The following is a 66,924-nucleotide window of genomic DNA, read 5'->3' on the forward strand; positions in this document are numbered from 1 at the left end:
GTAAAAATCATTGCTGATTCCTATTAAGGTTAAAATAAGGAATTTTAGCTTGGATGGTTTACATAAAATTTCTTCAGTTTTAGCTTGGTCCCATGTTAAGAATTATGTAAATTCTGCCCTGTTCTGCCCTTGAAGGTTGCAGAAAGATTTCAAGCTTATTATAATCAACAGGGTTGAAGAGAGAGAAGTATTAGCTATTCTGAAAGTCAAGTAATTAGTAGCAGAGTCCATAAATTTAAAAGCAGTAAAGGGAATAAACATAAAACCATCTTTTGTGCAACAGAAAAGAAGATTAGTAACATTTTAGAATAAGGGAAAATACTTATATGTGAGCTAAAAATATAATCTTTCTGAATATTATCCTGTGTATTACAACCATTTGGGAAAGCAGAAGTGATTACCTCATGAGCAAGATGATAAAACTATCTTCATATATTAAATGTGAATACTTTTATATCCACTAATTGAAAAATTCATTCTCATTTTATGCACATTCAATAGTACTATTTAATATTTGAAGCTTTCAGAGCATTTTAGAGTCTTGATCTGATTACAAAGTGGTTGAATAGCTGCCATGTGCTGGATATAGCCCCAAACTTCTAATTAGACACTAGGTAAATGGCCCTGCCCAGTTCATTTAAATCTGGAAAAGGGGGAATAGATTAAAAATACCAGAGAAAATAAAGAAGTCGGTGCTGTGTGGGTTTCAAAGGAGATATCATTACAAAACCTAATCTTTGTTTCCAGAAGTGTCAGAAAAGGAGGTCCTAAGACTTGAACCCTGTCAGATTTTTTCCAAAAGAGGTTTGTTGAGTTTCTCCTTCTCCTTTAAGTTATTGCCTTCTTTTGATAAAATGCTAGCAAGGATTCCGTCTACTCATAAAGGCATCTGACAAACGAGATTCCTGCCGTTTTTTGAAAGAGTACAAAAAATGGTACTGCCATCCTATTTTTCGTGTGTATGGGTATGCTTCTAGTCTAGATCTGAACTGACTACCAAGAAACTCCTACTGTCTCACCACTGCCCAAATCAAACTAGACCAAGATCCAGATGCCACGTGGGCCAGGCAGGGAATGCACCTCCTGTGGAAGACAGTAGGGAATTGTGGGCCATGTAGCAAACAGGAGGGCTGTGCCCCAATCGAAAGGACAAGGACAAGCTGCTACTACTTAGTTTTAGGCACCTACAACATTGTGTGAAAATGTGGACTGCATGATGGTTAACAGGATGGTTGATAAAAAGATGGCAAAAGGTACACAAGATAGCAAAGAATATGGAAATTTACAGATCACACACATGCCTGGAGACAATATAGCAAGCTTCCCCAAAAAGTAGAGGCTTCCCAGCTCCCTGCAGGGTCGTACAGTTGCTCATTCTGCCACCTGCCAGGTGTGAGTCTGCTATTCTCTGGGAGTGAAGGGAAGTTGTGGTTAATAGACTCCTGCCTTACCTTAACCCTCCTCTCTACCTTAATGTGTTAGAGACGGTCACTGTGTGCCCGCCTACTTAACAGGTGCTAGTGCCCAGCATAAAACATAATGGGTGACATTCCTGGGTGTTTAATTCAAGACGGGGAAACAGGGGAGCTCCTTTCAGCAAGTCCAGATATTAAGCTGATAGGTGTAATTCTGCCCTAACCAGTTTGGCCTGCGGACTGAAAGGTCCCAGGTTTGATTCCAGTCAACTGCATGTACCTTGGTTGCGGGCACATCCCCAGTAGGAGGTGTGCAGGAACCAGCTAATTGATGTTTCTAACTCTATATATCTCTCTCTTCCTCTCTGTAAAAATCAATAAGATATTTTTAAAAAAACACACAGATATATTTCTGCATTTCATTCCTTGATCTAAGGTTCTATACTCACAATATCAATGCAATAAGATTATTTTCTTTGACTCTAAAACATTTTTGGGACAAAGCAAAAGAAATTGTATCCTGGTTATTGAACTACCTAGTGAGGAGACCATACTGCTTTATTTAAACAAATTAAGATACCCCATATTCTTCCACCAGTTGTTTTGTGTCTTATATAATCTTTTTAAATGTTAAGTTATATTAATTATGTGCTTTCTGTCTACCATTCATTGTGATGCATGTAAAACGAATTGTCTCAACATTCAGAATAACCATATAACTACATTATACAAATGAGGAAAATGACAGTTGCAGAAGTTAATTTGCATAAGGTCCCATAGTGAGTTAAGTAAAAACCCAGATTTGGTTGACAAAAACTTATGCCAAATTTCCTCCAAAGCTCTTAAAAGGCAAAAGAATGTTATTTTATCCCATGTATAGCATAGTGACAATTATAATGTTGGATACATAGGAACACGTTCAAGAAGTGTTGGTTTTGCCGAAACCGATTTGGCTCAGTGTATAGAGTGTTGGCCTGAGGACTGAAAGGTCCCAGGTTTGATTCTGGTCAAGGGCATGTACCTTGGTTGCGGGCACATCCCCAGTGAGGGGTGTGCAAGAGGCAGCTAATGGATGATTCTCTCTCATCTATATTTCTAACTCTCTATCCCTCTCTCTTCCTCTGTAAAAAAATCAATAAAATATTTTTTTTTTTAAAGAGTGTTTGGTTTTTTTAATGATGATTGAATGGACAAAGTTTGGCTGAGGTGCAGTTGGCTTGCTCACAAGTAGAATGACATTGGAGATGATTCTTCCTTCAATGATTAAAAGTCATTTTTTAAAAGGTGCAACAAATGTTATTCTCATCCTGTCTTGGTGTTAATAAACACCAGTATTAGTAATTACTCTTAACGTAACTTGGCTTCCTGGTGCTGGGGCGGGGGGAGCAGCCTGAAGTTCCCTAGCCTAGTACCAGGACGGGAAGCGCACCTTGAGGTCCCCCATCAAGCCTCGCTGGGTGGAGGGCGTGGCCTGAGGTCCCCTGTCAAGTGCCATTGGGGGGGTGGGGAGGTAACCTCAGGTCCCTGCTGATTGCTCCTTAAGGCTCCTTATGGGAACTTGGCCTCAGCAGAGGGTGCAGCCATCTTTGTAATGCAGTGATGGCCAATTAGCATATTCTCTCTTTAGGATTTTCAAACATAACACAAAGTTGACAGAATTTCATGGTAAATATCCAAATACCAACCTTTCACTCTTCATTGTTTTATTACATATCTATTCATGCTACTTTTATGATTCATTTCAAAATAAATTGTAGACATTGGTATACTTTTCCCTAATTATTCAACATGCATGTCATTAAATAGATTTAATATTGTTTTTAGTTTTTAAAAAAAATTTTATGTATACTTACATGCAATGAAGTACACAAATGTTAAGTATAAATTTTCTGAGTTTTTGCAAGTGCATACACCTGTGTAATCCAAACCCTTTACAAAATTCAGAACATTGCAGTCATCCCAGGAAGTTTCCTCCTGGCCCCTTCCAGTCAATCCATTCCACATCCTAGCAGGTGTAACTACTGTTCTGATTATTTTGCCTCATAGGTTAAATTTGCCTGTTCTAATATTTTACATAAATTATACCATGCAAAGCATAATGCTTCTTTCACTCAGCGTGTTTTTGAGATTAAAGTTGCATGTGTCAGTGGTTCATTCTTTTTATTGCTGAGTATTCTTTTGCATAAATATATCACCATTTGTTTTTTCCATTTTCCTGTTGATGGGCACTCAGGCTGTTTCTACTTGAAAAAACAACAATACTATGTATGTATGTGTATTTGTATGTGTGTGTGTGTGTGTGTGTGTGTGTGTGTATGTGTATATATATATATATATATATATATATATATATATATATATATATGAAAGCCTACACAACCTGCCAACTGGCCAGTAGCTATGATTTGCAATAACAACCAGGGGACAGCTGCTCAATGCAGGAGCTGCTGAGCTGCAGTGGTTCTCCGGTGACACGCCTGGAACCAGAGAGGAGGGAGCCCAATTCCAGGGTGCATCACCCAAGAACCACCCTCTCACAATCTGGGACTCCTCGGGGGATATCAGAGAGCCAGTTTTGGCCCAATCTCCACAGGCCAGGTCGAGGGACCCCACCAGTACAGGAATCCATGCACCAGGCTTCTAGTTATAAAGCTGTTGTGAATATTCTTGTACAATTGACCATCTTGGGATGGTCAATCTTTAATTTTAGATATTTCATTTAGGTTTTACATTTAGATTTATAATCAACTTTTGTTAATTTTTATGTATGGTGCAAGGCATGGATCAAAGTTTGTTTGGACTTGTTTCTGCATATGGGTACCCAACACATAGGGGAAATCTTTTAGTCTTTCGCCATTAAGTATGATAATGTACATTTGGGTTGTTTCCATTTTTTGGCTGCTAGAAAATAAAGCTCCTACAAACATTTGCAGACAAATTTAAAGCACAGTTAAATAATTACGGTTTTGTAATTGATCATAGATGCCTTCTATCAATTTGAGGAAGTTCCCTTCTAGTCCTATTAGTTTTCTAGGTTTTTATTGAATTAGATGTTGGAATTTGTCGCATTCTTTTTCTGCACCTACTGAGATGATCATGGGTTTTTTCTATTCAGACTGTTAATGTTTTAAGTTACATTGATTGGTTTTTTAGTGTTAAAACAAATCTTGAATTCTTGGGATAAACTCACCTGAGACCTCCAAATTTCCAACCATATTTAAAATCAGAAAATTTCTGCAGTTCCACTTTTCACATTGTTTGAAAAATAATTCATAACATTTATCATCATATTTGTACTCTGGTATGTATACATGAATAGTTTCAAGTTCATTACATTTAGTTGACTTCCTGCCTTTACAAATAATTTTCAGACACTTTGGGGCCTTTTGTCAGAGGTTTCATCCTCATAAACAGAATTTAGCAAGTTGGGACTTATAACATTAGAGGAACTCTGGGCATGTTGCCAGCCTCTCCCTGTCTTATCTCAGTCCACAAAGTTCATATACTAAATAAAACTATACCTGAAGTAGTATAGTATATAAGATTCATTTATGTTTTTGTAGGCATCTCCAACTTGTTCCTTTGTTGCATTTTAGTTTATTGTTATTATTCTATAATATTCAATTGTATCAAAATTGATCTGTTCTACAGTTGGTGGGTATTGTTTTCAGGTTGAAGTCAATTATTAACAACTAGAGGCCCTGTACATGAAATTTGCACACTGGGGTTGGAGGGGGGGGGGGGGTGCCTCAGCCGGGCCTAAACACACACTCGCAGTCTGAGATCCCTCTTGCAATGTGGTAGAGAGGCTCCCACCACTGCCGCTGCACTCGCCAGTCATGAGCCTTGCTTCTGGCTGAGCAGCGCTCCCCTTGTGGGAACACACTGACCACCAGGGGGCAGCTCCTGCATTGAGCCTCTGCCCCTGGTGGCCAGTGTGCATCATAGCGACCGGTCATTCCGCTGTTCAGTGGATTTGCATATTAACCTTTTATTACTTAGGATCAGTCTGTTCTAAGATTCATTGTTTATATACAAATAGAGACCATCCAAGGAAAATAACTTCATTCTTTGGAGCTGAAATTTAATAATAAAGAGGAAATTCTGGACAACTAAAATAGTCATTCGAATGCTGATGGAGAACCATCACTTAAAAAGATCCCACCCAATATTTAAGAATATCCAAATATCCTTGTCCCCAAAACTATTCCACCCTGGGGTCAATGCAAAGTGTTCTAGGTTTAATCTTGAAAAACTTTTAGGGCAGAATACATAGATATAGTCTCATTTTCAATGTCCAGGGCAAACCCGAGAGCTAAGGCTGGACTTTCAGATCATTATTCATTTCCATAAAAGACTTTATGATTTTAACCTGGGTGAGTCATGCAAATTAAAATAAAAAATAGTCATTATTTCTTACTTATCCCAAATAAAGACTGTCCCCACATAAACAGATATGGTCAAGTCCTCAGATCAGTGGTTTTTATGACTATACATAAGCAAAGAAAGCTTTGATGATATCACAGGAGGGGAGCCAGGAGGTTACTCGAGCCTCGTTTGAGCACTTTAGACTTAAGTAATCATCTTAACACACCTTATATTAACATTTATTACCTAGAGATGGAAACAAGGGCTTGGAGGAGTTAGTATGACCATTGACCATCAGTAACTAGCATAAAAGAGACCTGGAATACTACATATTGGTAGAAGGTGAAGGAAGGTGAAGTTTCCATTGATATGGTGGTATGTAGTAGTCTGCGTGTTGGGGGTTCTTGTGCAAAATGTGAGTGCTGGGAAGGAGAAGAGCCAAGGTAGGAGAGGAAGGTATAAAAAGAAGGTGAAACGGGACACTGGTAACAAACAGGATCTGTTTGGCACTCTTGCCTGGCCTGGCTGTGCTTGTAGAACAGCTCTACCAGACCATCAGAAAATGGAGATTAAGCAATCAAGAGGTAGACTTTTTATTTTCAGGACAGCTCAGCATTTAATAATAGGTCTGGGTTATGAAGATTTAAGGTTTTCCTAGGTTAGTCTTCATATCAAGTTCTTCAAGTGTTGTTTTTTACATTCCTATCATGGTAGGATGGTGACTGTACTTTGTAAAATGTGAGTTTTAGTTGACAGACTTCCCTGAGTTTCTGGGTTCAATGGTACAAAATATAGTTTTAAAGGCCTTAAAGGTCATTTAGTTAAGGGATTCCTGGCCTTCCTGTGTATTGGATCCTTTAACAGACAAATCCTCTATACTAATAAAAGGGTAATATGCTAATTAGACCTGGAGACCTTCCAAATGTCCTTCCAGACAAAGCCATGGTGGCGGGACCAACGCAGAGGCAGTTAGGGGTGATCAGGCCAAGAAGGGAGGGCAGTTGGGGGCAAGAAGGCTGGCAGGGGAGGCAGTTGGAGGTGAGCAGGCCAGCAGGTGAACAGTTAGGAGCCAGCAGTCCCAGATTGTGAGAGGTATGTCCGATCCCAGATTGGAGAGGGTGCAGGCTAGGGTGAGGGACACTCCTTCCCCCTCCTCCCCAACGTGCATGAATTTCATGCACCAGGCCACTAATCTTACCTAATGATAGAGAATGTATAAATTGACCATACCTCCACTACTCCCACAGCCAGTCAGTGAGTAGGCAAATTAAACCAACAAAGATTGTGGTTAATTTGCATACATACCTGGTCCTGGGAACCTCTTTGGCACCCAGGTTACTCCCAGCCGGCCACCAGAGGGATAAGAGGGCCCCCTTCCCAAACCCAAAGCTTCAGGCAGAGGCTTTAAGCTAGATTGGAGGTTTTAGGCTTGGGCAGGGCAGAGCCTGGGATTGGAGGGAAGGGGGAAAAAATCAATGGAAACATATCCTCAGATGAGGATAAAAAGAAAAATAAAGAAAGAATGTCATATCCTATGAAAGGCACATCTTGAAAATGCCTAAAGAAACTTGTCATTTTTTCATGGTGAAGGGACTGGAGTCCATGTTGATAAAAATACCTTGGCAGCTGCAGTGACTGGTAGTGGCTGCAGCAGCGGGGTGATGGGGCTGGCTCCTTCCCCTGATCAGCCCAGTCACCTCCCGCAAAGGGAGGCCAGGCTGCAGCTTAGGTACGCTCCCAACAGGAATCAGGCCTAAGTCATCAGTAGGACATCCCCTGAGGGACATCCCGTCACAGATGAGCAAACTGCAGCCCACTTTTTGGCCCCTATAGATTGTCTAATTACACAGCAAGCTGACAGTATGTGAGAGGGGGCAGGCTGGGCTGAGGGACCCCTCCCCAGTGCACAAAATTTGTGCACCAGCCCCTAGTATATAATAAAAGTCTAATATGCTAAGTGTCCTGCCGTCCAGTCATCTGTTCAACCAATCAAAGTGTAATATGCTAATGATATGCTAAGGCTGCTCAACTGCTTGCTATGACATGTAGTGACCACCAGGGGGCAGACACTCCAACTGGTAAATTAGCTTGCTGCTGGGGTCTGATCGATCAGGACTGAGCAATACGGGCCAGCACACCCTGGAGCCCTCCCTCAGTTCCTCCCCAGCTGGCCAACCTCCTGTATCCCTCCCTGGCCCTGATCATGAACCGGTGGGGTCCCTCGACCTGGCTGGTGCCCTCTCACACATAATCCGGGCTGAGGGACCCCCTACCCCGAGTGCACAAATTTCTTGCACTGGGCCTCTAGTATTTCAATAAAAAGGAGGAAAAAAGACTAATAAGGCCTATGGATCTCTCCTCCAAATATTGTTTTAAAACATATTAAATAAAATAAAATTAAAAAAGGACTACAAAGGAAACCAATTCCATTGAAAAGGAGTTATCAAAATTTAAGAAAACAAATTTGTGATATAATAGTATATATGCTTCATTACTGATGCCTTGAGATCTAGCTGCAGGTTTAATAACTGCTGCTCTGAAGGAGCACTGAGCATAAAAGGTAAGTTGAGATATCCACAACTCTTAATGGGAGAAGAAAATATCAGTGATTTTGTACTGATGACAAAGTCATTGCCACTGCAATACCAGTGAGGCTGGTGTTTACAGTTTAAGAAATTGCTAAATTTCAATTCTAACTTAATGAAAATAAAGGTGCAATTGTCTTCCATTTCAGGTTCTATCCACAGACACCAGGTTAATAACCCTGATCTAGCATGAAGCTATCCTGTCACAGATTAGCAAACTGCAGCCCACTTTTTGGCCCCTATAAACTGTCCGATTACACAGCAAGCTGACAGCAGCTTGAAGGCTTAGAACCATGCATTTCCTTATTTCAAACGGCTTCTTGTTGACCGGAATCCCAAAGATCTAGGTTTGGAGGCAATATATAAATAAATAAATAAATAAATAAATAAGCCAAGCTAAATTATTTTGGAACAAAAGTAAAATTTGGACTTATCCTATTTTGGTGTTCTCTTTAAAAAGAGCTTTTACCTGCTAATAGAAATGACAACTAAGGCTTCTTGAGACCCAGTGAGGTCTGTGTAAGCCTCTTGCAAATAAAATTTATTTAGATAAATATTTGACCAATTAAAAGAAATTCTCCGGTTTATTTTCAGACTTCTTTTTGGGGCATGCACGATTCCTTCCTCTATTTATATACATAAAAGCCTAAGTAACCAAACAACCGGTTGACCGATCGCTATGATGCACACTGACCACCAAGGGGCAGATGCTCAATGCAGAAGCTGCCCCCTGATGGTCAGTGCGCTCCCACAGCTGGCTGCCGCAGTCTCCAGCGAGCTGAGCAGCAGCAGTAGCAGCAGCAGCAGCAGCAGCGGGGTGGGGGTGAGCAGGAGGGGCATTGGTCTACCAGTTTCAGCCCAATCCCTGCAAGTCACGCTGAGGGACCCCACTGGTGCAGGAATCCGTATTTCAATAAAATCTTGAGGTCCATGAGCCAACATTTTGGAAATGTATTTCTGAGGCATTCTGCCTATAAATGCCCTTTAAAGATATGCATCAGTGTCCAGGAGAACTGTAATTAGCGCACTTAGTCCTGCTGTTACAAAGCCAAAGAAGCATCCAATAAAAGTTTTTCAAAGGTAAGTGATGTTTTTGACTACTCACTAATTACAGTGTAGTCCAGTTCTTCACATGCTATCGTGTTCCATCCAAACATCTCAGTGTACTTATAAAATCTGGTTTACATGGAAAAAAGCTCGGTTATGAGAAAAGTGTCCAGAGCACTCCTTCTCTGCTAATTCTTTAACTTTTTCTCGTCGGTCACAGATGTGTTACATTAAAGGCCTTGCCTATGCCAATAATAATTACTAGTACAGGCTCTTAACTATATTTTCTTTTCCCCCTCTGTATTTGGGGTCCTTTGGCTTGGGGAAACCGCTCCTTTTAGAGTTGACTAATTCCTAGCGGTAACAATCTGTCTGCCAGGGTACCTTTGATATGCAGCACAACCAAATCTGAGTCCATTCCCTCCCACACCCTGTCTTCTTCTTCTTCTTTTTTTTTTAATATTTTTTTATTTTTTTATTTTTTTGTATTGATTTCAAAAAGGAAGGGAAAAGGAGAGATAGAAACATCAAGGATGAGAGAGATCATTGATCAGCTGCCTTCTTCATGCCCCCTACTGGGGATCAAGCCTGCAACTCAGACATGTGCCCTTGACTGGAATTGAACCCAGGACCCTTCAGTCCACAGGCTGATGCTCTATCCACTGAGCCAAACCAGCTAGGGCCCTGTCTCCTTTTATGAGACCTCTACAGTCTGGGACACCATCCCCTGTCCTGCAGGGCCAGGTACCAGGCAATGTGGACCACCCCTAGAACCCGGAGCCCTCTGGAATTATTAAAATATCCAACTATAAGCTTGCTTTGATTGCTTACCTTGCATCTCTCATGCCTTCCCCAAAAAACTACAGGAAAGGCTCCTGCCGGGAGTTCCCTCACTCCTTGCCTGATCCTCTTGCTGCCGACCTTCCCCGAGTGGCAGTGTGTGGTGATCCCTGCCTCCTGTTTCTAGGGGACGTGAATACTAAAAAAATAACTTCTTCTTTCATGGCAAGCATTTTCGTGTCTGTGTGTCATCCAAACCAGCCCCAAACAAATTCCAGCACATATCACTAGTAAGAACATAGGCCTGGAAGAAGATCAGCAAATAAGACAGACCAAATTCTCACCCTGAAGGAGCTTGTATTTGAATCTAGGATGCTAACCTAAGAATAAAAAGCAGATGTGAGAGGCAACAAACGTTTATTTGAGATCACAGAATTGCCGGTCAGGGGCACAGATTCAGGCAGAAACCCAAGTTGTGTCCCAATGACAGGGTGAAGGCAAGGATGTTTTGTTTTTTAATTTGAAAAGGAGGGGAAATAATTACACAAATAGGAGAAAAGAATTTGTATTGGTGGCAAAATGAGTTCTTCTTTAGCTATGCCTAGCTGATTCCTGGCTTTAGCTTCGGAAAGAGTGTGCCAAACCGTCAGGCCTGTGGTCACAATGCCTGCTCCCCTGTTAGTTTTAAAATATATATATATATATATATATATATATATATATATATATATATATATATATATATATATATATATTATTGATTTTTTACAGAGAGGAAAGGAGAGAGATAGCTAGAAACATCGATAAGAGAGTAACATCGACCAGCTGCCTCTTGCACACCCCCTACCGGGGATGTGCCCGCAACCAAGGTACATGCCCTTGAACAGAATCGAACCCTGGACCCTTCAGTCCGCAGATAGTTTTACAGACAGCTGTTGGGAAGACAATGTTGGTGTGTCCCTGTCCAAAGGTTTATTTTGCCCAGCACAAGCATTCCAAAGGTTCAAGGAGCAAGATGTGCAAGCAGGTCTTGTATGGCTGCTCTGGCTCTTTTTATAAAAATGGCTCCACTAACGCCAACTTTTCAGAGGGGTTTATAAGTTTGCGTGGGGATAAGGACTCTAAAACAAATAGAAGCTAGATGTAACCAAACCCCATTCTTTTTTCCCCCTCACTTGGTTATTTCCTACTAAGCTATGGCGATCCATAGAGATGAGAAGTGGGGAATCATGGAACGTACTTCTTTTCTCTTTTTCCTGGATAAAAACCAGACTCTGTCTGGACTGGATTGCAGCAATTTGGCTGCAAGGGTAGGGAAGGGAGGGGATCACTGCAATTCTGTCTTACCAGAGAATCAGGAAGCTACAAGACGATTAGGAAGAGTTAGCAGTGGCTTGCCTAAGTGCGTCCTGCCTCACCAGTTATCCCCAAACCCAACTGAAACAGGATGATAATGGAAGCAATTTGAGAAAATTATGTGAGGTAGTGCCCTCGGTGGTCCCAGAGGAACAGACCCAAGGATGCCCCTGCTTCCCGCCTCCAACCACCCTCTACCCACTTTCCCCGTCACCACCTTCGGATCCACCTCAGCTACCTCAGCCTCCAAGACCAGCCAACACACCGTTGTTGTTTTTCTACCTTAACTCCTTATTGCCCAACAACCATGAGCTCCCAAGTTCGTCACCATCATTCCACCCAAGTGGAGGCTGCTATCAACCCCCTGGCCGGCCTGCATCCGCGGGCCTCCTGCACCCACCTCTCTCTGGTCTTCTATTTCTACTGCACAGCTATGGCTCTGGAGAGCGAGGGCCCTTTCTGCGAGTTGGCAGAGAAGCGTGAGGGCACTGGCTTCTCTTAAAGTTACAAATCCAGCGTGGTGGCCACATTTTCTTCAGGAAGTGCTGAAGCCTTCCCAAGACAAGTGGGGTGAAACTCGGGATGCCATGGAAGCTCCCCTGGCCTGGAGAGGACCCTGAACCAGGCCCTTTGGGATCCGCAGACCTCAGCTCTGTGACTTCCTGGAGAACCACTTCCCGGGTGAGGAGGTGAAACTCATCAAGAAGATGGGCGGCACCTGACTCACCTCCACAGGCTGTCAGCCCCCAGGCTGGGCTGGACGAGTATCTCTTCAAAAGGCTCACCTTCGCTGGGACCGGTTTGGCTCAGTGGATAGAGCGTCGGCCTGCGGACTGAAGGGTCCCGGGTTCGATTCCGGTCAGGGGCATGTACCTTGGTTGCGGGCACATCCCCAGTGGGGGGTTTGCAGGAGGCAGCTGGTCGATGTTTCTCTCTCATCGAAGTTTCTAACTCTCTGTCCCTCTCAATTCCTCTCTGTGTAAAATCAATAAAATATATTTAAAAAAAAAAAAAAAAAAAGGCTCACCTTCAAGCAGGACTAAGAGCCTTTGGAGCCCAGAGGCCTTTGACAGGCCCCTCTGCATTCCCCGGGTGTCTTTGCCTGAGTCTCTCACCAAAACCATTAGCCATTCTTTGACTACCTTGTAGCCCTCTCCCTTGCATTGAACCAAATAGAAACAAAATAAAGTTTCTTTGCAGAGAAAAAAAAAATTAAATGAAGGGTCAGGTAGATCTTACAAAGCACTGCAGTATGGAAGGAATAGAAGTAAAGCCTTGGTCTGACCTATTCTCACCCCACACCCTCCTCCATGCGTGATGAGGAAAGAGCTGTACTGAGCTGGGTGTTTTGCTTGGCTACCTCCGAAGGTGCTTTCCTCACTCCCCATGTCCTTCCCAGAATCCTCTTCTTGGGTCTGCTTCCCAGTCTGTGTGCTACTTTGCTCCCTGAGGGAAAGAGATACTTCTTGCCTCCTTCCAAACTGGATTTCCTTGGGCTGAGGCCAGATTCAAGCGGAACCTTTCCTTGCTTCAGCCTTGCTCTCTCGGGCTAAAAGGACTCTGAGATAGGGAGGGGGTAGGGGCTGCTTCCACAGCTGGTCTGCACACAGCGGGTCTGAGGTCCCTCTCCTCACCAGCCCCCTCGGAGCAGAAGCACCTCAGCAACGCAGACATTTGTTCCGAAGACAACACAGCCTAGCCTCACAAGAGGAGTGTGTGTTCCTCCCATTAACATCAGTTTGACTGTGCTCTTCTCAAAGCCGGAACCCTCCCTTTATTTTGCTAAGTGGACTTGGCCCATGACACGGGCTTGGCTTATGTCATGAGTCACAGTGTCGGCTGTGAGTTCTTTTACTTTTAACATCTGGGATCAGCTGTAAGCTGCTTTATTTCAGTCATCCAGGACAGCTTTCTGATCCCCAAACCTCTGTCTGCCGGAAGGGAGGGTAGGAAGATGTGTGACCTCCTTTCACAGTGTGTCCTCAGAAGGCGCGTAGACAATTAGGGGAAGCTGGCGAAACAGCATTAGGCAAGAGTATTTTTCCGCTTGTCTCTGTCAGGGTCTTGCAGGAAACAGCTGTTGCAAACACAGAGCGTTTAATCAAGGGACTATTTACAGAGATGCAAACAGACTTAAGAGGACCTGACCAGGGAGGGTGAAGACCCGGGACAAGCAAGGACAGGGGGCCAATATCTCACACGGGCCTGGAGAAGCAAGGGCTCATAGGGTTACTGGCACCGAGGAAGGCAATGAAAGGTGGGGAATGGAGGGACAACCAACACAGTCAACATTTGAAAGTTTAAAAAAAAAATGGCTCACTTATCCCACAGAGTAAACTACTACATATAACTTATACTTTACATTAGAATCCTGGACTTCTGCCCTAACCGGTTTGGCTCAGTGGATAGAGCGTCAGCCTGTGGACTTGGGGGTCCCAGGTTCGATTCCGGTCAAGGGCATGTACTTTGGTTGTGGGCACATACCCAGTGGGGACGGTGCAGGAGGCAGCTGATCGATATTTCTCTCTCATTGATGTTTCTAACTCTCTATCCCTCTCCCTTCCTCTCTATAAAAAAAATCAATAAAATATATTATTTAAAAAAAAGAATACTAGAGTTCTGTGTGCACCAAAAGAAATGCAACATTACTGTGTGGACAAGGAATAAATGGATGGCATACAGGGCAACTGGTTCCAATTCTCATGATGGGTGGAGTGTGGCTTTTCTTTCCCCACGTCTTCGCACCTTATCTCCTCACTCTGCGTTCAATGACTACACCAGGGGCAATAAAAATCTGTGTCAGCAAGTCCGTGTTTCCAGAATCTCGGGTTTTTAGGAAAGCTAAATGCCCCGCCCACACACCCCATCCTCCCTACACACACGTATCGGTATCCCTTGGATAGCATGGCTGACAAGTCTCTCTAAGTACTTTGTAACAAACTGTTCACCATCTCCTGTGGGAAGCATTTTAACTGAACAACTCTTTTAGAAGGTTGTTAACATTATGATAATATTTAGTGAAATTTTTTTTCTGTTTCAAGTGACAAGTTTCATCAAAGTTAGGTCCGAAAAGGACAATTTAAAAATTTAACTTCTCTCAGTTTAGCTTGTAACTTCCAGATAATTCAACACCATCTGTGCCGTCTGGCCATGCTTCCATTAAATGGAATTCTTATTTGCTGCTGCTGCTGCTGCTGCTGCTGCAGAGCAAAATCAACTTAAGATTGAAGTGAAGGTGTTGGGTCAAGGGGATGAGGAAGTTAAGTCAGGACAAGGAGTAGATACTTGTGGAGAAAAGAATAAGGATACAATGATGGAGGGAGCGGTTATAGGGTTAAACCTCGGACTGACCTGCAAAGTCGCCAACAAGTCCCAGCTTGGAGGGCACTGTCCTCTAAGCATCATTAAGCTTGATCTTCTAACTGCTCCCTAGATCTTTCCTGGGTAGCTAGTGGGCTGTGGGAGGGGCTGCCAAAACAAGTGAAACTTATAAGAACATTGTAAATTACCTTGTTTGCCCCTGACTATAAATAAAGCATCAGCTTTGCAGTCTGGATGTGTTCTGTGGCCTCAGCCAGGCACAGAAGTTCCACCTAGACCTGTCTTATTCTCTTGTCTGTCTTTTTCTTCATCCTTCACCCGCCCTCCCTCAGGCTTGCCAAACCCTTGGCTGTGCTGGCCTGGCCCACAATGACATTATTGTTAAAAAATTCTAGTTATGTCCTGGCGGGTGTGGCTTAGTTGGTTGTCCCTTGCACCAGGAGGTTGCCTGTTCAATTCCCAGTAGGGGGTCTGCAGGAGGCAGTCAACTGATGTTGTGTTCTCACATGTTTTTCTCTCCCTCTTCCTTCCTCTCTCTCTCAAAATCAATAAACTCTTCCTTAACCAATTTTCTACTAAGTGTTCCAAAAGGAGATAAACAGCATGAAATTAACCAAAATATTTGAAGGACTCAGGAACCAAAAATGTGTGTGTGTGTGTGTGGCGGGGGGGGGGGGGGGGGGGGGGGGGGGGGGGAGACAGATGGGAAGATTCAGTGAATTTTGTTTATTCCTACAGATTTACTCTTACCTTTCTCCACTCTGTTGTGTTCCCTAAGGGGCTGGCCTATTGGACTAATCATTACAGATAAAAATAAGCAATGATCTTTGATGTCTTAAACTCCCCTCTGGCTTCTGACTAAGGGAAACTCCTCAGACTGGGCAGGAGATTGGAGGGGAGGAGAGTAAGGCTGGACTATTTCTGCCTCCCATTCTTCCTCTCTGTGGAGTTCCTGCGGGATAGTGCCTCAACTCAAGGCCATAGCCCTAATCAGATTGCCTCTTCTATCCAGTTGTATCTCCCTGGATTTCAGTGGCTCTCTCCCCCTCAGGCCTGGGCACTGCAAAACCCTTGTGGTTCCCCACACCCTGCCCACAACTTTGTAAATACGAGGTCCTGCTTGTTATTAAGTTGCCCAATTGAAATGTGCCGTCGGTTTCCTGCCAGGAGCCTGACTCACACACTCAGTCCCGTTCATCTCTCAGCAAACATTTACTGAGTAACTACTACTACTTCATGCTGAGGAGAACATAAGGAGAAATTAGATGGTTAATACCCTCGAGGGGCAGTCAGGGACGTGGAGACAGGGACAGATGGTTGCATCACATCTTGATGAGTGATGTCGACATGCATTGGCTGGAGAAGTGCGGGCAGCTGTAAAACGGGGAGGTTTCTGGGTGCAGATGGGCTCAGGCAAACCCTGTGGCTGCTGGGACACGGGATGTGGAGCGCTGATGGCCGTGGCCGGCTGCAGGGGACTCCTGGGCTGCTGGTGGGTTCCCGGTCAGAAGAGCAGGAAGGTGGTAGGGAGCGGTCGGGAGCTAGAAGAAAAGTTTAGAGCCCTGGACATCAGGGCTAGTCAGATTGTGGTAAAGGGTTAGAGTGGAGGACTAGGCTGGCTCAGTCCACAGAAAGCCTTGTACTATGGGGAAGGGTCCTTTTTTAAAAACATATATATTTTATTGATTTTTTACAGAGAGGAAGGGAGAGGGATATAGAGTTAGAAACATTGATCAGCTGCCTCCTGCACACCCCCTACTGGGGATGTACCCACAACCAAGGTACATGCCCTTGACCTGTTCAGTCGGCAGGCGGGTAGGGTGCCTGCAGGAGACAGTCAGTTGACGTTGTGTTCTTTATCCACTGAGCCAAACCAATTAGGGAGGGAAGGGTCTTTCTATTCCATGCGCTTACTCTCCCTCTCTCTCTGGCTAAGAGGATAATAATGACAAGGGGGAAATCTGGAGCCTCATATCAGCCGTTGGTTACTCCTGCCCAGTCTCAGGGCGTTGCCCTCCTCTTTCTTGGCCTAAAACTTGTGTGTGTGTTTTTTCCCACCCCCACATACTCTCTACACTTTCTAAGGCCTTTCGAAATGGCAACCAGGCTAGTCCTTAGCGATGAGCTGCAGGAGATGGCTAGACGTAAATGTCCCTGCATGCAATCCATAAGTCCCCGTCAGCAGCCCCGTTTTCTTTAAGGGCAATAGACACCACGGACACTTCTCTGGTCCAGGGGAGAACGGGCCATGATAATGCTGGGAAAGAGGGCAGGAAGTGGGCTTCCCTTCATCAAGGGGGGCTTTGGTCGGATGGTTTGGGCAGGGAGGCACTTTTCAGATCCATTTCTATCTCACGCTATAGGCACGTCCGTGGTTCGGGAGGTGTCTGTCGTCCTTCCCTAACGCGCCAACCGCAAGCAGCTTCCTTGTCAGGTAGGGCCAAGCCCACCCCACTCCACCCCACCCCACAGGTTCCTCCTCAGCGCATTCTTGGCATCAAAAAGGGCCAGTCCTCTAGGGACCGTGATGCACCGGGGTGATGAGCAGTGTTGGGGTTTGGAAACAGGTACTTTTCCTAACCAAAGTCACATCCACAACCCCACCCAACGGACCCTCCTGTCTTCACCAGCAGCGCGCGCCCCTGCCTTCTTCAGCCTCCCACAAGGAAGGAAGGGACACGGGAAGAGTTAAAAGAAAGCGACGGGCAAGGAATCAGCCCAGCTCTCCCTCCAACAACTAAGCGGATGGCTGGTTGTTCTCGCCCTCCGCCAGCGGGGGCGCCGAGGCAGGGGCGTGCCCCGCGCAGCCAGAGCTCCCAGCGCCGAGGTCCCTGGGCAGGGACGGGTGTCTGAGCCGGGGCCAGCTGCCCGCCCCCGGGAGGCCCCACGTCCCGGGCCGGCCTTGGGGAAAGCCCCTCCCCCGGGGCGGAGACGCCCCTGATAAGCCTCTGCCCGCCCGCGGCCCGCGGTGCCAGTCCCGGAGGCGCGCGGCCGCGGCAGGGCGCGGGGCATGGGGCGCTAACGGCATGGACGGCCACCGGGGCTTCCTGGCGCTGCTGGTGGCGGCGCTGCTGGTCGGCTTCCTGTCCGTGATCTTCACCCTCGTCTGGGTCCTCCACTACCGGGAGGGGCTCGGCTGGGACGGGAGAGGACCCGAGTTCAACTGGCACCCGGTGCTCGCGGTCACCGGCTTCATCTTCATCCAGGGCATCGGTACTGGCGCCTCCTGGGAGCGGGGGGCGCGCGGGCAGGGTTCCGGAGAGGGAGCCGACGGGAGCGAGTTGGAAGAGAGGGAGGATGCAGGGAGCGAGGGGAACGAAGGCGGGGACGGAGAGGGGGAATGGGGCGGGGGGCGGGGGGAGCCTCCCCGGAGCCGGGCCGGGGGAGGGCGGGCGGTGGTCGGCCCCGTGGGGTACCGGGAGGACCGGGAGGACCGGGAGGACCGGGAGGACTGGGGGGGGGGGGGGGGGGACGGCCCCGCCGGGCCGGGCTGTGGCCGACGTGAGCGATCGCGGGGCGGGGGATCCGCTGAGACGCGTCCGGGGGGACGGCCGGGCGCCAGCTCGGGTGCAGACCGAACTTGGTTAACTCTTTGCAGGGAGAGGCTGGGGGGCGACACCGGGCGGGAGCCGAGGACAGAGATGCCTGGGCGCCGCAGGCCGGCCCGGGCAGCCCGCACCCCGGGGAAACCGCTCCCCTTGGACCCAAACGCGCCGTCCGGGGCGCGGAGCCCTCTTCTTGAGCCGGGCCCGGGCTGAGCTTTCTGGGCTGCAGACGAGGAGGGCGAGGCCAGCGGGCCGAGAGGGAAGGGGTTGCAAGAATGTGCGAGAATGTGCCTCTGGTAGGCTCAGCCCCGGCGCAGGCTGGCCCCGGGGCCGGGTGAGGGCAGCGCCCGCTCCGCTTTCGCTCTGGGAGGAGGGAAGTCCGCGGAGCCCGGGAGCTGCCCGGACTCCAAAGGCTGCGCGCGGCCCTGCCCGCCTGCACGGTTCGGTTTTTTGAGTCAAACTCGCTTCTGTGGCTGCAGATGGCATCGCGCCCCTGGAGGCTGCCTGTTGGGCGCTGGCCGCTCCCTCGGACGGAGGTGCCCGCAGGGGGCCCGGGCTGCCCGGCTTCTGCCCGGGATGCCCCCCCCTCCTCCACCGAGTTCCCTGCGTTCGAGTTTGGCCCACGCGCGCGTGTGCTGTGAGCCAGCTCCGGGCCTGCGTTCTCTTAGATGAGGCTGCATCGGAGGGAGCTAGGGCTCAGCCGATGGCCGTTTGTTTAATGTTGGACGTATAGTTGACCTACAGCGTTGTTATTTTTAGGTATCTATCATAATGACTCGATGTATGTACATGTAGATAAATGATCACCACCATACATCTAGTTAGTGACCCATGAACGTACATAGTTATCATTTTCTTTTCTTGTGATGAGAACTTTTAAGATCTAGTCTCTTAGCAACTTTCAAATACACAGGACGTCTTCATTCACGACAGTCACCGTGCTGTACGTGACATCCAGGACTTATTTTATATCTGGAAGCTGGTGCTTTTGCACCCCTTCACCATGTCCCCTGCCTACGTCTTCCCACCCTCCTCTGGCTGTTTATATTGGTCACTAGAGGACTGGTGCATGAAAATTCGTGCACTGGAGAGGGGGTCCCTCAGCCTGGCCTGTCCCCTCTCACAGTCCAGGGGCCCTCAAGGCCAGGAAGCAACCCTTTCCTCTCTCCCCCATCAAGGGAGGGCCACTCCCCATCACACCTCTGCTGCTGCCACTGCCGGCATTGGCACTGCAAGTCCTGGTTACCTGATCCTTGGGCAGCCCTGGGCAGCTGGGGGGCTGAGGAGACTGGGGGGACTCCAGAAGCAGGCCCACAGAGCCATGGGGGCAGGGCTGGAGGGACTGGGCACTGCCATCTTGTGGCTGTGGGCGCCACTATCTTGGAGGGTGGGACAGTCCCTTAGCATATTGCCTCTTTATTAGGTAGGATATTGTGGCCTAGTGCCTCCCAGGCTGTCTTGCAGTTTCCTTCGGCTGTTGTTTTACTGGAGGGAGCTCTAGCTATAGGGACAAGTGCCATTGATTTGAAACCACTTTCCAAGAACTCAGCGGAGGCCTTGGCAGAGAAAGTATTTATTATAGAAAAAGGTAGACGGTGATGCACTGGGGTGATGAGGAGTGGAGGGGTTTGGAACCAGGTACCCTTTTCTTGGACGCAGGCTGCCTTTTCTTCACCAATATTTAACTTTCCACAAAGAAGCGCCCACCTCGTTCCCACAGAAAAGATTTTCTGTTTAAGCTGGTGCCGCGGCCTTGGCAGAGGCAGGTGCGGCAGGCAGGCACTCTCCCGCTCCGGCATGCGGCGGCCAGCGTTGCTAATGACCCGGCCGCGGTCGGCACGCTTCCCTGGCGTGAGCCTGGAACTGGGGTGTGAGTTATTTCAATGGGCAATCCCAGTTATTTCTCATTGAACTAAAACGAGAATCACGTACTCAGGTTTCGGAGTCGCTGTCATCAGAAGCGCTCTTCCTGCATGCTGGAGCCCTTACGTTTGGCCAGAGCTGTCAGCGCCTCTGCCTGCTCCAAGCGGGAGGAGCAGCTTCTTCATCTCTTCCAGCCAAGGTTTCAGAGCAGCTCCTCATAGCCAGACACTTTCCAGAGGTTGTGGATATCTTTTCCTCATTCATAGTATTAATTGTATCCCGACTTACCAGAGAAGAAGCCAAGTGGAAAACACGTTTCCATTTATCGAGTGCTCTCTGTGTGCCCACGAAGTGCATTATTTCATATGTAAGAGTAAACTGAGGCACACAGAGCACTTGAGTAACTTACTGATGAGAGTAGTGTGTTTTCCGTGGCCTTCTTTTCAAGGTTGATTTCTCTGCTTTTATGGGACTATGCTTATTTTCTGCAAAACACATTTTTTTTTTAAGAGAAGCAAAAGGTTTCATTTAAAATATACCTAGGAACTCTTCATTCACATTAGAGTTCATTACTATTTTCCTAAAAGGATTTTTAGTTCTCTAAAATTGGGACTTTTAAAAATCTGTTTATAGTCACGAGCCCTGGGGCAAAACAGCGTAAGTAGAAGTTTTGGGAATGTTCATCTGCTGCTTTTATGCAAACCTTGTTTTCTTAAAGCTTAGTTCTTGTATTTGTATCAGTTTTGGAATATTTGTCCTGTCAACATTACCCATCCTGTTTACTCTTTAAGATTCCAGATTTGCAAAGCATTTAAACCACACAATACATTTAATAACTTTCTCATCCTTAGAGGCACACACATAGTACTTTCGAGTTCCCAGAAATCTCTGCCTCACTTTCACCTCCTCATGGCCAACAGTAGGAAGGCTCCCGCGGGGAGACTAGGAAGACCTGGCAAATGGTTGACTTTCTAGGCCAGGAGGGAAGCACATCATACAGCCTCACTGTGTTATAACACTCTCTCCCCATGTGGCATTGCTTCAGGGAGAAAACTTTCAGGCTATGCATATGTAATGTAATATGATGCCCATTCTTTTGTGAGGCTGGCTACACCAGTGCTTCCAGGCTGGCTTCCAAGCAAGAGGATCGCTGAGGGGGAGAGAGGGCGCTTTTCCTTTAGCGGCTACTGCAGTCATCACACCTGAGTGGCTGTAAAGTTGCATTTTGTTACCAATTTACTGATGCTACAGAAACAATCACTCATTCTTTCAACAACTGCTTATTGGCCTACCATATGCCAGTTCTAGGCATCGTTCTAGGAGCTGGGGATACAACAGCGAACAAAACAATCATGTCCAAAACATTCTTATTAGTTATATTATAAAGGTTTGAGCACGATCAAGAGTTCAGATCTGGACATGTCTATTTGACAGCCAAGTATGTTATAAAGAGTTCTGCGTGCATTTATTTATAACAGAAATGGTATTTGGGTTGCCTTGAATGGTCTCTCTATACTCTGTGAAAACCCTATTTCCCTGCCTTTCTCTAGAAGTCAATTAAACAATATAAAAGATATTTCACATCTCTAATAACGGACGTGACATACATGAGTTCTCCGATGCACAACCATTTAGAGACGAGGAAGGGAAAGCTAAAGTACATACAGGCATTTACTCTGAGCCTAAAATGCTTTACAAATGCAATATACAAACAGTAAACAGCATTTGAAACCATGTGAGAACAAGTAAGAGTCCGAAACGCCTTTAAGAAGTAAGGTCTGAAGAAGGCAAGGCTTCCTTAGAGTTACAAAATAAATATCTCTTCCCTCTCTCTCCAAGTATATTTTGGAAAAGATTTTGTTTCTAAAATAAAGTACGTCAGACCATAGAATACCTAAAACCAAAATAAAAATGTAAGCGGGTAGGAAATCTGGTGAGCATGAATGAGGAGGAGCTCCCAAGAGAACGTTAGAGGAGGCTTTGTGCGTCCCTGAGAGAGAGTTTCCCATGAAACGGGTATCCTGCCAGGAAATCAGAGAAACGCCTTGGAAAGGCCGCAGCGGACCGAAACAAACGAGCGCTCTTAGCGCGGCAGCTGACCTTTTCAAAGGTTCAACAGGTGGAATGCGTTCTTGAGTAAAACATAGAAAATTCAAGTTTATAAATTTAGCGCAGAGAAGTCTCAGCAATTCTATATTCCCTGTTTTTCCACTCGTAGAGTTCTATTGTATAAACTGAAGGGAGAGAAATAGAATAGTCTAATGATATCAAGTTGGTTTTGTGAGAGAACCTAACTACACTTAAGTAACATTTAACAGAGTAACAAAAAGAAAGGAAGAGTAGTTCTTAAAAGGCATTTGGAATATCCTGTTAATGTATCTAAAAGTGACCGAATTTCAAGACTGGTTAAATATATTTGAAAGGGCTTTTGGGTAAAACTAAGATAATGGAGAAAGTGCCCCAAATACCTACTCCAAAACCAGCCTTGGGAACACAATTGATAATAAAACCTTTCAATATTAGGGAAATAAGGGTTTTTGCAAAGTATAACAAGACAATTCAAGGCAACCTAAAACACAGTTTTTATTATAAATAAATGCATATGGATCTGTTTATAACATAACTAATAAAAATGTCTTAGACATTATTAGGTTGTCCACTGTTGTATCCCCAGCAACTAGAGTGATGCCTAGAACTGGCATTTGTGGTAGGCCAATAAGTACTTGTTGAAAGAATGAGTGATTATTTTTGTATCATCATTAAATTGTTAGTTAACAAAATTCAACTGTACAGCCACTCATGTATGATGATAATACCGTGTTTCCCTGAAAATAAGACATCCTCCGAAAATAAGACCTACTTACAGGTTTCCTTCTGAGTGAAATATAAGGCATCCCCCGAAAATAAGGCCCCCCAGGCTCTGTCTCAGAATGCTATTGCTAAACATGAGAGATTTGGTCCACTGATTCTGAAAGAAATAGAGCCACAAGAAATTCACCAGGAAATTCAGGAATTGGATTGTTATGATGATGTTTCAGAAGATGATGACATAATTGTCATTGAATAAATGAGTAAATTCTTGATACTGTAGGATTCACAGTTTGTCTGGTTTGTGTTGACAACTACCATACTACCATACCGTATGCAGGTAATAAATTTCCTTTATTTTCATTTAACAATAAATGTCTACTGTATTCTTCTTCATGGAAAAATAAGACATCCCCTGAAAATAAGACCTAGTGCATCTTTGGGAACAAAAATTAATATAAGACACTGTCTTATTTCCGGGGAAACAGGGTAGTAGCCTCTAAAACAAGCATGTCAAACTCGTGGCCCATGGGCCACATGTGACCCACAACAAATATTTTTACAGCCCAGCCAATGTAATGGTATGTAAGAAACATTTTAATAAAATTTTGCGACTTATTTTTATAAATCCTGTTATACACAATCTTATGTAATTAAAGGGTAATATGTAAATTGATCCTAACGGTGGATCAACCAGTCGCTATGATGCACACTGACCACCAGGGGGGCAAACACTTAATGTAGGAGCTGCCCCGTGGTCGTCAGTGCGCTTCCACAGGGCGAGCGCCGCTCAGCCAGAAGCCCGCTCATGGCTGGCTAGCGCAGTGGCAATGGCAGGAGCCTCTCCTGCCTCCACAGCAGCACTAAAGACCCCGCTGGCCTAAGCCATCAGTCAGACATCCCCCAAGGAGTCCTGGACTGCAAGAGGGCGCAGGCCAGGCTGTGGTACACCTCCCCCCAAGTGCAGGAATTTTCATGTACCAGGCCTCTAGTTATTAATACCGAACTGCGTTCGCTAGTGACTGATGACTATAATCGTGTTGCATTCATTTCCCTTATGCACCTTATGCACAGGTGCACCATTTCTCTCCACTAATACTAGCAGCAAATATTTTAGCAGGCGATTGCCACATCATTAGTCTTGTGTTAACTTATTTGGTGTGCGCACCAGGAAATATTTAGCTTTCAGAGAACAAGAAAAATAGGTTTATTTGCATTCGCTTATTAATTTATGCAGTTACACAGTGTCTAGTAAGTTAATGTTCAAAAAAATATTAATTTTTATTAAAATATTCTATTATTTTATGTTAATGATTACTTATTTATTTCAGCCCTTTGTATTCAGCATGTTTTATCGAAATAAATCTACGTTTCTATGAAAATTGAAGCTTTTGTTTTTTTGTGGCCCACATAAACTTAAACCTTGTTTATTTGGCCCGTGTTAGCCTTTGAGTTGGACATCCTTACTCTAAAGTAAATCTTCCCTGTCTTCCCCTCAGTGATTCTCCTGTTGAGCCAGTTTGGAAGCACTATTTTAGCCAACCTCACAAAAGAATAGGCAGCATATTAAGTCACAAATGAGCTTTTATTCTAAAGGACTTGAGCTCATAATGCTACAGCTGAATTACAATCTGTGCCTTCTCAGTCTACTTAAGGACATTGCTTCATCAATTCTCCCTTTTTCCTTCTACATCATCAAGTTTCTCCCCCAAAGGATTATTTCCAACACATTATAATTTCTGTCTTCTTAAGAGCAACCACACTTGTGACCCTATAATCCCCCTTCAACTACTGCCTCAATCCTCTGCTTGCCTGCCCACAGAACTATTTGTCAATATCTGCATTCTCCAATTCCTTTCCTGCTAGTCTCCCTCAAACCTACTCTGATCAGGGGTTCACTCTACTGCTCACCAAAATTGCTCTTAACATAGTAGCCAATGGCCTCCACATGGCTAATTGCACTGTTCACTTCTCAGTCCTCATCTTGCTAGAACAGAAGGAAGCATTTGGAATAACTGGCCCTTTACTCTTTCTTGGGATTCTTTCTTCATTTGACTTCCAGGACACCCAACTCTCTTTGCACCTCTCTCCTCACTGGCTCCTCCTTTCAGTGTCCTTTGATGGATCCTCCCCATCTCCGTGCTGGATCAAGGTTAGAATGTCCAAGGCTCATGCTCATTTTTGTGGTGATCTCGGCCAGTTTAGTAGCTTTAAACACCAGTTATTCACTGAAACCTCCTATGTTTTTATCTCTAAATATCCCCTGAACTCCAAATCCAAATATTCATCTGTTTACTCATACTCTCTACTTGGCTGTCACATAGATATGTCCAGATCTGAACTCTTGATCTTACTCAAATCCCCAAAACCTCTCATCTCATAGGCTTCTCCACCTCAATAAATGGCAACATCATTCTTGTAGATGAGCAATTTTCAACTGGTGTACCACACGAATTTTTAAAACAAGCAATACCTGACTGTTTAGTCAGGGACACTAACTTCTTTTGCTTTAGATTGTCAAATAAAAAATGACAACAGCCAACACAATAGCTATCTATTGTGAATGCCCTAACTTGAACCACAAGTATATAGTTCATATAATAGAGTTGCTTTTTATTGGTCATGTTGCATAATAAGGTTGTGTCGGATTGATTAATTCTTGGTACTAGAAATCATTATATGCAAGTATAGGAACCTGGTTTTTAAAAAAGGGTAGGTAATTATGATTATTTTTTTTGTAAATCAATACAAATTATACATATTTTTTATCAGATTGTCAAAAAAATATAACATTTTTGGTGTGCCACAGGATTTTAGTAATTAATGTATGTGTTCTATGAGTTGAAGAAGATTAAAAACTTAGAATCTAGATGTTCAGAAGAAGTTATACAGTCCTCCTTGATCCTTCTTCTTCCATAATTCTCATCCAATTTATTATCAGTACTATCCAAATTCTGACCACTGACTTGTTAAATTATTTATTCATTTACTGTCTGTCTTCTCCGTGAGGGGAGGGACTTAAGTCTGGTTTCTTCACTGCTATATTCTTGGTGTGTAGAACATTATATAACACTTAATATGTATTCAATACGTATTTACTAAGTTAATGAGTGTTTGGTCAATCTTTTATTTATTTTTATTTTTTTAAAATATATTTTATTGATTTTTTTACAGACAGGAAGAGAGAGGAATAGAGAGTTAGAAACATCAAGCAGCTGCTTCCTGCATGCCCCCTACTGGGGATGTGCCTGCAACCAAGGTACATGCCCTTGACGGAAATCGAACCTGGGACCCTTCAGATCGAAGGCCAATGCTCTATCCACTGAGCCAAACCAGTCAGGGCTGGCCAATCTTTTAAACCAAAGGTCCTACCTACAAGAGCAGCATATAAAGTAACTAGATGAAGCGCATGGTTGTGCAGCACTTTACAGTACGCCAGACACTAAATAACCCTGTCTACAAGCTGTTACTGTTTGAGTTTGTTAGATCCAAGTTTTGTTTTGCCTTTGGAAACCTGAGCCCTAAATATTTAGAGATGACTGGGACTTTAGGTGAAACTCCTAATTTTAGAGATCAAATGTCTGGCCTGGATCAGGCAATCAGAGCCAGTACTATTTCTGATCTGTCATAATACTTTAACATAAGGCATAAGAAAATATAGCTGGTGTTTCTGAAAATGCAAACTTTGTGGGTATTTGTAAATGTCTAGCCAATTAGTTGAATGTTACTCTTTTTATACGCTATTTGGTACCAACCAGTTCACTTCCTGAGGATTTCAGTAATTTCAAAGAGATGCTGCTGAGATGCTCAAATAAATCTTCTGAATCATCCAAGTCACTTCCTTCATTTTGATTTTTCAAAGGTTTTGTTTTCATGATATTCATGCTATGGGGCCGTTTGAATGCACAGGCATGTTTCAAAGCTCAAGTTCTCTTTCATAGCCACGCAGGGATCTTTTCAAGAAGTTTATTTAAAAATGGTTCTCTGCTTTTACATTTAAACCTGAGGTCCTTTGGATAGAGTCTCTTGGGTACACAAGGGAATGAGTTATCAAGCTTGATAGTACTGCTCTGACCATTCTACCAGAGAAAGCAAAATAATATTTTACTTAAAGAGCTAAGAAAAGTGTAATGGGAACACCATATTTAATCAGAATTTATAGCTTTAAAAATTCCAGTGCATTGCCCTGGCTTGTAGGTTCCCAGTTAAGGGCACATACCTTGGTTGCAGGCTCAATTTCCAGTCCCAGTAGAGGTGAGAGCAGGAGGCAATCAATCGATGTGTCTCTCTCATGTTTTCTCTCTATCTTCCTCTCTTTATCTCTTCCTCTCCCTGCTCCCTTTCATTCTCATCTAAAAATCAATGGAAAAATATCCTCACTCCTTGGGTAAGGATTAAATAAGTAAATATAAAAAGTCAGTGTATTTTATTTTATTTTTTTTAAATATATTTTATTGATTTTTTACAGAGAGGAAGGGAGAGAGATAGAGAGCTAGAAATGTCGATGAGAGAGAAACATTGACCAGCTGCCTCTTGCACACCCCCTACCAGGAATGTGCCCACAACCAACGTACATGCCCCTGACCGGAATCGAACCCGTGACTTTTCAGTCCACAGACCGACGCTCTACCACTGAGCCAAACCGGTTTTGGCAAAATTCAGTGTATTTTAAACTCAATAACTTACTCTTATTTTATATTTGGGTTCACTTAAATGCCTACCTAAAGCTGTTAGGTGCGTCTAAGTGCAGAACACTTTTTACTTATTGGAGAGAACCATTCAGTCTTATATGAGCTAACACTTGGATCAACAGTACAAATTGCCTTGAATTATTTTTTATTGTTGCATTTTAAAAGAGGATCTGTTTATTGCTGGAGAATACCGTATGAATTAGTGCACTTTATTAAGATTTATTTATTAAACACACACTGAATTCCCACTATTTACCCGGCTCTGTGGCAAATGCTTGGATATGATGGTGAACCTACCCTGATGAATCACAAGATTTAAACATTAAAAAAAACAACAACACGAGTTCAATTGTTTTCTATGTTCAGGAATATTTCTCTCCTTCCAAGCAGCCCTCTCCCCACATACACTTAGACAAATATTATATATGCTTTAACTGCTATAAGACAAACTTGTATAGATAGTTTTGTAATAGCATGTGGATTGAAAGTTGTTGTCAAACCAGAGATTGCATCTTAGAGAATATATATGTTCACAGATTCTTGAATTGATTATGCAGCTAGAAGCTGAGAAATTTTTTAATAATTAAATTCAAATTTAATCTGCATTTTCCTCTTTATTGTCCAAAGATATTGATTCCTTTTTAATTTTCTTTTTTCATTTATTTGTATTATTTAAAAATTTTTTATTGATTTCAGAGAGGAAGGGATATGGAAGGAGAGATAGAAACATCAATGGTGAGAGAGAATCCTTGATTGGCTGTCTCCTGCATGCCCAGACTGGGGATCAAGCCCGCAACCCAGACATATGCCCCTGACTGGAATCCAACCCAGGACCCTTCAGTCCGCAGGCTGACACTCTACCCACTGAACCAAACCAGTTAAGGCATTTCATTTATTTTTAAATTTATCACAATAGCAGGTCCCACTACGAATAATTTTTTTAAAGATTTTAAATGTGTTTCTCACATATACAGATGGTCCCTGACTTGTGGTGATTGGATTTAGGATTCTTCACTTTATGATGATGCAAAGTGATACACATAATAAATTACATGAGATAGTCATCACTTTCTTATAAAACAGGCTTTGTGTTAGGTGGTTTTGTCCAACTATAGGCTAATATAAGTGTTCTGAACATGGTTAAGGTAGGTTAAGCTAAGCTGTGATGTTTGATGCACTATATTTTCAACTTAGGATGGCTTTGCTGAGCTGTAACCTCAGTGTAAGATAAACATCTGTGTGTGTTTGTTTCCCTTCATTTTCTGGTGGAAAATGGTCTGTCAACTAGGATCTCTAACAGAAAACTCTTGTTTCAGTCACAAGTAGCTATTTGATAGCTGTTCCCCTCCTCATGGGCTTAGGAGACCTTTTTCTTCCTTCCCACTGAACCTCAGGAATGGTGTCTAGGTAAGTGCCAAGCCAGAGAAGCAAGAAATATTTAAATTCTGCTCTCCAGGCAGTTTTCTAAGTGTTGAGAATAGACCGTTGTTGAAGAACGAGGTCTGATTTGTGAAGGTTGCCCTTTTTTTCCTGAAGTCCACTACCTTTTGGTTATTTATACATTTTTAAAGCATATAAACATCTTATGCAAGTGCAATATTTTGCAATTATCCTTCATGCACCAAAACAGCGTTTTGAAGCAAGTTCCACTATCCAGCAGAGCTTCCCTATAGCCAAGATGGCTGCTGAGAATTCCGTGCCTTACTCTGGAGAGCCCCTCAGATTTCCACAAGCTGCCTAAGTAGTCGTCGAGCCTAGTTTGCTATGGATTGGCAAGCGTACAACAATGTTTTTACACTTTGGAACTATTATGAATTCTTTAAACCATACAGGAAATAATAAACAGATTGCTACGTGCTCACCACCCAAAGGGAACAAATGTGCAGATTTTTGCCAACATAAAAATGTATAAGCAAGAGCTTAGAACTGGTAGGAATAAAATATAAGGCAGGATGGAGGGAAGAGGTTGGGGATGTGCACCCTAATCTGATCTAGAAACTAAAAGAAGAGATAGAGCCCGGCTGGTGTGGTGCAGTGGTTGAGTGTCAACCTATGAACCAGGAGGTTATGGTTCAGTTTCAGGTCAGGGCACATGCCTGGTTTGCAGACTCAATCCCCAATAGAGGGTGTGCAGGAAGCAGTTGATCAATGATTCGTCATTAATGTTTATCTCTCCCTCTCTCTTCCTCTCTGAAATCAATTTATATATATATGAAGAGTTAAAAAACTCTAAACTAGACTCAGGGACTGAAAATCTATAATTGTCTAGGCCAGTTTGGATCAGAGGCTAGCACCTCTCCTCCTGCAGAGCCCTTAAGAGCTGACTCTTAGAGTAATAGGACAAAATGTTTTACTTATTATCCCAAGTCATAAATAAAAGATTAAATTATTCATGCTACTGCTGGAGAAGGAAAACTAGTGTGTAATGAGTTAGTAAAAGAAATACTGTACCGTCGCGTCCTAAGAGTGAGGGTTGTCAAGTGTTGGAATGGAACCAAAGAATGGGAGATGGACACCTTGTGTGGAAGCTCTAAAGAGGCTGACTTCACATCTGTCTTTGTGGGTTTAGACATGTTTCTGCCTGAAAATGGACTAGATAATCCCTTGCATTTTTATGATTTTATGAAGTTTCATATATTTAATTCATAAATATCTTTGGTGGGAAGAGGCTTTTATTTTTCTTGCTAGAATTATGAAATATACATGATACACTACTGATGTAGTGGAATCCATCTTCCAGGAAGCGTTCTTTAAACTTTTTCAGTCTGCCATACATTTCCAGGTATCTACATTTTTCTCTGACATGGACTAGAGGGGTGGGGTGAGGCAGGTATTGTCTTCATCACAAAAAGTAGTTGTAAGCTGTTTCTGGTGGCCATGTAATCCACTAATTAAATCAGGACACTTTGAAAAACCTGTTGTAAAAATCTTTTTTGTTGAAACTTAATCTACATGCCAAAAAAATGAACATGTAAATGCATAGCTTGATGAATCCAGGTATGTAACCAGCACCCAGATTGAGAAAGAGAACAGAAGCAGAAATCCCTGTGTATTCCCTTTCAATTGCTATAACCCTTCCTCACAAGGGCAGCCCCTAGCCTGACTTTTCTTATGGCAGAGATGAGTTTTACTTGAGTTTACACTCCACATAAATTAATCATACAAGATACACTTGTTCGTGTCTTGTTTCTTGGGATTGATCCATATTGTTGGGTGACATTCTAGTTCTAAATTGTGTATTCTCCTTGCTCTATTATGTGGTGTGAATGACTATATCACACTGTATTATTCATTCTGTTGATGATGGGCATTTGGGGAGTTTCCAGGCTGGACCATTACAAATGGTGCTAATAATAATATCCTAGTACGTGTCTTTTGGAAAAGATTTGTTGAACATATTTCTTTGGGGTGTATACCCAGGTGTGGAATTGCTGGATCCTAAGATATGTATAAGTTTATCTGAAGTAGATACTGCTAATTTTCCATAGTCTTTGTTCTCATTTAAGCTCCCCTCAGCATAACATGAGCATTTTGATTGTTTCACATCCGCTTCAATATTCAGTATGTTTCGTGCTTGGTCATTCAAATATGTGGTAGAGGTATTCTCTGTTGATTTTAATTTGTATTTCTCTGTTGAATAATGGAACTTATGTCTTTCTTACGTTTATTAGCCACTTGGATATACTCTTTGTCTTATTTAAATCTTCTTGCATATTTTTCTAATACTTAGTCTGCCTTTTTCTTATCAAACTAAAATATTTCTAGAAAGAAACCAGGTCCTAAGATTAAGAATTTAGTTCTGGATGTATGAAGTCCGAGATATTTGGGAAGCATCTATATGGATGTCAGGAGGCTGTTGGATGACGTGGGTTTGGAGTTGAGGAGAAAGTTCGGGCGGGAGATTAAAGTTCGGAGTCCCTGCCATGTAGGTGGCATCTCGGTGAAAGAGTGAATGAGGCCACCCACAGCGAGAGCAGGAGGAAAGCCCTGGGGCTGAGTGTGGGGGCACCAAAATTTGTTCACAAGTTGGGAGTAAAGAAGAAGCCAGCGAAAGAGCCCAAGAAAAACCATTGAAAGGTGGGAAGAGGGTAGAAGCAGAAGCCAAGAGGAAAGGGTTTCAATCAAACTGTGTATCACCTGTAGATTTAAAAACAAAACAAAACCACATTCTGCCCCCCTTTGTCTCCCTGTAGCCATCATTGTGTACAGACTGCCATGGACCTGGAAATGCAGCAAGCTCCTGATGAAATCCATCCACGCGGGGTTAAACTTTGTGGCAGCCATTCTTGCCATTATTTCTCTGGTGGCGGTGTTTGATTTCCACAATACCCTGAACATCCCCAATATGTACAGTCTACATAGCTGGATTGGACTGACGGCTGTCATACTGTACGTGTTACAGGTCAGTGTCTCAGTAAGTTTATAAACAAGGTATAAAAAGTAAAGCTGTTCAGATATTGTAGATGTTTTCTATACATTAATATAATATTTTGGTTTTTTTATTGTTTTTTTAAAATATATTTTACTAACTTTTTACAGAGAGGAAGGGAGAGGGATAGAGAGTTAGAAACATCGATGAGAGAGAAACATGAATCGCTGCCTCCTGCACACCTCCCACTGGGGTTGTGCCCACAACCAAGGTACGTGCCCTTGACCAGAATCGAACCTTTCATTCCGCAGGCTGACGCTCTCTCCACTGAGCCAAACCAGCTTCGGCACAGTAATATTTTGCTGGAGATCACCTTCTCATTCCCACTAGTCCTTGTTCCACTTGTTTCCATTTTAAGTATTTCCCCTTGAGAGGGCTGAGAAACTGATCCTCTCATCTGAGTGCAGCTGGGTTTGGTTTAGCCACTCTCTGTAAAATCAGAATTTCATATGTCAAATGAAGCCAGTGGCTAGGTTGTCTGAGGAAGGAGGGAGGGTGAGGCAAGCAGCAAAACAATGCAAGCAATACACTTCCTCGTGTGTATCTATGGATCATGAAGCATTTCAAGTGTAGAATTCTTTTCTACTTGTAAGATCTAGCCTCTGGATCACTTTTTAAAAATAACAAACTCCTGCCCTAGACGGTTTGTTCAGTGGTTAGAATGTTGGCCCATAGACTGAAGAGTTGCACGTTTGATTTTGCTGAAGGGCACATACCTTGGTTGCAGGCTCCATCCCCCAACCAATCCAGGTGTGTTTCTCTCTGACTCCCCCACTCCCTTCTACTCTCTCTAAAAAGTAATGGTAAAATATCATCGGATGAGGATTAAAAAAAACAAACAAACAAACAAAAAAACCCAAACACCTCTTGTATGTATATGGAAATTATGTATCATAATAAAATTGATTTCCGTGATCCCACCATCAACCAAATTTGGAAAACAAAGAATCCTTACCCACCTTTATCCCATATCTCTCCACTTATCCCAACCCATGAAGATAACCATTTTCCTGAAGTTTTTTTTCTCTTTTTTTCTTTCCTCACTCTCTGTTTTTCTTTATAATTTTATCACATAACTGTGAATCCCTGAACAACATATTGGTTAGTTTTCCTTTAATTGTAAAGAGTCTCATAATATATGTAGTCTAATGTAACTATGTTTTAATTCTTTTGCAACCTTTCTTTTCATTGTACTGATTCCACTATCTTATTTCCTGTAGTTCATTCACTTTTACTCTTGTGTTCCATTGTACAAATATACCACACATTTACTTATTCATTCTCATGCTATTAGACATTTGGGTTATTTTCAATTATTCTCCGTGACATTGGACATTTAGATACACATTTCCTGGCTCTCCTATGCAAAGGTTTCTCCGGATATAGCATACTTAGGAGTGGAATTATAGACAGAGCCTAAAAAAAATGTTAAATTGTTTTCAAAAGTGGTTGATCCCAATTATGTTCCTGCTAGCAGGGTGTAAGAGTTCCCATCCGGCACATCCCTGTCAACATGCATCCTCTTCCAATGCCCCCGCCCAGGTTTAAGCCTCCTTTGTTGACATAGAAGTATCACTCTTGTGTTCAAATGCTTTAATTATTATAAGCTAGTGGGCATAAAAGGATGTCTTCTTGTGGTTTTAATGTTTACTTCACTGATTACTTGTTTCTCTTCTAAGAAACACTTGTTTGTGTGTCTTTTGCCCATTTAAAAAAAAAAGTTTCTTTTTTTTTTCCCTTAAAGATTTGTAGTTCTGTTTCAAATTCCTTTTCATTTATATGAATTGCATATGTCTTCCAATTTGAAGCTTGTACTTTCCTCTTTTGTTAAATCAATTCTCAATTTTAATAAAACACAAGCCATTTTTTTAATTATTATGTTTTGTTTCGGTGACTTGTTTATGAAAATCTTCTCTACCCTGAACTCAAAATGGGTTCTCAGGTTCTACTCCACACCTGCTGGGTCAGAACCTGTGGGGTGGGGTCCAGAGAAATGTACTTTTCACAGGCCCTCCGGTGACTCAGAGGCATGCTAATGTTTGAGAACCATTGTCTATCAAGAGTCTTTAAGTTTTATTTTTTATATTTAAGTACTTAATCCATCTGGAATTAGCTTAGTGTATGATGTGAAGTTCTGATCCAACTTTATTTTTTCTCCGTGTGGTAAGCTGTTTCCTCAGCACCATTTATTTAATTGTCCTTGTCCTTGCTACTTACCTGCAATGCCAGATTTATCAAATATCTTTTCCTCTGCGCAGTAGAGAGTTGAAGCTTATAGAAGGATTGAGGTATATGAAAATATATAGGTTTAAGAAGTACAGAATAGAAAGAGATAAAAATCTTCATTTATTCTTATTTTGAAGAGAATGATTTAATAGTTTTCTACTGCCTAGAGGTGCTTCACATTTCTTCTTATTACAGTTTGGGAAAAGGTTTTATTTTTCTTTCAGAATCATAAATGAATGTAGAATCTTATTGAATGCTTTTTTGTGTCTGTTGAGATGAATATAGTTTTTTCTTTCTTTAATCTATTAATGTAGTTAGTTACATCCATCAACTTCCTAATGTTAAACTTGAGTGAATTAAATACATTTTTAATTGTATTTTTGCTCTCTGAAGTATCCAGATTCTTATCGTAGGCTGTGTTATTTGTCTGCTAAGAGGCTTCTCAGAAATGTCACTTCACAACTTCATGACTGTATTTAGTAGGCTGACTTCGGCCCCTGGCTTCTTCCTTGCTCAGATTCAGAGAGAAGGCAGTATTTTAATAACTCAGGAGTTGGAATCAGGGTGACCTCGGTTTGAATCGGGTTCATCTATTTGTATATTTGTAGCTGGTGACATTGGACAAGTTACTAATTTTTTGTGGACTTAGTTTGCTCATCTATAAATTGAGTCTTGTTGTACATTCTTCACAACATCATAAGAATCAAAGCCAAATGATACATGGAAAGGCTCAGTTAGGGCTTAACGTACTGGAATGATGCAGTCAGCTGTTGTTATTAGAAATGCAAATCTTTGGTAGGCTCCTTTATGACCTGAAGATGGCATTTTTCATTTCCACTATAGACCATAGGCACCTTTGTGGTTGAGAACATGCCTTTTATGTCAATGAAATTTTATTCATAAATCCAATAATTTATTCAACAGAGTTAACTTTCTATTATGTGTTGGATACCTTGTTTCACAAGACAAGCATTGGTCCAAAGAGACATGAATCTTACAGGGGAAGGCAGGTCACTCGGTATGTGGTAGACATTGAGTATATGAAGTGTTCTGGGAGAGAGCTCATATGGTAGAGGGGATACAGGAAGTCACACCAAGACTTGGCGGTGAAGGGGAAAGAGTCTTCTAGGTGGATCGATCAGTATGTGGATAAAGTTTGCTTTATTTGAGGAACAGGGAGACCAGGCTGCCTGGAGCAGAGTATAGAAGATGAATTGGAGGCTGGACAGGAGTAAATACAGAAAAACTAGCGTGGGGGCATTTACTAGTACAGAGGCTCAGGTGAGAAACGATAGTATCTTGGAGGAGTAACAGCATCGGTGAGAAAAGTGGATAGTAGGTAGATATTTAGTAGGTAGAATTAATGGGGTTTGGAAAATCAATGGATAAGAAAGAGAATCACTTGCAGGCTTGAGCAAATGGGTGGTGAGAAAAGAAACGTTAAAGATGGAGGAGAGGTTTGAATGTCAGATGGTATTGGGAAGTCACCAAAAATAAGGTCTGAAAACTATCTCTTGGTTTTAGTGACCTGCACATCTATATGTATAAAAGCCCAGGTGACCCAAACGACTGAAAGGCCAGTCTACCTCCTCGGCCTTGATTGGCCCCAATTGGCCCCGATTGCCGGCCAGGCCGAGGGACCCCACCCGTGCACAAATTCATGTACCAGGCCTCTAGTCAATGATAACTCTAAAGGAGAATTAGGAACATTCTGAACCACCAAGGGGGACCTTCTGAACCATTTCTAATGTATTCAGGCATTTGGGACATTAAGTGGACAATATCATGCAAACCAGCCTATCAGGTGCGTTTTTTATTCCTTTCCACTCATGCTCACTGCCTAAACACTTATCCTAAATGTGTTTTAGGGCATCAGACCCCCCATTTCCATTCTGCTGGCACCCCATTAGTCCTTTGATCTCAAACCATAAAGATGAACAGTGATGTTAGTGTTTCTCCCCATTCTCCTCTCTTCTCACACTTTTGTTAGGGTGGTAGATCCTAAATAGATATTTGAAAAACAAAGTTCCTTTAAATTCATCTAAGTTATCTTTGTTTTCTTGAGGAAAAGAGAGTACTTAATAGGCAGGGGGTGTGAGGCAACAAAATAAAACTGAAGGTGTTAGATATCAGTTTACATAGGAACTTGCTGGCTTCTCAGCAGAGAAGTATTCCATCAGGATTGAATTATCAAGGAAATTAAGGCAACTTTTCTGTAGGACACATTTCTTCCTCATAAAACAAAATTATCGACTTCTTTCCATATAGTTTTTTAGGTTGACCTGACTAAATGTGTCCTATTGTACACAACAACAACAAACAAGTAAGTACCAGAATGTTCATGTAGCTTTATTAAAGTAATGATAGCAAAAAAAAAAAAAAAAAACACACACACACAAAAAAAAACCACAAAAAAAACTGGAAACAGGAACACCCATAAAGAAGTGAATCAATTATGTTACATCCTCAAAATAGAATATTAGCCTTTATAAAGAATAAACTAGATAATCACATGTTGCTATGAAAAGATATCTAAAAACACAAGATGCAAAACAAATACACATGTGCTTGCACACACGCACACACACGCGTTTGTTTATATAAGCACAGAAATTTTCTGGAAGGGTGCTTTAGAAGATAACAAATGTTACCTTGGATTAGTGGAACTGGAGTAGGAAAACTTACTTTTCATTTTATGCCCTTAGTTCTATATGAAATATTTTCTCATTTTGCACACATTGCTTTTAAATAATAACTTTTAAGTTTCTGTAGTTAAAACTTAAGACTAAATGATAACCATTGCACTTTTTGGTGTTTAGCTTCTCCTAGGTTTTTTCATCTTTCTGCTTCCCTGGGCTCCACCCTCTCTCCGAGCATTTCTCATGCCCATACATGTTTATTCTGGACTTCTCATCTTTGGGACAGTGATTGCAACAGCCCTCATGGGAGTGACTGAGAAACTGTTATTTGTCCTGTAAGTGACATAGTTATCCTAATTGTGTATACTTAATGCTATAAATGGAAAATACTTTTTCATTGGGAAAAGGTAATAAAATGTAACAAAATTTTAAAAATATCAAAACATTAAAAAAATTAAATATTTATTCTTAAAGCATTTATTCTATAATACAATATAACATTGTATGTAGATACAAGTTATTGTATTACACAATATAATATTACTGAATGCTTAAAGAAGGACCAAAAATCCAATAAGTTGTACTACTCTTAAAACAGCTATTGAAATTATGCGTGCCCTTACAATCTTTTTGATGCGCATGTTTTTATTGATTTCAGTTGTGGTGTGTGTACATTTTTGCATCATCCTTTTTTCATTTTTTAAGCAATACAGGTGCTCCAGAAGCTATATTGTTTTTATACTAATGGTTTTTTGTTTTGTTTTTTTTTTAACAATTCATACTATTCCACTGAGTGAATTATAGCATAAATTCCCCCTTAAAATCAGGCTTTAAGGGAATTGACACTGAACCTGTACCAGTTGCATATTCAACAGATAAATTCAAAATTGCTTGACATGTTGCCATCTCACTCTGTGTGTAATTGGACTGACTCTTGCCCTCTCTTTTATTTTTATTTTTTTGGTAGGAAAAGTCCTGGCTATGACACGTTCCCACCAGAAGGTGTTTTTGCAAACACCCTGGGCCTTCTGATTCTGGTGTTTGGCGCCCTCGTTTTTTGGATAGTCACCAGACCACAGTGGAAACGTCCTCAAGAGCCAGCTTCTGTCCGTCTTCAGCCAAACGGAGGCACTCCAGAGGGAGTGGAAGGCCCCATGGCAATAAACTTTGACAACGTGGACAAATCAGAGTCAGAGTTAAACAGCGAAGCAGCGGCCAGGAAAAGAAACGTGGCCCTTGACGAGAGTGGCCAGAGGTCCACCATGTAAGGTGTTGGTAGCGGAGTAGTCATGTAACGTCGCTTTTAAAAACCAGCTCTACAGTTTAACGTCCCCCATTTAGCCATAAGATGATTGAGCTTCATAGAGTTTATATTGTTTTAATCATAAAGCAGGATTTCTTGGAAGAGGTGGTGCTGATCGAGGCCTATGAACTTACCTTGGAAAGGAGGTGGTCAGTGTAAACGATAGCAGCTGTAAACTGTGGTTCTGTTAGCTCCGGTTGAGGACCAAAGCGTCCCGGGCCTTGCAGAGCACAGATGCTCACGCTGTATTTGTTGGTTGGCAAATCTGATAAAGTGGCAGCCCTGGAAGTTTTTCCAAAACTCAACTGAGTCCCAAGGCTTTCCTGGGGTTTGGCATATTTTTTATGATCCAGGCTCCAAACCCAATTAAATCAAGAATGTGCCTAAATTCTTAAGCAGCACAGACTGCTCTAAAAATCTTAAAAAGCACTTTTTCTCAAGTTTCTGTTTTTATTTTATTTTTAAGTAGTTGCATGGCACTTACTGTGTGCCAGACGCTATTCTAAGCACTTTATAGATATTATTAGCTCATTCGATCCCCAGACAAACCTTCTGAGGTAGGGACTATGATTGTCTTCATTTTATAGATGAAAGATCTGAAGCTTGAACTGGTTAGTAACTTGCCCCAAGGTCATAAGTGGTGGAACTGAGATTCAAAACCTGCCAGTCTGGCTCCTCAGTCTGTGAGTCTCACCACTTCACTGAGCTGTTTTTTTTGTTTTGTTTTTTAAAAAATATATTTTATTGATTTTTTTACAGAAAGGAAGAGAAAGGGATAGAGAGTTAGAAACATCAACGACAGAGGAAAATCGATCAGCTGCCTCCTGCACATCCCCTACCGGGGATGTGCCCATAACCAAGGTACATGCCCTTGACCAGAATCGAACCTGGGACCCTTCAGTCCATAGGCCAATGCTCTATCCACTGAGCCAAACTGGTTGGTGCCATTTTTCCTTTTTTATACTAATCTGCACCTTCTTTGACTGTCCCCTGAATAAATTTCCGCTGCTGGAGTGCAGCGGCGTGGTTAATGGTTACCTTCTGGCTCTTTTTGCCAAGATTCCTCAGATAACCGAGGAAAAGGGCCTGGAAATAGGTCCTGGGTGCCCGTCCACTGCCCACAAGCCATGGCTCACCTTGACGCCTCTATGTTCTTAAAATTGTGTCTTAGTGACAAAGGAAGATTCGGGTAAGAACATCTATAGTTTTCAAGATAATCAATTAAGATTTTTGTTCTTTATGATCTTAGCTGCTGGACAGTTTTCAATTTGAAGATGGGAAAGCAAGAGAGACTTGCCTCAGGGTCTGTTCTTCCTGGGGACAGCAGCTGGGATCCATCCAGATTTGCGTGGAATTTTAGGGGCTACCTTGAGCTTTGTGTTCTCAGTCGTGACTTGCGACTCAGAGGTGACAACTTCCATGCATGGAGACCTCTCGGGGCTGACTTAATTAAAACCTAGAGCAGTGTCTATGCTGAAATGATGGTTTTCACTTTGGGGTCGATTTTCAGATTCCCTGCAATGTTAAACTAGAGCACTTTAAGACGGATAAAAACCTTACAGTTTTACAGCAAATACTGGTACACTTGACTTTTTTTTTTTAGTGCTTAGTGGATTTCCTCTTAGGATAACTGGTCATTACTTCTATACATTGAATATTGAATACACTCCACCACATCCCGTAAGCTTCAAGGATAACCATTCAAAATCCCCTCTCTGAAACAGTTTCCTTATGTAACTCTATTTTCAAAATTGGTAAACATGTCAGAAGGACTGCTGGTGCCTGGTTTGGTGCTTGGCACATAGTAGGCACAATTCAATTCAATATCCGTAGAGCGTGCTACAATTTTGGTGTCAAGTAAGAGAATTCCATTGTCACACACAGACATTTGATAAATGGATATTTCATTACATGGAGAGGTGCAGAATTCCAGGAGTTTTGGAGGGGAAGGGTCAGTGAGAGCCTCAAAAACTGAAACTGCCATTCCATTTTATATAGGCCAAGAAAGAGGTAATTAGTGAAAAGTTAATTATGGATTTGGTACTAGAGCATTCTGCTCCATTGCAAACTATTTGAGCACCCCTCATCTCAGCCTTTTATTTTGTCTTTCTTTCAGGCTAATGTGAGGGTGATCTTACAGATATTATAGGATCTTCTTTCTCAGCCTTTATGAAAACAATGCCTGGCAAAATATACCTAGAAAAACTTTCTCTTTGAGACTTTTTTTTAAATGGGCTTCCTATTCTAAAGATAATTGTACCTTTATCTTTTAAAAGCTAATATTTTCTACCTAAACCATCTCCATTAAAAATATCTCATTAAAAAGTCCGTCTCCTTTCCCCTCCACCTCCCCCCCCACACACACACACACCCCCACACACACACACCCCCACACACACACATCCCTACACACACACACACACACAAAGAATAGGGGAGCAGAAAGCCTTAGGTATCCATTCCAAAACAGTGACTGAGATCCCCACAAATAATTATAGCTATGTCACCTGCAGAGCTAATCTGGCTTGGTTTACCCCACCATCTCGATTCAAGGGGAAAAGTGTTATTATTTTAACACACATCTAAATCAACACTAGCGCCTTTTCTCTTGCAGGGCTCACTGAGAAGCTCAAAGAAATATACGTTTTGATTGAATGTTACCAAGTGTGCAGCTTCCTATGCTCCTGGTGTCAAACTGAGTCCAACCTCCCAGGGACTTCCTTTCTTTTCCTTGTGTGGTTTCATCTGAGCTGTGATGGTGAGAAACCACCTTGCAGGCCTTACAATCAGATGACAAAGGAGGCAATTGCGCCTTTTTAGGGATACTGACCAGTGGCTTATGTTTCCTAAAGGACAAGGTAAAGAGGATGCCTTCTTTTTATTAGGCTGAGTTGCAAATGACCACAGCTGCCAAATCTGAAAGCTCAAAGACGAAGCAGAGCTTGGTGCTAGATTTATTGCAACATGGTAGAATTTTTCTCTTGGCATGTCCTTTTTTCAGATTTATAACAAAAAAAAACCTGTAACCGCTATGTCTTAGCTACACATAGGAACGCGGGGATGAAAGAAAACCATTACTCTTTATTCCTATAAGGAACCTGGAAAAATATTTCTGTGTATGAATTTGTCTCTCCATCTCAGCACATTTATGGGAAAATGTTAAATAGCCTGAGTATTTTAAAATTTTGTAGAAAAAAAAATACGCACCTATTTTTTCTTGACTTGATTTTATATAGTAATAAAAGTTATTTTGGAATTTATTTGTCTGTGTTATCAGTCGGTTTAGGCTAGTACGTGCAGGCATGGTTCTAAAAGTTTCTTTCCCGGGGAAAATTTTGTAAAGTTTCTTTATTGAAAATGCTGTCAGGTTTCTCTCTAAAGTGTACTCTGAGTACCACACCTTTTGCATTCCTAGAAGGATTAGAAGACTGGCAGACCTGGCGTGGTCTCCTCCACACGGGATCTTAACTGGAGCCGTGCTCCGTAGTGGGAAAGGCAGCCTCAAATGTAGGCAGCCCCAGCAGGCACAGTTCCCGTTGGAAAAGCACGGAAGAATATCCTACTTAAAGTGCTGGTTATTACAAAACTCTGTGTTACTAGTTACTTGTCCTCAAGAAAGTACATAAATAATAATGAACACATTGCCGAGGCTTTTATTTTCCAAATAAGAAAGATCATTCACATCTAACTAGTGCCCATACTCACCCGATCTCAATTTCACCTCTCGGTTAGTCTTTTTCCACCTACTTTTTGTCTCATGGGCAATGCTAATGGTATTTCATGTAATAGCACCATAATATAGGTTCCTATTATTCCTTAGAGCTAAAGTATTGTGGGTAGGTTGAGTTTTAATGTTACCCTAGAGGCCTGGTGCACAAAATTCGTGCAAGAGTAAGCCTTTATAGCCGCAGCGGCTGCCTTGACCCCTCCCCCGCAGCTGCGGTGGCTGCCTCGGTCTCACAGCTGCAGCTCCGGCCTCGTTCAGAAGGTCGTCCGGAAGGATGGCCGGTCTAATTAGCATATTATGCTTTTATTATTATAGACCCTGTTTTGTCACTGATTTACTTATTTAACCTCAGGGGCATGTGTTTCATTTCAGATTGAACTTTATTGGAAAGTACTTTGACACTTTATACATATATGACTCAAGTACATTACCGTGTAATGATTTTACATGTATTAGCTCATGTAAGGCCATTTTCGGTTGTACCAGTGCCCACTATGCCCTCACCCCTCTGAGGCAGCTCTGTTTTACTGACTCCATGTTACCTACATCTCAGCCACAATTGACTGAATAAGATGGGAGAAAACATGTCACCTGTATACAGCCTCACCATAGCTGGGGAGGTGCCCTGGCATGAAGAGAAGATGTCCTTTAATTTTTTTATATATATATATATATATATATATATATATATATATATATATATATAATTTATTTTTTACAGAGAGGGATAGAGAGCCAGAAACATGGATGAGAGAGAACCATCGATCAGCTGCCTCCCGCACACCCCCCACTGGGGATGTGCCTGCAACCAAGGTACATGCCCTTGACTGGAATTGAACCTGGGACCTTTCAGACCGCAGGCCGGCACTCTATCCACTGAGCCAAACCAGTTTCGGCTGACCTTAATTTCATTTCAGACTGAAGAATAGGGATTTCAGAGGAATTTGGTTCTCTCTCTTCAAGGAACTTGGACTGGAAAATACTTCAAGAGTTGAGGTAGTGAGAGCAGAAGCTAAACGAATGCCTAGAGACAGGAGCCATGAGGGAGAGTCTAGACCAGGGATCAGGAAACTGTCTCTAAAAAGTCATATAGCGTTGGCCTGCAGACTGAAGGGTCACAGGTTTGATTTCAGTCAAGGGCACATGCCTGGGTTGTGGGTTCGATCCCCAGTAGGGGGCATGCAGGAGGCAACCAATCTATGATTCTCTCCGATCATTGATGTTTCTATCTCTCTCTCCCTCTCCCTTCCTTTCTGGAATCAAATACAAACATATATATATTTTTTTAATAAATAATAAAAAATAATAATAGTGTGGTTTTGTGAACCACACTATTTCTGTTGCAACCACTCAACACTGCCTTTGTAGCTAAAAGAGGCCACAGACAACAGTAAAAGCATGAGTCTGACTCTGCTTGAATAAAGCTGCATTTATAAGAGCAGTGGCAAGCCACTTTTGGCTCATAGGCCCATGTTTGCCAATGCATGGACTTGACTATGAGATTTGACCATGATACTCAAGGCAAGCTGAAAGGATGAAAAATCAAGCACGGTGTGGTAAAGAGGAAATACTGATGGCAGAGAGGAAGAACTAGTCGTGAATGACAGGAAGCACCCAGGAACCGTGTAGGAGGGGAGTGAAGACTCAGATCCTGCTGAGGATTCCTCAGAACTGCTTTGGTTCCGGTTCCAGTTCCCTGAGACCTGCTCTTCTGGGAATCACCAAAGACCTCTGTCTCTTTTGCAGCCCAAAATAAAATTCTGTGAGTTACAGACAAGGGAACTTAGGTTATGAGAGGTTAAGTGTTTGCTCAAGTTCCCCAGCTGGAAGAATCGCAGTCAAAAGAGACACCTAGACCTTCTGACTCTCAAGCTCAGGACACTTTCCACCTCAAATCAAAGCTTTGAAGTTTGCTACCTAACAAAGAAAGCTCTTGTCTAAAAATCAAAGCTTGCTCTTGTAAGATAAACAACAACCCACTCGTTTGTAAATTTTAAACAGCTTCAGTAAGGGGAACAGCTTAGGCTTTAAGTGGAAAGTCTGGCACCAAATGTCCCCTGTGATAATCTCCAAAGATCGCCCCCATCCATTCCCCTGCTCCCCAGGCTGCTCCTCAAACAAGGAGGCGAAGTCTATTTCCTCTTTCCTTGAACTTGGGCTGGTCTGTTGGCTTCCTTTAACCAGTGGAATGCAGAAGTGACATCCTGAGAATCTTCCCACACCTTAAGGGAGTTTTCATCTGTCTCCTCTCCTAGGAGTTTGGCCATTATGCTGTTGCGGAAGTTTAGACAAAATCACCTGAAATGAAGGTCACCTGAGGAGAGACAGTGAGAAATAATAAATGGTCGTTCTTTTAAGCCACTGTGTTTTGAGGTGGTAATTATGCAGCAATGGATGTGGCACATCATTCTTGTTTAAACAATTAAAATGGGTGTAGACTAAATCTAAATAGGAAGTGTTTTCCAGAGCATTTCTGCAGGGCTGATTATATTTTCCTTGTTGTTGTTTTTGTTGTTGTTGTTGTTGTTGTTTTTTGTTTTTTGTTTTTTTAATTTTTGCTTTGTTGAAAAAGGAGTTTGGAAAACACAGAGTTAGAGTTAAATAGGTCATACCGGTTCCCCAATATCTTTTTATGAACGTTTCCAAACCTACAGAAAATTTTGGAAGAATTACAGAGTGAACAAGCACACACCTACCACCTGGAGTCAACAATGAAAATTTTGTTATATTTGCTGTATCACTTTTCTATATGTCAATTTCTTTATTCATCAAATACTCTTAAATTTTTGATACATTTCAAAATGTTGCAAACCAGTAAATTAGTGTGGGTGCACATTTCTAGTTCGTCAACTATCATAGAGAAAAAGCATTCAAAACATTATTGTTAAATATGTCATCCATGATTTCATCAGGTTGAAGAATTTTAATTTGCTGAGTTTACTTTATTTTTAATTTATTGTAAGATGGTCAGGAAAGTACTTTGGACACTTTATACATATATATGGCTCAAGTTCATAATCATCCCAAGCATCGCCCCACTTTCTATGCCTTGCAAATTCAGAATCTCCTCTAAAATTCAGGTCAGGCCTTACCTAGGAAAACCCCTCGCTGGCTCCTGCTGCTTCTCCTTTGTCCCTGCCCTCACTACCCCTTTGCTCTGTGTGGAGCATTTCTCCTCGGGGCATTTAAAGAACCAGGTTCCTGTCCTCGCTGGTTTGGCTCAATTGATAGAGCATCACCTGTGGACTGAAGGGTCCCAGGTTTGATTCCGGCCAAGGGCACATGCCTGGGTTGTGGGCTCAATCCCCAGTAGGGGGCATGCAGGAGGCAGCTGATCAATGATTCTCTCTCATCATTGATGTTTCTATCTTTCTCTCCCTCTCCCTTCCTCTCTAAAATCAATAAAATATATTAAAAAAAAAAAAAAAAGAAAGAAAGAAAGAAAGAAAGAAAGAAAGAAAGAAAAAAGAACCAGGTTCTTGCCACTAACCCTTCTTATCAGACTACTAGAGGCCCAATGCATGAAATTCATGCAAGAGCAGGCCTTCCTCCCCTGGGCTGCCAGCACTGGCTTCCCTCCAGCACCAGGACTCAGGTTCCCTCGGGCTGCTGGCAGGCACCCATAACCCAGGCTTCACTTGCAGCCCTGGCTTCGTCTGGAAGGTTTTCAGAAGGATGTCCGGAAGGATGTCCGGTCTAATTAGCATATTACCCTTTTGTTATTATAGATATGTTCTGCTCACTGGCTCTCCCTCCCTGATTTCTGAAAGTATTAGGGAGTTGGGATTTGCACCCCCTGGCTTATGGTAGGACCAGATAGATGTGTGTCAACAAGCAGACTATAAAAGAAAGAAGGAAACTAGCATGAGGCAGGGGAACTGGTGAGGCCTGCTGCTCCTCTCTGCAGGACAGTAGAAGTTGCGGAATTTGGCCCTAAGCCGAATTAAATGTCCCTTTTTGACTCACTGGCATTTTTTTCTTAGTCTCTTCCCTCCCTAGTTTCTCATGAAAAGCCACATACATTTTTTCTCCCATTAAAAGCCACCCACATTCATGTGAATGGCAAGATGGGGACTGGGGAGGGTGCCTCAACTCAAAGAAGTTTCCTGGGGCCCGTTGGGGAGATTAACATGTGCTCTTGGTAGTTGAGGAACACAGCAGATTTGTATCCGTGTCTGCCTGGACACTGAATAAATAGTAGAGAGAGGGGCTAGCTAGCTGCTCAGACGGGAGCAGGGAGAGGCTGGGCTGCACCGAGCTGGGCCTGCCGCTCCCAACTGCTGGGCCAAAAGCACAGCTCCGTCAAGGGGCAGTCGCTCTGCCCTTAGCCAGCGCCCAGAAAGCTGGCATTTCCCCTTTAAGAGGCTCTTGCACCGCTTTCGGTGGTCCTCTTAGACAAGACCTAGGATGACTTCTCTCTGTGGACCTTCCCCGGCTCCACATCTTTTCTTACAGAGATGTGGACGTCCTCCCCTGACAGTCAGTTTTGGAGCCCAGATTGTTGGGAGCCATCAGAGTTGATACAAGCAACTCCATCTTAGAAAATACAACTCCATCTTGGGAGTTAAGTTTCCAACTCCTCTTACAACTCACAGTCACCAGAGATCACGTGGTGCCCTGCGGTTTGGCCAGAAGCTAAAGATAACCTATCGCCGAAGGACACATCCTGCTCCGGAAGACCCCTTCAACGTCCCCTCCCTGCTCCTCCCCCCATAGTTTGCCCCGCCTTGGAATGTCCGCGCGGCAACCTCCCCCTACAGCCTGTACATATACTGCAGCTTCAACAATAAAATTCGAGGCTTGATCAGAACCCTGTCTTGCCTCCATTTCTTCGCGTCTCCTGTCCTCTATCATTCCCTTCTAGGTGCCTCCCCTCCCCACGTTGATCTCCCGCTGGTCAGGACACCAGATAAATAAATCTTTAACTGTAGAATGTAATCTATAGGCAGCTCAAAAACAAAAACAAACAACAACAACAACAAAAAACAACAGCATAAGCTGAAAAGAGCTTCCTTTCCCTCAAACCCCACTCACCCCAGAGGCACCACCCATAAGACCCCACCCCACCCCACCCCCGTTTTAAGGAGGGGCACATTTGGGTGGAGAGGCTGCTGGAAGTGAGGTATGTTGGATCCCACAATCTGGCAACCTCTGATCCTGTTGGAGGTGGCCCAACGTGGAAACTTACATTGCAAATCTGGATAAGAGTATACTTGTGCTTTGTCCAAAAGACAAAGACTGTCACTAGGATTACCTAAATCCTGTGTATTTAGATCGTGGTAAAGTAAGCTACCATAACTTTCCTCCTGGCAGAGACTTGGGGTGTTTTGAAAAGAGAGTGAGTTCACAGAGTGAACAGAGAAAGTCTTAGGACAGGATTTGATCAGTGAGTGGGTGGGAGGCTTTCTGATGGACTTTACACGCCTCTGGCAGCCTATGATTGGTTCGCTAGCTGCCGGGCTTTCCGAGCTGCGTGGGGTCAGACAGTTTCCCTGTGTCACCTGGAAGAATATCTGGTCTTCAGCCTCAGGTCAGAATCTTGCATAAGCAGCTCCTCCATTTGGTTCATGTCAGGGTAGAAGGTTGGCCTGAATAAGTGTTTTACATGTAGTTATATTTATTTATATAACTATCACATTGAGGCCAAACAGACTTATCACCAGTTTCCTTCTTGTAGAACGAAGGTGAAAAGGAGAAATGTAAACATGGGATGGATGTTGCACTGGATAATGTCTGAGATTCCTCCAAAGTCAGGATTCTGAGGCGATTTCCTCTATTCTGGGGCTGAAGGGACTCCGAAGTCAGACGGGGTGAACCCAGCGGGGCCCCCTCGGGCTCAGGCCTGGCACACACACAGGCAGGCAGGTGTCCCGGGTGTGAGCGCTCCTTCTTCTCCGTCCAGGGCGAAGGCAGAGAGAGTCCGAAGCATCCTCATCCTTCCCCGCTCCACCCATCCCCGCCCTCTTCCCTCAGAGCTCATGCTCCCTTCACATCTCTAGCTAAGAGGTCTTTGAACAGATTTTAGAAGGTTCTGGGCCCAGTGATCTCACCTGGAACACTCAAACAGAGGAAGGTAAGTAAAAGGGGAGTGATGATAACTTTTAAGTGTGACCTTTTTCACCCCAGAGAAAGCAAAAGTGCAAATATAACTCAAGCGTGTGCAAGAGTGTAAAGAAGTGATTATGATTTGGGCCTCATGGGATAGAAAGTCACTCCTTCCTTACCTAGCCTTCCAATCCCATTTTCTTTCTCCTATTCCTCCCACAACTCTGCCCCTGCCCCCCCATCTCCCTCCCCCCGCCCCCCACCCCCTCCTCCTCTCTCTCTTCCCTCTGTTTCTCACACACATATACACAAGTGATCCTTCCTAAAAACTGGAGATAGCCTTCTTTGCTTCATTAAAGACTTTTTTAAAAAATTCTATTTCCAGCTTTCTAAATTGTACTAATTTATGAAGTTGTTCTCCTCACCCTTCCTCCACTGTGTTCATTTCGCCAGGTTCTCTACCTCCCTAAGTACAAATGCATGATTAATTTTGAGAGGGAAACCCATGAGACCTGGAAGTTGTGAAATTCTTTGTTTCTCCTTCGAGGAGGGCGGCCGAGTTCCATTTTTGTCTGGAGCTTTGGTGGGTCCTTGCTCCCAGAGGCAATCCAGTACTCACGGCCACACTCACACTCTCTCCCCCTATTTCCAGAGCAATGGCTTCTGAGCGTGTGCAAGTGGGGACTGGGATTCACTACTACATGGACCATCTGTATGGCAAATTATCTTTAATAATTTCTTGTCTTTGAAAACAATGTCCAACAGATAGAGAATAAACAAATACAATGTCATACTATAAAAGAATTATGTCATCAAAATTACGTTGTAGGTGAGTTTAACAATTAAGAAAGATGTTCATAAAATGTTATTAAGTAAAATGAACAGTAAATAACACATATTATGGTGTCCCAAAAATGTGTATACTACTACACACTTTAACAGCTGATAGCTCAACTTTGAAAAGAAAATGTATTTTACTAAGTACTGCCTTTCTAATTATTCAGAGTGTATGTATACATTTTTGGGAGACTATATATATATATATATATATATATATATATATATATATAACGGAAAGCATAATATACCAAATAGTTTAGTTAATAATGATTCTCTTTGGGGCAGAGTAGGATCATGGGCAGTATACATTTCCCTCTTTTTGTTTTATTTATATTTCCTATAATTAGCATGTGTTACTTTTGTACTAAGAAAAACATTGCAAGTACTTAAATATATATTTTCAGAAATCTACCTGCCTGATGGATATCACCCAAATCTTTGTTTAATCTAATTTTAAAAAATCAAAAGCAATATTTTAAAAACCAAATAAATGGTTTCTCAACACCAGGAAAGAGGAATCAGAGCATTTGCCAAGAGCCCAGTGGATGGACACCAGGCTGGCCAGAGGAGCCACCGGATCCCCAGAGGCGTCAGTAGTCACACCTCTTCCCGAGGGAACGCAGATTGCCGGAAGCTGGGCAGTGAGAACGGATGAAACAGGAGGCCCTAGGTTCTCGTAAGAGCTCTATAGTGGTCCAGGAGTGTAGCCTCGGACAAGTCACCTGATCTCTCCTCCTCTTTCTACTCAATCACCAGTTGTTTACCAAGGCCCTCCCGTGTACAGGGCACCACCCTTGGCACATGCTGGGGGGTTGAGTCTATGTTATATTATGAGACTTCCACCCAATTTAATTTACACCATTATTTCTATCTTTCAGCACAGAATTCTCCAGAATCCTCAAGGCTTACGAGTGGAATAAACCGTTGGTAGTCTAGGTATTGAGGGCTCCAGAAACAAGAGTGTATTACTGGGCTTTGTAAAGGCAACAAAAGAGACAAGACTGAGGTAAGGAATAAACTGAGTAAAGAGTTATAGATGGATTAAAATGACTCGACTTGACTCAGAACAGCGTGGAGGAAGGGGGGCCCAAGGGAGAAATCCTGAGCCAAAGCAGCGAGGAAAATGAAGATGATGCTGGTAAATCTCCGAGCATGATAGGCTACGCGCCTTATTCTTCCTGAGGTACAAATCACTACTCTTTTCAGGCAACAACGCTCTGAACCGAATGATGTTTGTGTGTTCGCTATTACAGCAAGAGAGGGAGAGAGTAGGTTACATAAATTTGACCTTGGAGATTTAACACTGTTCATAATGATTAAGATAGTAGATTTTTTTTTACGAACATGGAGAACATGAGCCCAAATCAATAGAGACTGGTGTTTTGTTCCAGAAAAACTACACGGACTAACCATGACCATGCAGGACATAGTGTCAGGAAAAGTCATTTTTACACTTTTCGGAAGGTGTTTAGATATATTGCTGGGCACAGCATTTTATTTTGATTTTTATATACCATAATTTTACCGTTCTTCCTCTTTGCACAACATGTGTACCAAGGATATTCAAAGGGCTATAGTAAAAAACAATTGCACATGCTCACATAAGGACATGCACTCACATCCAAATGCAAGCACACATAGACACAAATAAATGCCATCGAAGAAGAAGACATAGGAGGTATTCAGTAAGGAAAACTGACCATTAATCAGAAATGTAACTTTGAGACCAAAAATACCTTTGGTCAAAAGTGGGTAAGCTTACTGCCTCTTTATAAGAATCCAAGGAGACCAAGGCCGGGTTATTTTAGGGTTCCCTGTGCTCAGTTATCTCAGCCAAATATGGGGCTGGTAAGGCCCGGGGCATTGAACGCCAACCTGGAGGGTGGTTGACAGAAATACAGAACCTCATTAGATGCTCTGAAGTCAGGACTGAGATGTTTCTGGCCATTATGACCATTTGAGTCATTAAATAAACACTAAGCAAAATTAACTCATATTTCTTCACACACACACACACAAAAATAATAAAGTTCCTTGATTTATAACCCATGTGGCTCAAGAGTTCTCTTACTTTTCTGTTAAGAAGTGAGGACAGCTCAGCTGAGATTATATTAATGTTTATTTGTTGGAACCCGGAAATGTGCCTCCTGAGGATTTTTGTAAACAGTACATGCGTGGACAAGGGCTCTGTATATATTCTAACATTATTGGAGTATTTTGTGCATAGGAAGGCCTTCTAGAAAATGTGTGCCTTTGCCTCTCTCTTTTACACGCTTGCCTCTCTGCTTTTCTGTGTGAAGTGTGGTATCACGATAATGCTTTATAGATTCACATTAGATGTTATGTAGTTAAATACTATGTAATGTATATCTTAGGGTCCCAAGCCTTATTACTTACTAACTGTAAGACCTTCAGCAAGTCTGTCTCTCTGAATTATAGCTTCTACGTCTGTAAAATGAAGCTAAGGATACCTTTTTATGGTAATTTTGTTTTACTTTTTAATTAAATCTTTATTGTTGAAAGTATTACGTTTCCCGCTCTTGCTCCCCTAAATTCCTTCTAGCCTGTCCCCAACCTCCACCTCAGGCCTTCACCACTGTATTGTCTATATCCGTGGGTTCTGCATCTACACATACAAGTTCTTTGGTTGATCATTTCCCACCCACCCACTCTCCCCACCTTCCCTCTGAGCCTCTGCAGTCTGTCCTGTGCTCCCATGTCTCTGTTTTATGATGATTTTAAAGCAGGTCCTCAAAATTCTTTGACACTCCTCCCATCAAAATATGGAGTCCAAGTCCTTAAGCACGGGCCAGGCTGAGGACTCACGTCTAAAGAATGGAATGTGGTGTGAATAATGCCTGACTCCTGACACTAGGTTTCCCCTGGTGCTCCCTCTTAGAATGCTTTCTCTTGGAATCCAACTACTTCACCATTTGGTGAATAAGCCACGCTGCCACATGGGAAGATGTAGAGAGCGGTTCTAGGGTTAAGCCTCTGACTGACCTGTTGGCAAAGCCACAAACAAGTCCCAGCTGAGAGGGCACAGCCCCCTTAGCATAATTAAGCTTGATCTTGTGACACTCCCTAGATCCTTCCTGGGTAGGTAATGGCCTGTGGGAGGCCCAGCAAGTGCTGCCAAAACAAGTGAAAGTTACAAGAACATTGTAAATTACCTTGTTTACCTCTGACTATAAAATAAAGGCTCAGCTTGCAGTCTGGATCTGTTCTGTGTTCTCAGCCAGGCACCAAAAATCCACCTAGACCTAGCTTACGTATTCTCTTTGTCTGTCTTTTCTTCATCCTTCACCAGCCCCGTTCAGGTTTGCCGAACCCTTGGCTGTGCTGGTACAGACCTTCCAACAACAGTCCAGATAAGCTCCCAGCTGACATCAGCCACCACATATGTGAGGATTGACCTCGGAACTCAGATTCCCGCCTCCCCAGCCAGCACACCATTCTCTCACACTGTAGCTTCTCAGAGATTGGAGTTATGTAGCCACAAACCAAGACTGTCTGGAGTCACCAGAAGCTGGAAGAGGCAAGGGACAGATTCTCCCTCAGAGCCCCAGAGCAAGTACAACCCTGAGGACACCTTGCTTTCAGACTTCCAGACCTTGACTGTGAGAGAAAACATTTCTGCTGTGTAAGCCACCAAATTGTGTGGTAATTTGTTATGGCAGCCTAGGAAGCCAATGCAATGAATGAATCTCTCATAACACTGAGTGAAAAAATCCAAGTTACAAAAAACAAAACAACAAAAAAAAACCATTGAAATAAAGTTTTATTTTTTTTAATATATTTTATTGATTTTGTACAGAGAGGAAGGGAGAGAGATAGAGAGTTAGAATCATCGATGAGAGAGAGCCATTGATCAGCTGCCTCTTGCACACCCCCTACTGGGGATATGCCCGCAACCAAGGTACATGCCCTTGACCGGAATCGAACCCGGGACCTTCCAGTCCCCAAGCCGATGCTCTTTCCATTGAGCCAAACCGGTTTCGGCTGAAATAAAGTTTTAAAAACACAAAAACTGATACTTTATATTGTTTGTGGATGCATATTTATTGGTAAAAGTATTAAGAAATAAATAGGTAAGATTAACACCCAATTTAGGGGGGAGGTGGACGTGAAGTAATGGGAAGGAAGGGAACAGAATCGGGGTACCCAGAGGGCTTTACCCATATTGATAATATTGTGTTTCCTAGAGCTGAGTGATAGACTCAGGCATGATCAACATCATATTCTTCTACCATTGTGTATGACCTAACATTTTACATTCAATTTCACAATAATTGAATGTAAAGTAACATTGAAAAGGAAAAGGAAATGGACAGGAAGGAACGGTGACAGCATTTTGAAGTGGGGAGCTGCTTTCTTGGATAAGGCATGACCTTTCAAATGTCAGCCAAAACAACATGCATCTCCCGATCGCTAATGAGCAGATGAAAATCACCGTGTTAATATTCAGTGTTCTGATGTTGATTATAAATAATTCCAATAGTAACCTTTTTCGTTGGGGAAAAACACCTGTGCAGCTCCGGCTCTGATTACTCCCCGTGGGCACTGCTCAGCTAAAAATTAATATATCATACTTTCTAGAATGACAGACTGTGGGCTGGAATAAGAGAAAACAGTAATTTATAAGATGGAGTAATTACTGGAAGATCCAGGTACTATTTACTGACTTTCTTCTTTGTTCTCAAGTCAAGGAAATTATTCAGTCCACCTTCCCAGAGTCCTTTATTAGCCTTAATCTTAGGTTGTCTATCAAAAACAGTACTGTTGTGGATTAATAAACACCACAAACCCATAATAAACCGCCGGGGACCATGGTCTTCCAAGGTAGTAAGTGAGCTCAGCTGAAGCATCACCGAGGTGAGCCTGGACCGCGGGGCGTGCGCTCCTCTGGCGAGGCTGAGGCCGCCTCCCTGGCTGCGCTTTCTGGAATATCCACGAGGTGGCAGCAGCTCCCTGGCTACCAACCAGTGGCCTACAAGGACAACAGAGGCCACCCTTGGCTTCCTCCTTATCAAATAAGGAGGTTGTGGTTTCCAAATGGATTTGATTGTTTCTTTTGGCGCTGGAGTTAGAAAACATGGTGACTATTTTCAGTGAAAAATTATTCAGGTTTAACCACAACCAACATAAGCACAACATGGCCTCAGAGCTCTCTGCAATTTCACAACAATGATTAGCTGGCAAGTCTTCTGGTCAAGATCTGGTCCCTGGGCTTGCCCATGGTGTTATACTTCAAGTCGCCTTTCTTTCACACGTTAACAAAATGCAAGTGTTTAGCAACCCGTTTTTGTTTAAGAGGACTCCATCTTTGCCCACTCTTTTCCCATCCCTCTCCAAGAATGGATCTGACAGACAGGTGCTGAGGGCACTTGGGGAACTGAACTTGGAGGACAGAGGGAGCACAAGAAGCCCTCAGGCTAGTCCTATAGAGGAATTTCCGAGCATGAATCCCTGGTTTTTAGCTGGCAGGTGGCCTTCCAGAATCTCCAGCTTCCTTTGAAGCTAGTTATCGCCATGGGACTGCAGGACTAAGTTCTGGCCAGCGGGATCTGAGCAAAAATAACGTGGGCAGCTTCTGGGTTTATGCCTTCAAGCGGAGGGGCTTGTCTTCCCCCTTTCCCTTCCTGCCAGCAGGAACATTGGTGTGGGAACGAACCTTCTTGGTTGTGAAGATGAGGACAACACCTAAAAGATGACAGACAGCATGAGGCGAAAAAGCTGAGCCCTTGACGATTTGCTAAGGAGAGCCACCATACTTCCACAGGAGCGGGAAATCATCTTCCAGCTTGTTAAAGCCATCGAATACCAGTCCTGACTTGTTTGAGTGGATTTCCTCCCAATATCAATATCTGTGTCAGCCTTTCAGGCTCTGGGCCCGCCCCCAGCACCCCCTACCTCCTATAATTAACCGGCCAGGTTTAGAATACTACAAGGTACAATTTGTCCTGTACTTCCTTGCTCTGCACGCTCTCTCTCCTGTGGTTCTTAGGTATGTCCTCTGTGAAAAGCATTACACAATGTTCTTCCCCCATTCTGTTCTCTGCTCTTAGCTTTCAGTCCATCAATCTTTCTCGGTCTCTCTAAGGCTCCATTATTAAGCTCTCCACCTTTGTGCTGTTGGCATCTATTATAAGGCTGCAATTCCGTGGTTCTGCTGCTCATTCCGACCGACTTGCTGCACCGTAGAACGGGGCAATTTGCTGCCTTCAGAAAACTCTATCTCCTCGTACATAGGAAAAGGTCAGGCTCTCTCACATAAAACCACAGGAAGATGACTTTCCCAAGGAAAACAAACACAGCCTCATTGTCCTATCTCAGGCCACTCTCGGGAAAACTAATTGGATCCCAAGAGGATCAAAGACTGAAACCAGTCCCACCTCCTCCCTGCAGGAAAGCTAGCTGTCATGTGAGGAGGTGAGGAGGGGAGGGTCATTCGTTCAAGCCAGAGAAAATAGTATTTTAAAACACAACAGTTGGTAGTCCAGGCAAGCTGTTGCCACCAGAAATATGCTGCAAGAATTACAGTGACGTCTGTCTAGGAGGCATAACCTGGCACTGGGAAATCTGGGAGCAAGCTATCTTTGGGGACTAGGCTTATAGTTGGTATTAGGGAGACGCTCAGCAGATAGTAGGACTTGAAGCATCAAGCAGGAGTTTAAGGACAGGACTTCAGGCCCCAGAGTAGTGATTCCCCACTGGAGGGGATCTCATCTCTCCAGGGGACACGTGGCAATGCCTGAAGGGAGGTTTAGTTGTTATAAGTGAGGGATGTCAATGGCATCTAATGAATAGAGGCCAGGGATGCTGTTAACGTTTTATAATGCATAGAGCAGCCCCTACACACAGACACACAATACAAAATTGTCTAGCGCCGTGGTCGGCAAACTGCGGCTCATGAGCCACCTGCGGTTCTTTGGCCCCTTGAGTGTGGCTCTTCCACACAATACCACAGCCTGGGCGAGTCTATTTTGAAGAAGTGGCGTTAGAAGTTTAAGTTTAAAAAATTTGGCTCTCAAAAGAAATTTCAATCGTTGTACTGTTGATATTTGGCTCTGTTGACTAATGAGTTTGCCAACCACTGACCTAGGGTATCAGGTTGAGCCTGAAGGAAGGAAACATAAGGTCTTAAGTAAAGAAAAAAGAAGGATGTAAAAATAAGGATAACAGCTAGCAATAGTTACACACTTGCTGTGTCCCAGGTATTGTTCTGTTGCCTAACTTGGATTAACTCATTTAATCTTCATAAAAATCCTTTTCAACCCATGTTACAGACAAGGAAAATAAGTTTAGACTTTCCCCAAGGCAAGCTTCCCAGTTTTCTTCCCATCATGGAACACACACACACAATAGCCACTATAGTCAAAGAATATTAGAATTAATAAGAGAGCATAGTAAATTTGCCATAAATAAGATCAACAGAAAAATAAAAATTGAAAATCTATACTTCAGCAACAAATATTTAGAAAAAAATAAAAACAAAAGAAAGATGCCAATTTACAATGACAAAAAAAAATTGTCAGGAATAAATCCAGTAAGAGATGTGCAAAAGCTTCATAGAGAAGTCAGTAATAAACATCAAAAGCACAGTGGGGTACAGGGATGAGAATGTTTATGACCAGAGGCAACTTGGCCAGGGACTCCTGCAACCCCATGTCCCTCTCAGCTCTCTGCAGAGGGTTTAGACTCTCTGAAGCCCATTCTGAGTATATCAGTTTGCTTACATGACATAACAGATAGAAAACCCTACTATTATTATTAAGAAATTTTAATTAGTAGTTCTGTCTTCCTATAAAGAAAACATTGGGCCTATACATTTCTTTGCTGTTGTTGTTGTTAGTCCTCACCTAAGGATATTTTTTCTGTTGATTTTTAGAGAGAGTGGAAAAAAGAAACACTGAGAGAGAATCATCTATGTGAGAGAAACCCATCAATTGGTTGCCTCCCACACACCCCCTGTCCAGGGCCAGGGATTGAGCCTGCAACTCAGACAAGTGTCTTGGCTGGAATCAAACCCAAGACCCTTCAGTCCTTGGGCCAATGCTCTAACCACTGAGAAAAACTGGCTAGAGCAAGGCCTAGATATTTCTAAAGGCAGGCACAGGCAAAAACTCAAGAGCTTATTTCAATCATACATGAAATCTTGCAAAATGGTAGAAAAAGAAGGAAAGGGTCCAATTTATCTCCAGAGGCTGGTACCTTGATACTAAAACTAGATAAGAACTAGGAAAATAAACTGTCAAATATAATAAACAAAATACAATTGCAAATCTATATTTCAACAACAAATATATAGAAGACACAATTCAAAAAAAGATGCTACTTACAACACCACCAAAAAAAATAAGGCACCATGGAATAGATCTAACAAAAGAAGTGTAAGCTGTCTATGGGGAAAAAAATCATAAAACTTCAGGAAAGAACATTAGGAAGCTGTAAACAATATTTTTCTAAAACAACCTATAGATTTAATGGTATTGTATTCATGGAACTTGACATGCTGGTCCTAAAATAGAGGAGAGCAAAGAGCCAAGAATAGTCCAAACAATCCTAGAGAACAACTAAAAGCAATGACAGTAAGATGTTTTAGAAAGTCATTAATAATTAAGAGCATGTTATTCATTCAGAGACAGATCAGTGGACCAAAACAGAGTTTAGAATAAGACCCATGAATAGATGAATATACAGGGTGCTCCAAAAAATGTATACACACTTTGAATAATTATTAATTCCAATGGGTTAAATTTGAAAATAAACAAACATCAACTGAGCTAGCAGCTGTTAAAGTATGTATACATTTTTGGGGACACTCTGTATAAAGAATCCAAATATGGCACTGCAGATTAGGAAACAGGGACAGCCCATTAGAAAAGTATTAATTGATTAGCCACACGAGGGGGAAATTTGGTGAATTTCTACCTCACTCTATATACAAAAATCAATTCTAGATGATAAAGGACTTAAAGACAAAACTTTAAAATGTTGAAAGAATATGTAGAATTTCTCTTTCTAACTTGGAGGTAACAAAAGATTTCTTAACACAAAACTGGAAACATAAATTCAACTACATTAAAATAATAAAACTGTTCCCCAAAAGAAATCTACAGAGTGGAAACAGAAGCCAAATCTGGAGGAAGACACTCACTACGCACGCATATGGCAGATTCAGGGTTAGTATCCATCCACATATGCATCTTTAAATCAATGAGAAAAGGGTAAAAATCTAACATAAAATGGACAAATAGGAACAGCCTTGAACAGAGTGCATCTAGGTCACATGTGTCAAACACAAGGCCCGCGGGCCAAATCCAGCCCGCCAGGCCTTGCAATGTGGCCCGCACCGCGCTGTCATCACTGCACTCCGCTGTCAGTTTATGACATTGTCAGTTTATGACTGTTCAGTAAACCATTTGGCCCGCGATTTAGGCTGGATTTTAGATTTTGGCCCCTTCTCTGATTGAGTTCGACACCCCTAATCTAGGTGGTAAATAAATTTTTGAAAACATGCTCAAACTTTATCGGTTACTGGAGAAATACAAGTTCCTGTTTTATTCCCACCAGGTTGGTGAAAATTTAAAAGTCTGACAAAAGCAAGTGTTGGTGAGATTTTGTAGTAATGGTAGCTTTCATACTGTTGGAACTACCCAGTGAAGCTGAACATATACATTCACATACCAACTAGTGATTTAGTAAGCAGTGTAGTAAGCGGTGTAGTAAGCAGGCTTCTAAGATGTCCCCAATCATCTTCACCTCCTAGTTGCCATGGCCACTTGGAATTCCCTACCCTTAAGGGAGGGCTGCACCTAGTGGCTTGCTTCTAACCAATAGGACACAGCAAATATAATGAGCCTCCTCTGAGGTGAAATTTCAAAAACTGGCTCTGCCTAGCTCTCATTCTCTCTATCTCTTCTTACTTGCAAGAAGCAAGTTGTTAAAGCAAAGTATAGCCACAGAGAACTGAGGGCTCCAGCCAATAGCCTCGGAGGAACTGACCCCTGTCAACCACCGAGTGAGTGAACTTGGGAGCAGATTCTTCTTCCCCCAGAAGGTCCCTGAGCCAGAGGATCCAGCTAAGCCACACCCGGATTCCTGACCCAAAGAAATTGTGGGTAATAAATATACGTTGCTGTAAACGGTGAAATCTGAGGGTGATTTTTAAATTTTTATTACATTTATTCAGATGACATTGGTTAATAAGATTACGTGGGTTTCAAATGTACATTTCTATGACACATGATCTGTACATTGCATTGTGTGCCCACAAACCACAGTCACATTCCCTTCTTTCACCATATATTTGCTGAAGGTAATTTTTCATGCTGCTATAGACAACTACAACTGAGTATAAAGCCTAGCACAACTTCTCCGACAGGTGCACCAAGGCACACTGATAGGCAGAGTATGGATTACAGATGAGCTCAAAGTATTGATCCTTCAACCACTGAGGCTGCCCAGAGCAGGTAGGTCAAGGCAGATGTGGAAAAAAACATAGTCAAGAATAGATTATCTCACCGAAACCGGTTTGGCTCAGTGGATAGAGTATTGGCCTGCGGACTGAAAGGTCCCAGGTTCGATTCTGGTCAAGGGCATGTACATTGGTTGCGGGCACATCCCTGGTAGGGGGTGTGCAGGAGGCAGCTGATCGATGTTTCTCTCTCATCGATGTTCCTCTCTCATCTATGTTTCTAACTCTCTATCCCTCTCTCTTCCTCTCTGTAAAAAAAAAAAAAATAAATAAATAAATAAATAAATAAATATATATATATATATATATATATATATATATATATATATATATAAAGAATAGATTATCCCCAGCCAAGAGCAGCCTCACTTGTTTATCCCAGTGTGCCATACAATATTATTGGGTGTTGTGTGTGTGTGTGTGTGTGTGTGTGTGTGGTATGAAGTAAAAAGGGTAGGAAATGCTGGATTATAAAATTTCAATTTCCTCTGGAGTGTGTGTGGTAATTTATATTTTCTAGGACTGTGTTCTCAGTGTTTCATCATCTGGAAACTTGCTAGAAATGCAGATTTTCAGACCCCATCTCAAAGCTACTAAACCAGGTACTCTAGGGGTGAGTCCCAGCAATCTGGATTTGAAAGCCTCCCAGGTGAGCCAGATACACATTAAAGCCAAGGAAATTGCTCTAGGAATTTGTGCATTTCACCTGTTTTCAAGTTTATTGAGAAAGAGGCTTCAATTGTTTTCTTACATCCTTTTAGCACCTGAGTCATGCCTTCTTTTCATTGCTGATGTTTGTATTTACTTCTCTTTTTTGGTCAAGCTCTCTGAAGGCTTGTCAGTACTATTAGTCTTTTCAAAAGATGTACTTTATTGTTTCTCCATTTTCTATTTGGTTGATTCTTTCTCTTATTATTTCCATTCTTCTACCTTCTTTATTTTGATGCCCTGTTCCTCCTGTTAACCAAATATTTGGGGTGCACACTGAACCCAATATTTGGCTTAGATTTATTGGAGGGTGGGCAACAGATGGTATCAATCCTGGCCCCAAACACATGTAGTTAAATATTCTCCAAGTATTTTCCCCATTTTTACTTTTTATTTAGATCTAATGATGATAGGTGAATCCTATCTTCATCTGGTGCTCCTCTCTTCATCTGGTGCTCTCACCACCAAACCCCAGTTCAATTCTCTTAAATGAACCTAATAGAACATTTCTGGAAATATGGCTTCATGTGAACATTTTCCAGTCCATCTTCTCAACTTCTGACTATGCAAACTCCCATTGCAGAGATGCAATGCAAACTGCTCTTTATGGATTGTCTCAGTAATCTTCACAAAACCCGGTGAGATGTGTGCTATTATTATTCCTCCTTTATAACGAAGAAATTGAAGAGAAGATAAATTAAGTAACTTCCCAAGGATAACAAAGGTAGGGAGCATGCAGGGAAGCTGGGTTTCCAGCCCACAACTGTCTTACAACCAATTCAATGTGTTTTATGGGCAGGGGTGAGGGGAGAGGAGTGAATATTTGAGGTGAGAGTCAAAAGAAAAAAAAAGACATTATTTGGTTTTAGCGTGTTACAGTAAAAAAAAAAAAAAAAATCTCACAATTTGATGCAGTTTATTAAGGGAATACTAAAAATCCAACCCAAAATCAGAGACTTGGTGTACACTTAGAAGGTGTGGCAAGCGGTAACAGGTGGGTGCAAAACACCATCTGGGTTCCCAGGTACTCTGATGGAAATTGGTCTTTCTCTGCCTCGTTCAAATGATTAGTTTGTACTTCCTGGCACAACTTACAAAAAAAAAATGGCCATGTGTATAATTTATAAAACCATCACTGACAAGTATATTTTTAGCCCAAAATAAAATAGTTTCTTCTGCTAATCCTAGATCTTGGCTCTTAGCCCACTGGCTTCTTGCTTTTTTATTATTTGCAACAGAATCCAGCATTCAGAGAGAATAAAAGAGCTGAGCGGGGAATACAACTCCTGGTAACATTGTCTCTGTTCCTTGTGCACTTATCCTTTCGGTCTCTCCCCGGGGGAAGAGCGGATATTCTTACTTATGCTAAATCCAGCTGTTCCCCACAGCGCCATGCAAATCCTGGCGCCACGCGCTCCGGAATAAAAAGTTGAGGCAGTGGGAGGTGCTCACACGAGAGCAACATGCAGCCCCAAAGCCCCAAACTGTTCCATCCATTTTCTCCTAAAAATAAAGGGCTCTATTCATCAAAAACTTTTATATACTCTTGTGATTTTTCTTACAAAAAAGCTAACATGATATGCAGGCAAGGAATTACAACCGGTTCACAAACCATGCAGCCTTTCATTCCCAGGGTAAGCAAATAATCCAGAAAGAGGACAAGTAGGAGAGGCAACTTTTGCTGTATTTATTCATCAGACAAAAAAAAAAAAAAAAAAATCTTCTGCAAAAAGGGATCTGACCTTGAAATTGTTCAGTTTGAGGAAAACTGTCCCCTTTCTGCACAGCCATTTAACCAAAGAGTTACCCAAAGCCTACATGTGAGAGATGCCATAGCTTTGTTTTATTTTTTTATTTTTTATATTAAGGTATTATATGTGTACATATCTTTTTATTGCCCCCCCCCCATAGCTTTGTTTTAATGTGCTTTCTAAATATCACAAATTTATTGTCATTTCTTCCCAGTCAAGAATTGCTTAGTTAGAATTTACCAAAATTTAAAGATTATTCAGACCTTATTCTTCTATTCCCTCTCTCCTGTTTCCTCTCAATCTTTAAAAACAGTCTGTCTGTTATAAGTCCAGATAATTGTATGCTTTAGAATGTCCCCTCTGCTCATTAGCACAACACTGTAATTTGCTAACATTTTTGAAAGATAAAAAAAAAAAAAATTACAATTTCACCCAAAAGTCAGCTTGTTTCCATTCTCCAGGCTTCTTTTCTGACCTGAATTTGCATCCATTTATTCTCTTCACCAGGTTAGGGACCACAGGAAAATCCAAATCATTGCACAGAAAAAGCAGAATGGTTAGTTGGGTTGGACCACAGGGACTTCTCACTGGTGTTTAGCCATTAGTGTGACTTGGCTTCTTACTCTTTCTGTATTTGTTCCCTTCTCTCCTCTTGGTGCACATCAGTTTGCACCAAGCTCATCTGTTCACACCAAGTCTCGCCATAATTTTGGGTGAGGCTCAGACTTCCTTGGGTCGCTCTCATCCCCTGATATACCCTTCCCGCCTCCACCCCTGCCCTCCCTCCTCCCACAGGGACACAGGCACACCTACAGACCAGCTCAGGTTGAGTGAGGCAAACCCAGGGAACGATGTTCTCAGGATCTATAGTTTAACTGTGGAAGAAAAATATTCATTGTACAATCCCTGAGATCTAGATGTTTCTGCTTACCACTGTGCACCGAAGTGAGGTGGTGTGTGCAAGTGCATCACACGGCCTGGCATGCGCGGGAGCACTCAGTGTTAGCTGTCTCATTACCGACAAAGTTGGCTTAGAACAAAGCCATGGCCTAATTTTTCTCCCTAAGTCTCTTTGAAGCTCTCCTTCCTTCCTCAGGAATTCTCTAATCATTCTCTGTAATTATTCCACACATGCAAATCCTCCCCGCCTAACAAGGCCAGAAAATCCTTTAGGAGTCTTTTCTATTTTTCCTTTGGACCCTCCACAGACTCTGGCAGAGTCTTAAAAGCATAGAAAGTGCTTAAATGGTAGAGTGTTTTCAGTTATTCATCTGCCTTGCTAGCTAGTCATTTAACTGAGCTGAAAGTTTATTGAATTGAAAATTCCCATTAATCGGACAGTAATTATTTGAAATATACAGGAGTTTTACTGACATCTCTGGAGACGTGAGATGCTGTGTTCAGTCCCTCAAACACGCCAAGCTCTGCCAGGCCTGTCTCTCTTTGCTTGCGTTGTCAACCTGGAAGGCACATTTTCATTTTTTCAAAATGTTGTGTAAAGCCCACCTTTTTTTTTAAATGAAGGCTTTCTTCCCTTCCATCCCAAGATATAGTGTGTCAATCCCTTCTTCAGGTCCCTCTATATGTTGTGCTTACATTATAATAACAACTTACTTGTTATGAATGATACCATCGCCTCCCCAAGAGAGTATAAGCTCCTTGAAGACAGGAACTGTATCCTGTGGACAACCATCCTTCCTGCTTCTTTAGATGCCACGATCACTTCATAGCATACATTGAATGGCAAATGGCAACTGGACACCTACCTACGTGGTCTCACAGCTAACGTGATGGGAAAGAACGTTTAGGCAACTTGTCAAAGGGTAAGAGAGCAGGTCAAAGAACAAAGCACCACAACATGATGCTGTTTCTAGGCTCCAAACATTCTGACCTGTAGAATAAAAAAGATGTAACAGCAGAAAATGCCAAATGGTTTCAGACCTATATTTGAATCTAAAAGATGAACTATCCATTAAAAAACCTTTTCTTATGGAAATCATCAGACATATACAAAAAAATAGACACTACGGTAGTTTAATGGAATCTCCTCCAGCTTCACAAGCTATCAGTGTTTGGCAAATCTTATGCTATTTATGCTCTTGTCTATTTTCTGTCCCCACTGGATTACTTTAAAACTAAATCTAGGCAATCTGTTTACATTTATTCTGTAGAAATTTTAGAATATGCCTCTAAAAGATAAAGGATCTTTTATTACACATGACCATAATATCAGTATCACTAAAAATTAATGATATTTTCTGTGTATCATCAAATATCCAAGCAGTGTTCAAATTTCAACTGCCTCATTAATATTTTTTTCAGAGTTTTGTCATCAAAATCAAAATGAGGTCCATGCTAAACATTTGGTTGATGTTTTTCTTAAGTTTCTTAAGAAAGTCTCCGTTTTTCCCCTTGCAAATTATTGGTTGAAAGAACTGGGTCATTTGTCCTACAGAATTTTTGCAGTGTGTTTTTTGTTTGGTTTTGTTGTTTTTATGTCATAAGACATATCCCAGTCAAATTATTATGTTTTGAAGAACCTTGAAATAGTTCTCTGTGTGGTGAAGATACCCACTCAATCCACAGAGGGGTTCATTAGTTTCATTTTTTTTTATTTTTGTAGTTATTTTATTTGAATCATCTAAAATATTTACATGATTCCAGAGTCAAATATCTAAGCAGAGTAATTTCAGAAATGTCTAACCTTGATTACTATTCTCTCCTTTTGTCTCTCTACCTCTTTGGAAAAATTTTTTAAATTATATTTTGATTTATCTTCCACTAAAACTAGTAAATCTGGAACTTTAAAAAAAATTAGCATGTACCTTGAGCCACAAGCATTCCCATCGCATTTCAGCAGGGCACATCCCATCCTTCCTTACTAACATCTGATTTGCCCAAAGTGAGGATGATGACAGTAACGACCCACAGGCAGTTTGCGTACGTGTGGTTCTGATCAGCAGTTGAAAATACAAGTTGTTTCCAGGTACTTTTTATGTTTATTAGGGTCACAGAGGAGATCTGAAACCATTTCATATTTTCTGCTGATATATATCCTTTGCTCTCTCAGAATCAAAATGGTTGCAGCAGTGAAATAGCAGCATCGAAACTCATCTACTCTCAGTGGGAAATTCAGACCATGCATTTACGGAAGCTTGGGAAAAGAAATCATGGGGGAAATAATTTAGTCCATTTCCTTGCTCAGGTCTGCACTTAATGTATTTTAGGTAACTATTATCATAATCAACACCAAAAATATATCCTGTGGTAGCCACGGGAATGCACCTCACGGATCTGCAACTACAGGGAGTGTGATTGTCTGAGGCCCTAGCAACGGAGGTGCTCTGACACCCACCACAGCGTTTTTTAAAAATAACATCTTTATTGAGATATAACTCAGATACCATAAAACCCGCCCTTAAAAGTATACAATTCAGTGGTCTTTAATATATACACAAAGTTGTGCAACCATCACCATTACCATTACCATTATCTCCTTATCATTTTAATCATTCCAAAAGAAAGCTCTGTACCTTCAGTGGTCGCTCCTCATTCTCCATCCCTCCAGCTACAGCAGCCACTAAATCTGCTTTTTGTCTCCATGGATTTGCCTGTTCTTTACATTTCTTATAAATGGGACCATGTAACATGTGACCTTTTGTGTCTGGCTTCTTTTGCTTCCCATAATGTTTCCTAGTTTATCGATGTCATGGTATGTATAAGTACTTCATTCTCCCCCCCTCTTTTTTTTCAATTTTGGTAAATAAATACACATAACATAAAATATACCATTTTAACCATTTTCAAGTGTACAGCTCAGTTACGTTAAGTACTCTCCCACTGCAGTGCACCCAATCTTCAGAACTTTTTCATCTTGCAAAACTTGTGCAAATTGTGGGTACCATTCCACAGGAGGAGAACTTTTGTGTTTTTTTTGCCTCGACAAATATGTAAAATAAATATTTGGAAGGCAAAAGTAGCTTTATTTTAAAAAAATTTTTATTTTTTAATATATTTTTTACAGAGAGGAAGGGTTAGAGAGCTAGAAACGTCGATCAGTTGCTTCTGGCACACGCCCCACTGGGGATGTGCCCACACACAAGATATATGCCCTTGACCGGAATAGAACCTGGGACCACCTCAGTCTGCAGTCCGATGCTTTATTCACTGAGCCAAACCAGTAAGGGCCAAAAGTAGCTTTAAACTAAATTGTTGTCCCTTATGTTTTTAAACCTTGAAAAAGAAAAATCATTAAACAACCCAATGGTTCTCAGAGTTTAGGGCCACTAATATAAAGTGGTAATGGACCGGTTCTGTGTGTTGATTGTGATGGTAAATAGCATAAGACTATATAGAACTATACACAAAGGCATTTTCCCCCAAATACATTCCATTGATCCTCTACAGAGAGGAAGAGAGAGGGACAGAAAGCCAGACACATCAGTGAGAAAGAAACAGCAATCAGCCGCTTCCTGCACACCTCTCCTGGGGATGTGCCTGCAACCAAGGTACATGCCCCCAACCAGAATCAAACTCCATCCACTGAGCCAAACCGGTCAAAGCCAAAGGCATTTTTAAAAGGAAAAACTGGTGAAGTCTGAATAAAGTCTGTAGTCTAGTTAACTGTATTGTGCCTGTGTCAATTTCATCATATCAATCATGTACTGTAGTTACAAAGTATGATTGTCATTGGGAGAAACTGGATGATGGGTATTGGGATCTCCTTACTATTTTTGCAATTTCCTATCCTATCTAATAAAAGGGTAATATGCAAATTGACTGCCACTCCAAGATACAAGATGGCCTCCCCCATGTGGTCAAAGATGGCTGCCCCCATGTGGACACAAGATGGCCTGCAGGGGAGGACAGTTGAGGGGGGGAATAACCAGGCCTGCAGTGGGGGGCAATTAGGGGCAACCAGGCCTGGAGTGGAGGATAGTTCGGGGGGACTAGGCCAGCAAGGAAGGTAAGTTAGGGGGGAACTAGGCCTGCAGAAA

General features: G+C 42.4%; 1 protein-coding gene across 2 annotated transcripts; it reads left to right on the forward strand.

Annotated features, from left to right (window-relative positions):
- The first annotated feature begins 17,713 nt into the window (after positions 1-17,713).
- Positions 17,714-41,634, forward strand: CYBRD1 (cytochrome b reductase 1). 2 transcript variants are annotated; one of them, XM_084892359.1, is made up of 5 exons: positions 17,714-18,085; positions 31,973-32,181; positions 37,254-37,408; positions 38,041-38,337; positions 40,991-41,634. In XM_084892359.1, exons 1-5 carry the CDS (start codon positions 17,899-17,901, stop codon positions 40,998-41,000), a joined length of 858 nt encoding a protein of 285 aa, XP_084748485.1. In that variant the 5' UTR covers positions 17,714-17,898; the 3' UTR covers positions 41,001-41,634. The 2 variants fall into 2 exon arrangements, with proteins under 2 accessions (XP_084748485.1, XP_084748486.1); XM_084892360.1 differs by lacking the exon at positions 40,991-41,634 and having other exon boundaries at positions 17,716-18,085; positions 38,041-40,752.
- Positions 41,635-66,924: the final 25,290 nt, after the last annotated feature.

Source organism: Pipistrellus hanaki, assembly GCF_964339955.1.
Source record: "Pipistrellus hanaki genome assembly, chromosome: 8".
NCBI classification, from domain to species: Eukaryota; Metazoa; Chordata; class Mammalia; order Chiroptera; family Vespertilionidae; genus Pipistrellus; species Pipistrellus hanaki.

What these genes read in the sequence shown, in the direction of transcription:
- CYBRD1 (XM_084892359.1), top strand. Translation starts at nt 17,899, where the DNA reads ATGGACGGCCACCGGGGCTTCCTGGCGCTGCTGGTGGCGGCGCTGCTG. An exon ending in CATCTTCATCCAGGGCATCG is followed by an intron (nt 18,086 to 31,972) that starts GTACTGGCGCCT and finishes GTCTCCCTGTAG; the next exon opens with CCATCATTGTGTACAGACTG. An exon ending in GAGAAACTGTTATTTGTCCT is followed by an intron (nt 37,409 to 38,040) that starts GTAAGTGACATA and finishes TTTTTTTGGTAG; the next exon opens with GAAAAGTCCTGGCTATGACA.